General features: G+C 43.9%; 2 protein-coding genes and 1 long non-coding RNA gene across 3 annotated transcripts; 1 reads left to right on the top strand and 2 right to left on the bottom strand.

The window, feature by feature from the left end:
* The first annotated feature begins 28,012 nt into the window (after positions 1-28,012).
* LOC127332738 (NADPH HC-toxin reductase 1) lies at positions 28,013-51,637 on the top strand. Its single transcript, XM_051359070.2, has 4 exons — positions 28,013-28,215; positions 28,322-28,491; positions 50,480-51,078; positions 51,212-51,637. Exons 1-4 carry the CDS (start codon positions 28,107-28,109, stop codon positions 51,342-51,344), a joined length of 1,011 nt encoding a protein of 336 aa, XP_051215030.1. The 5' UTR covers positions 28,013-28,106; the 3' UTR covers positions 51,345-51,637.
* On the bottom strand, positions 29,315-33,803 carry LOC139835073 (uncharacterized). The gene is made up of 9 exons (XM_071825057.1): positions 33,714-33,803; positions 33,412-33,615; positions 33,150-33,326; positions 32,712-33,074; positions 32,515-32,625; positions 32,301-32,435; positions 32,132-32,227; positions 30,872-30,927; positions 29,315-29,339 (listed from the first exon to the last, which is right to left on the bottom strand). Exons 2-9 carry the CDS (start codon positions 33,556-33,558, stop codon positions 29,315-29,317), a joined length of 1,110 nt encoding a protein of 369 aa, XP_071681158.1. The 5' UTR covers positions 33,559-33,615; positions 33,714-33,803.
* On the bottom strand, positions 34,196-39,414 carry LOC139835158 (uncharacterized). Its single transcript, XR_011750887.1, has 3 exons — positions 39,338-39,414; positions 38,890-38,990; positions 34,196-34,466 (listed from the first exon to the last, which is right to left on the bottom strand). It is a non-coding gene; the product is annotated as an uncharacterized lncRNA (long non-coding RNA).
* Positions 51,638-72,089: the final 20,452 nt, after the last annotated feature.

Consider the following 72,089-nt stretch of genomic DNA (forward strand, 5'->3'; position numbering starts at 1 on the left):
GCGTACAGCGGCAAGTTTTCCCTCAGTATGAAACCAAGGTTTATCGAACCAGTAGGAGCCAAGAAGCACGTTGAAGGTTGATGGCGGCGAGATGTAGTGCGGCGCAACACCAGGGATTCCGGCGCCAACGTGAAACCTGCACAACACAAACCAAGTACTTTGCCCCAACGAAACAGCGAGGTTGTCAATCTCACCGGCTTGCTGTAACAAAGGATTAGATGTATAGTGTGGATGATGATTATTTGCAGAAAACCGTAGAACGAGTATTGCAGTAGATTGTATTTCAGTATAGAGAATTGGACCGGGGTCCATATTCACTAGAGGTGTCTCTCCCATAAGATAAACAGCATGTTGGGTGAACAAATTACAGTTGGGCAATTGACAAATAAAGAGGGCATGACCATGCACATACATATTATGATGAGTATAGTGAGATTTAATTGGGCATTACGACAAAGTACATAGACCGCTATCCAGCATGCATCTATACCTAAAAAGTCCACCTTCAGGTTATCATCCGAACCCCCTCCAGTATTAAGTTGCTAACAACAGACAATTGCATTAAGTATTGCGAGTAATGTAATCAGTAACTACATCCTCGAACATAGCACCAATGTTTTATCCCTAGTGGCAACAGCATATCCATAATCTTAGAGGTTTCTGTCACTCCCCCAGATTCACGGAGACATGAACCCACTATCGAGCATAAATACTCCCTCTTGTAGTTACTAGCATCAACTTGGCCAGAGTATCTACTAATAACGGAGAGCATGCAAGATCATAAACAACACATAGATATAAATTGATAATCAACATAACATAGTATTCTCTATTCATCGGATCCCAACAAACACAACATATAGAATTACAGATAGATGATCTTGATCATGTTCGGCAGCTCACAAGACCCGACAATTAAGCACAATGGGGAGAAGACAACCATCTAGCTACTGCTATGGACCCATAGTCCAGGGGTAGACTACTCAAACATCACTCCGGAGGCGACCATGGCGGTGTAGAGTCCTCCGGGAGATGATTCCCCTCTCCGGCAGGGTGCCGGAGGCGATCTCCTGAATCCCCCGAGATGGGATTGGCGGCGGCGGCGTCTCTGGAAGGTTTTCCGTATCGTGGCTCTCGGTACTGGGGGTTTCGCGACGAAGGCTATTTGTAGGCGGAAGGGCAGGTCGAGGGGCGTCACGAGGGGCCCACACCACAGGTCGGCGCGGCCAAGGCTTGGGCCGCGCCGCCCTATGGTTTGGCCACCTCGTGGCCCCACTTCGTTGACTCTTCGGTCTTCTGGAAGCTTCGTGGTAAAATGGGACCCTGGGCGTTGATTTCGTCCAATTCCGAGAATATTTCCTTACTAGGATTTCTGAAACAAAAAACAGCAGAAACAAAGAATCGCACTTCGGCATCTTGTTAATAGGTTAGTTCCAGAAAATGCACGAATATGACATAAAGTGTGCATAAAACATGTAGATATCATCAATAATGTGGCATTGAACATAAGAAATTATCGATACGTCGGAGACGTATCACCAGGCGGGCCCGGTGGAAAAGCGAGCGGTCACTTGGGGTGTCCGCGCAGCGTCCGTCGCGATACATCTCACGCGCAAATATGCACCACATTTGCGTGCTGCGGACGGACCGGTCACTATACGTCGCCTCACTGGAGCTAATTCCTGACATATTTTCGGTCCGCGCGGATGCAAAATGATCGCTCAACGTCCGTTTACATCGTCCCGCTAGAGATGCCATAACGACACATAGAGGCCATCATCGTCGGCCATGACCGGAGTCAAAACTCGATTTTCATCAGCACCCACACATCCCCGTTATTTTGCACATATATTGACATGTTTTCCTATAACGCTGGCCAAAAGTAGGAAAGTATGAGTTAATAATACTAATCCGGTAGCTCTAAGTGACTATAAGGAAGTTGTCATGTCATCTTCCTTATAGCCAATCTTGTAGCCAATCTATTATACAAGTGCCTACTTTATACTAGCTCTAAGTGACGTGATATAGCCAGCGATCGGCTACGTTATTGCTATTGCTCTTATTGTACTTGATCTAATAAACTGTTATTACAGGGTAGAGGACCTAAAGATGGTAGCTTAGAATAAACTATATACCAGTCACCGACTAAACTGAAGTGGTCTCCTACGCCCGCTGCGGTTGAAGAGCTACCTGGCGAGGGTTGGCGTGCGCAGTTCTTAATTCGCGCGCGGTTGGCTTGTCTTCTTCTCGTAGGGCTGGGCTGTAGAGCTAGCTCTCGCTTTCCGGTCTCACGGGCGCTGACTTTGCCATTTTGTACGCCTTCCACGCTCGCTGTCGCTAGCAGGATATTGTCGATCATCCCGCCCCATCCTTATGCCACACTTCAGAAAAAATTGCTGAAGCGTGTTAGTTTTGCACGGATAAGATACTCGATCGATCGGGTAGATTAATCGGAGACGACAACGACCGGCCTTGGCTGTTATTGGCCCTATAAGGCTACAGAAATCGACGTGCAAGGAAACTACTACTTGTGCCAAATGAACGGTACGTAGCGGGATGATTCCTTATACGAAAGTTAAAATAAAGTTTCCCTCGCTCTCGTGCTCTCGTGGTACGTCTAGAAATCGAAACTGCTACACTTATGCCAAAGGAATGGTACATAGCGGGATGATTCTTCAGTATCTTTTAAGGAAGTTAAAATAAAGTTTCCTTCACCACATCCTCGCTCTCGTGGTACGTCTACCGTCAGTGGAGAGCACACAAGGTCATGAGTTTAATGTATCTCCTGGGATTCGGTCGGTTTTCATGTTCGTTCCTGTCAATCAGGCTAGTCTTTTTGATTTATGGTTGGTATCATTGCCGATGGTTGCTATCTTATATGCTAGTTTTTGGGGAAATCAACACGACGAATTCTCGTCTGTCTACTATAACAAATTATACCATGAAAAAAAATCCGGCTCCGGTGATGGAAGGGCTAGGACGGCGGCGCGCCTTCGGCATGCTCTAGAGTATTTGTAATTATCGCTAGGTGGTCTAAATACTATTTATAATTTATAATACTTTTGGGGATGTTTGTACTATTGTTAATGAATATTGATAGATCGACAAAACTTTTGCAAAAGAGGGTACTACCTTAATTAGTTCAATGCCACCTATCAAGTCACAATTTGACATGACAAATTAATTATATCCTAAGAAACTGCTACCTAGAGAAAATTGTAAGGAACATCAATATATGTCGTAGCTATCCCGAATATATATTTTACAATCCTTAATAGAGTATCTGACATGTGGGCCTAAATTTGTATAATGTATTGCTATAATCATATGACAATATGTAAATAAAAAGTATATCACAAATGTAAGCGGCATGTTTTAATAAAAAAAAACGGGGGCAACATAGCTGTAGAAAACATATGCACGAGGTGTCAAAAAAACATATGCATTACTTGCATACAAAATATTTGAGCCATTATGATGCACATCCTTTTAAATTGTCTCATAAATGTGATATACATTCTAAAGAAAATTTGTATAATTAAAGAATATGGTATAGAAATCAGGGCCCACGTGTCAGATATGTTGTTAAGAGTTGCATCTATTCGGGCTACAGAGGTGGAGCTCCATGTAAGGGAAGGTAGGACAGCTGCCCGACCTTGATATTTGTCGAAAATATTAAGATCCATGTATTTAAGTAGTCATACGTCGAAACTAAACTCCGTAAATAAAAAATATATATATATATATATGTTTGTTTGAGTGAACACTGCGCATAGCCAATTTCAACCCAAAGCCTAGTCCAAAACTAACTCTCTCTGTTTGCAACAGCTAATTATTAGCATAAAAAGACATTACTCTAAACAATATCTTGTGCGTTATTGACTTTATTGCCGCCAATTTTGACCATCGTTTTAATTAGTTATCTTCAGATTTGCTTCAGATTCTCTTGTCTTCACTCAAGAGATTCATTTTTTGAGGTTCGATGTGAATAAAATTTCTCTTCTTACACAGATTTATCATACATGAATATTATTATAAGCATGAGATTAATCATTATTAATACACTCATAACACAAGACTTTAGAGATTATATTGATATTTTAAAGGCACATAATGCGTGTTTCATGTGGTTTATCGTCTCATTGTACTATTGCTTTTATCGATGGAGAAACAACATTTGAAAGGGTTTTCTTGGTGACAAAGATCATCAATACCGATTGTGTAACAACATGTCTGTGGTGGCTTCTTGGTGACTTGCTGATGTGTTACATATAGCAAGGAATATTTAAAAAATTATCGATAAAAGTACGAAAGTTTTTTATAAAACAAGATAGAGCTTTATCATTACCGAGGACTTCTATATGCCACTAAAGATTCATTATTATTATTTTTAAGTTTTACTTATATTTAAATATGTTTCTATTTCTATCATACTAAATGATTGTGTTAGAATTATATATATAGCATTAATGTCTTGGCATTATTCTGATTTGTCCATCATTTTTTTAGAGTTTGCCCTACCGCAGATTATTTTTGTCCTTTGCCACTCTTAGGCTACCTCCAACATATTACAACAGAAGCTAGCGCAAGCTATAATAGATAATTTGTTTATGTGTTTCTCAGCACCCTGAAGCATAATGTGGGATAGTACCACAACTCTGAGGAGAATCAACCCGGAGTCGACCGGATATCATTCTGTTTGATGAACCGTGAGTATGAGATGACTCTAGATCAGTGTTGCAACTACTATGGTTTTGAGAATAGCACCACCGCCAACCGCTATGCATGCTTTCTTCTGAATCCATCACCTAGCAGATATTTTACTAGGATGAGCATATCTAGCACACTCCCCGAGGGAAATTGTATTGAGTGCCCTGCTATTCGTTATTTGTACTATGTTATTGCTAACACCTTGCAGGCACGTGGTGATTTCATAAGACTCAATGAAGAGGACATGATGATCCTCACAAAAGTTATGTTCCTAGACAACAACATCCACCCAAACTTGGGCGCCCTTCTCATCCTCCTGAACCACCAAGCACTTGAAGCTCGGGGCCCCATATGTGGAGGGGAAGTCATCACCATCTTAGCCAGATGACTTATCATCAATGTAAGTAATATACGAGCATTGGAAGGCCCTCGCCGTCTTGGTTTTTCTACTCTGAATGCATGTGTATGGTTTTGAAAGATAGATGGAAGATATTACTTCAATATGCCGGGAGCTGAACACTTGATCGATGCCCCTATGTCTAATGGTTTATTCTCTCTCGAGGATAGGCGTTTGCATTATGATGCGTAGGTGGAGGCAAATCTACCACAACAACAAGATGAACCTGAAGGAGAAGAGGAAGTTGAACAAGTGATGGCGTGTAACTCACACGTTCGTTGGGAACCCCAAGAGGAAGGTATGATGCACACAGCAGCAAGTTTTCCCTCAGAAAGAAACCAAGGTTTATCTAACCAGGAGGAGCCAAGAAGCACGTTGAAGGTTGATGGCGGCGGGATGTAGTGCGGCGCAACACCAGGGATTCCGGCGCCAACGTGGAACCTGCACAACACAACCAAAGTACTTTGCCCCAACGAAACAGTGAGGTTGTCAATCTCACCGGCTTGCTGTAACAAAGGATTAACCGTATTGTGTGGAAGATGATTGTTTGCAGAAAACAGTAGAACAAGTATTGCAGTAGATTGTATTTCAGTAAAGAGAATTGGACCGGGGTCCACAGTTCACTAGAGGTGTCTCTCCCATAAGACAAACAGCATGTTGGGTGAACAAATTACAGTTGGGCAATTGACAAATAAAGAGAGCATGACCATGCACATACATATCATGATGAGTATAGTGAGATTTAATTGGGCATTACGACAAAGTACATAGACCGCCATCCAACTGCATCTATGCCTAAAAAGTCCACCTTCAGGTTATCATCCGAACCCCCTCCAGTATTAAGTTGCAAAGCAACAGACAATTGCATTAAGTATGGTGCGTAATGTAATCAACAACTACATCCTTAGACATAGCATCAATGTTTTATCCCTAGTGGCAACAGCACAACACAACCTTAGAACTTTCTCATCCTTGTCCCCGGTGTCAATGCAGGCATGAACCCACTATCGAGCATAAGTACTCCCTCTTGGAGTTACAAGCATCTACTTGGCCAGAGCATCTACTAGTAACGGAAAGCATGCAAGATCATAAACAACACGTAGATATAACTTTGATAATCAACATAACAAGTATTCTCTATTCATCGGATCCCAACAAACGCAACATATAGAATTACAGATAGATGATCTTGATCATGTTAGGCAGCTCACAAGATCCGACAATGATAGCACAATGGGGAGAAGACAACCATCTAGCTACTGCTATGGACCCATAGTCCAGGGGTAGACTACTCACACATCACACCGGAGGCGACCATGGCGGCGTAGAGTCCTCCGGGAGATGATTCCCCTCTCCGGCAGGGTGCCGGAGGCGATCTCCTGGATCCCTCGAGATGGGATCGGCGTTGGCGGCGTCTCTGGAAGGTTTTCCGTATCGTGGCTCTCGGTACTGGGGGTTTCGTCACGGAGGCTTTAAGTAGGCGGAAGGGCAAGTCAGGAGGGGGCACAGCGGCCCCAGGATGACAGCGGCGCGGCCAAGGGGGCCGCGCCGCCTAGGGTTTGGGCTCCTCGTGGCCCCACTTCGCTTCGTCTTCGGACTTCGGAAGCTTCGTGGAAAAATAGGCCCTCGGGCGTTGATTTCGTCCAATTCCGAGAATATTTCCTTACTAGGATTTCTGAAACCAAAAACAGCAGAAATAAAGAATCGGCACTTCGGCATCTTGTTAATAGGTTAGTTCCAGAAAATGCACGAATATGACATAAAGTGTGCATAAAACATGTAGATAACATCAATAATGTGCCATGGAACATAAGAAATTATCGATACGTCGGAGACGTATCAGCATCCCCAAGCTTAGTTCTGCTCGTCCCGAGCAGGTAAAACGATAACACAGATAATTTCTGGAGTGACATGCCATCATAATCTTGATCATACTATTTGTAAAGCATATGTAGTGAATGCAGCGATCAAAACAATGTATATGACATGAGTAAACAAGTGAATCATAAAGCAAAGACTTTTCATGAATAGTACTTCAAGACAAGCATTAATTAAGTCTTGCATAAGAGTTAACTCATAAAGCAATAATTCAAAGTAAAAGCATTGAAGCAACACAAAAGAAGATTAAGTTTCAGCGGTTGCTTTCAACTTGTAACATGTATATCTCATGGATATTGTCAATATAGAGTAATATAATAAATGCAATAAGCAAATATGTAGGAATCAATGCACAGTTCACACAAGTGTTTGCTTCTTGAGGTGGAGAGAAATTGGTGAACTGACTCAACATTGAAAGTAAAAGAATGGTCCTCCATAGAGGAAAAGCATCGATTGCTATATTTGTGCTAGAGCTTTGATTTTGAAAACATGAAACAATTTTGTCAACGGTAGTAATAAAGCATATGCATCATGTAAATTATATCTTATAAGTTGCAAGCCTCATGCATAGTGTACTAATAGTGCCCGCACCTTGTCCTAATTAGCTTGGACTACCGGATCATCACAATGCACTGTTTTAACCAAGTGTCACAAAGGGGTACCTCTATGCCACTTTGTACAAAGGTCTAAGGAGAAAGCTCGCATTGGATTTCTCGCTATTGATTATTCTTCAACTTAGACATCCATACCGGGACAACATAGACAACAGATAATGGACTCCTCTTTTATGCATAAGCATGTAACAACAATTAATAATTTTCTCATTTGAGATTGAGGATATATGTCCAAAACTGAAACTTCCACCATGGATCATGGCTTTAGTTAGTGGCCCAATGTTCTTCTCTAACAATATGCATGCTTAACCATAAGGTGGTAGATCTCTCTTACTTCAGACAAGACGGACATGCATAGCAACTCACATGAAATTCAACAATGAATAGTTGATGGCGTCCCCAGTGAACATGGTTATCGCACAACAAGCAACTTAATAAGAGATAAAGTGCATAATTACATATTCAATACCACAATAGTTTTTAAGCTATTTGTCCCATGAGCTATATATTGCAAAGGTGAATGATGGAATTTTAAAGGTAGCACTCAAGCAATTTACTTTGGAATGGCGGAAAATACCATGTAGTAGGTAGGTATGGTGGACACAAATGGCATAGTGGTTGGCTCAAGTATTTTGGATGCATGAGAAGTATTCCCTCTCGATACAAGGTTTAGGCTAGCAAGGCTTATTTGAAACAAACACAAGGATGAACCGGTGCAGCAAAACTCACATAAAAGACATATTGAAAACATTATAAGACTCTACACCGTCTTCCTTGTTGTTCAAACTCAATACTAGAAATTATCTAGACCTTAGAGAAACCAAATATGCAAACCAAATTTTAGCATGCTCTATGTATTTCTTCATTAATGGGTGCAAAGCATATGATGCAAGAGCTTAATCATGAGCACAACAATTGCCAAGTATCACATTACCCAAGACATTAATAGCAATTACTACATGTATCATTTTCCAATTCTAACCATATAACAATTTAACAAAGAAGAAACTTCGCCATGAATACTATGAGTAGAAACCAAGGACATACTTGTCCATATGCTACAGCGGAGCGTGTCTCTCTCCCATAAAGTGAATGCTAGGATCCATTTTATTCAAACAAAACAAAAAACAAAAACAACCCGACGCTCCAAGCAAAGCACATAAGATGTGATGGAATAAAAATATAGTTTCAGGGGAGGAACCTGATAATGTTGTCGATGAAGAAGGGGATGCCTTGGGCATCCCCAAGCTTAGACGCTTGAGTCTTCTTAGAATATGCAGGGGTGAACCACCGGGGCATCCCCAAGCTTAGATCTTTCACTCTCCTTGATCATGTTGCATCATACTCCTCTCTTGATCCTTGAAAACTTCCTCCACACCAAACTCGAAACAACTCATTAGAGGGTTAGTGCACAATAAAAATTAACATATTCAGAGGTGACACAATCATTCTTAACACTTCTGGACATTGCATAATGCTACTGGACATTAGTGGATCAAAGAAATTCATCCAACATAGCAAAAGAGGCAATGCGAAATAAAAGGCAGAATCTGTCAAAACAGAACAGTTCGTATTGACGAATTTTAAAATGGCACCAGACTTGCTCAAATGAAAATGCTCAAATTGAATGAAAGTTGCGTACATATCTGAGGATCATGCACGTAAATTGTCTTAATTTTCTGAGCTACCTACAGGGAGGTGGACCCAGATTCGTGACAGCAAAGAAATCTGGAACTGCGCAGTAATCCAAATCTAGTACTTACTTTACTATCAAAGACTTTACTTGGCACAACAAAATACAAAACTAAGATAAGGAGAGGTTACTACAGTAGTAAACAACTTCCAAGACACAAAATAAAAACAAAGTACTGTAGGTAAAAACATGGGTTGTCTCCCATAAGCGCTTTTCTTTAACGCCTTTCAGCTAGGCGCAGAAAGTGTGTATCAAGTATTATCGAAGGATGATGCATTCTCAGCGGGGTGCGGAGTTTTCTCAACTATGCATATTATCTTTTCTATGTGAGTTTCAGAGGCTCCCTTTTCATTAGTCTTGGGCTTGCTACTCTCATCAAACAAATCTTCAGGAACAATCCAATCAAAATTCTTTTCTAGTGCCTCACACATTCCCAAGAGCTTGCAAGGTATTGATGTTTTAATATCCCCCTCATAATTAACTTTATTAGTGTACTTTTGTCTATCCTTTTCCATCTTCTCAAGGGTACTGGCAAAGTTGGTATAAGAACCTAGCATATTATATTTAGTGAAAACTTTTCTAGCTTCTCTCGCTATTCCCCCAAATTCTTTAGGAAGGGTTTCTAATACAAAATCTTTCTTTTCTCCTTCTTCCATATTACTGAGTGTAAGAAACATATGTTGAATCACAGGATTAAGATTAACAAATCTAGCTTCTAATGCGTGTACTAAAGAAGCAACAGCAATTTCATAAGTGGGGGCAAGTTCTGCCAAGTGTCTATCTTCAAAATCTTCGACCGTACTAATATGAGTGAAAAAATCTTCTATATTGTCTTTCCCAAGGATAGACCCTCGACCTACCGGTACATCTTTAAGAACAAACTTAGGAGGAAACATTATGAAATAAGTAAAGTAAATGCAAGTAACTAATTTTTTTTTGTGTTTTTGATATAGCAAACAAGATAGCAAATAAAGTAAAACTAGCAACTAATTTTTTTGTATTTTGATTTAGTGCAGCAAACAAAGTAGTAAATAAAACTAAGCAAGACAAAAACAAAGTAAAGAGATTGAGAAGTGGAGACTCCCCTTGCAGCGTGTCTTGATCTCCCCGGCAACGGCGCCAGAAAATATGCTTGATGGCGTGTAACTCACACGTTCGTTGGGAACCCCAAGAGGAAGGTATGATGCGCACAGCAGCAAGTTTTCCCTCAGAAAGAAACCAAGGTTTATCGAACCAGGAGGAGCCAAGAAGCACGTTGAAGGTTGATGGCGGCGGGATGTAGTGCGGCGCAACACCAGGGATTCCGGCGCCAACGTGGAACCTGCACAACACAACCAAAGTACTTTGCCCCAACGAAACAGTGAGGTTGTCAATCTCACCGGCTTGCTGTAACAAAGGATTAACCGTATTGTGTGGAAGATGATTGTTTGCAGAAAACAGTAGAACAAGTATTGCAGTAGATTGTATTTCAGTAAAGAGAATTGGACCGGGGTCCACAGTTCACTAGAGGTGTCTCTCCCATAAGACAAACAGCATGTTGGGTGAACAAATTACAGTTGGGCAATTGACAAATAAAGAGAGCATGACCATGCACGTACATATCATGATGAGTATAGTGAGATTTAATTGGGCATTACGACAAAGTACGTAGACCGCCATCCAACTGCATCTATGCCTAAAAAGTCCACCTTCAGGTTATCATCCGAACCCCCTCCAGTATTAAGTTGCAAAGCAACAGACAATTGCATTAAGTATGGTGCGTAATGTAATCAACAACTACATCCTTAGACATAGCATCAAAGTTTTATCCCTAGTGGCAACAGCACAACACAACCTTAGAACTTTCATCACTTGTCCTGTGTCAATGCGAGGCATGAACCCACTATCGAGCATAAGTACTCCCTCTTGGAGTTACAAGCATCTACTTGGCCAGAGCATCTACTAGTAACGGAAAGCATGCAAGATCATAAACAACACGTAGATATAACTTTGATAATCAACATAACAAGTATTCTCTATTCATCGGATCCCAACAAACGCAACATATAGAATTACAGATAGATGATCTTGATCATGTTAGGCAGCTCACAAGATCCGACAATGATAGCACAATGGGGAGAAGACAACCATCTAGCTACTGCTATGGACCCATAGTCCAGGGGTAGACTACTCACACATCACACCGGAGGCGACCATGGCGGCGTAGAGTCCTCCGGGAGATGATTCCCCTCTCCGGCAGGGTGCCGGAGGCGATCTCCTGGATCCCCCGAGATGGGATCGGCGTTGGCGGCGTCTCTGGAAGGTTTTCCGTATCGTGGCTCTCTGCACCGGGGTTTCGTCACGGAGGCTTTAAGTAGGCGGAAGGGCAAGTCAGGAGGGGGCACAGGGGCCCCAGATGACAGGGCGGCGCGGCCAAGGGGGGGGCCGCGCCGCCCTAGGGTTTGGGCTCCCTGTGGCCCCACTTCGTTTCGTCTTCGGACTTCTGGAAGCTTCGTGGAAAAATAGGCCCCTGGGCGTTGATTTCGTCCAATTCCGAGAATATTTCCTTACTAGGATTTCTGAAACCAAAAACAGCAGAAAAACAAGAATCGGCACTTCGGCATCTTGTTAATAGGTTAGTTCCAGAAAATGCACGAATATGACATAAAGTGTGCATAAAACATGTAGATAACATCAATAATGTGGCATGGAACATAAGAAATTATCGATACGTCGGAGACGTATCAACAAGAACATCCAGGATCATAACAGGAGCAGGAGCCACTCCACGACTTCACCACCTATCAGGACATGTATGCGCTCAAAGGAAAACACTGAGAACCTAAGAAACCTCTCCATCACCCTTCAAGACAACACCACTGATCTCAATTCCAAGTTCACTCATTGGAGCGCCGATGGAACTTTGGGAATTATCCTCAACCACAATGAGCTCAACAAGAGGGATTCCAAAAGCCTAAGCTTAGGGATGTATTCCTCAAGCATTTTTACTTGTGTTGAATAAATTTATACTCCAACTCTTTGAAAGTGCTTTGAAACACTCGTTTTGGTCTGTTCCAACACTTTGCTTTTTATTTGTTTTCCGTTCTAGTTCATTTTCCTTTTTATTTGTTTTTAGTTCCTTACTTTGTCGTCAATCTTTTACTTTTTCCCTCTCAATCCCAATTCACAAAAATACAAAAATATTTTTCCTTTTATCCTTGTTTTTGAAAGAGATGAACTTCATTTGCCTCTTTGCTTTGATATCATTAATGAGAGAGATTTACCAAGAGTTTTGAAGGAACACATCATAAAGAAGAGAAATATGAAATCGCCTACAAGAGGTATGTCTTATGTATCCTACTTTAGAACTTTAAAATTGTTTATGCTAGTTAGTAGACTTGATAAGATATGCTACTAGTGGGAGTGATTTGAAGAAATTGGATTAGCATTTTTATTTGTATGCTTAATTAATTGTGAAATCTCTTACTCTAATTTATTTAGTTAACCGTGTCTTTGCTTGGAAATAATATTGCCAACCAAGTATAACAAGAAAAAGTCTAAAATTATGACTTGTATGATGACTGATTGTATTAAGGGTTTAACTTTGAAGATACTTAACTCCATAGATGTTGGGATGGACTTCATAGCACTTTTGATATGAGTTGTTTGATAGAATTGAAACATAGTGGTAGATGCATGTCAAGCTGTAATATTGTGAATCAAAGTATGATATTTCTTTACGCGTGTCTACAAACTGTTGTGCGCACTCTTGGGATGCTAGAAACTCCACTAGCTTATGAACGATTTGAGGTATACATCCCAATTTCTGATATGAGTTGAAGGTGCGGGTAGCCAGCTACTAGCGCGTACTACTGGACCTTTGAGTGTTGCAAATATTATTAAAAAGGTCATTCATGACTCTTGCTTGGAAACTATCAAAGGAATCCAAAAGTATCACTTCTCAAGTCTTTGCATGGACTCTCTACTACTAGATGAATATTTCTTGAAAGAGAATGAATAGATAGTAAGTGTTTTGACAGCCTTGACCAATTGATGTTGGCGTAATTAAGATACTTCATTGTTTATACCTCTTTTAACATGAATGCGCATACTTAATTTTGATGATAATAAACTTCCAGTGTTCCTTGGCAAACTGAGAGTTAACTACTTAAGCTAGAGTGATTGTTTACATAACTAGTTATTCATCCTTATAATCTTTATTGTGATTATCTTGAGTTACCGATGCTTGTACTATATTCTTGGCACTTCTCTAACTATGATAAGCTTTCAAACTGAAGAAACGTTGGAATCATAAGGCTACCACTTGTAAGTGATTTTGCTTTCTTGTTATTTTTGTTTAAATTCCAAGTTCCTTACGGTTCTTTGTTTCTTGCTCGAGGACGATCAAGTTTAAGCTTGGAGAAGTTGATGGATGTGAAATACATCACTTTTTCTCGTGTTTAAACCCTTAGCTAAGTCGAGAAATTGACTAAGTTACCTCTCAAGTTGCCACTAATGACTAATTAATGAAAAGATGTGCAATCTCTTCTATTTTTGGATGATGTGCAGAAAATCGCGTCATAATAACAAATGGACCTACAATTACTGAAGAAAATCGCGTCAGGAGTATGGCAAAGTTGACTACGCTCGAAGAGGCGGTTCCAAGGACTTTACGGGCATCGGTATGGGCAAGCCCCACCCGTACCGTCCGCCCATACCATGTGCCGCAGCATACCTGAGGTCAAACTCTATAAGTTTCGTGAAGGACCCAACGCCAAAAAGAGAGCCATTCGTCACCAAACTGAGTCGCCATCCATCAGATCCATCTGCACCACACCAAGGAGATCCACCACCATAGTTCATCCACTCCATCTCCAATCTCCCCCATAGCTATAGCTATCATTATTGTAACAGAGATCTCCTTGAGAATTGGCAACCATTATAAGAATATTGATATTTCAATCTAAGTATTTGCCACAATGATTTCTATCTTTGTTATTGATCTTGACATTATGTGTGAGTAGTCCTCACGGGCTGCGGGTTGGGGTGAATCCTCACAACATTTATGTGCATCTAATCTTACTATATGTGTACGGATTGAATAGGAGTTTTGCAATCATGTATCCTTGTCTCTTTGCCTCGTTGCGATGATCTGCAGGTACCCATATCATTTGGATAGATTAAGGAAAGCCGTGGGATCAGTGGAGAACGGCGTGCTACCGCGAAACCTCAGTGACAGAAAGGGGAAAGTAACGGTATATTTTTAATGATTCATTTGGGATCATGGCACAATCATCTATCTTAATGCTTTGGTTTGTACTCATATGCTTAATAACTATTATTGCTTGGGGTTGTGAGGATAATGGTTGGACCAAGAGACTCTTGTCACCTCTGGTTTTAGGGGCAAGAGTACTTACGGATGGGCTACTCATAAATCTATTATCCCTATTTTATTTGTTACACATATGCTCTTCAATTATATATGTATGCATAGCTGCAGGAGAAACTTTAACCCTGGCCTATTTCCATCATTGAACACAACACCCTTAAAATAAAACTAGAAATGTCCGGTGAACATAAAATAAAATAAACTAGCAAGTCTTGTAGACGTTTCCTTTACACCATTTTAGCAGTGCTTCCTAAGGTTCGATTAAACCTAGGCCTACTAGGGAAAAAGCTTATCATACTACAATCCATAATCCGGATCGAATGTGTCAGCCAGCCTAGAAATTCGAATCCACGGGTTCCCAATAAACTTAAGATAGCACATGGGAGACAACATACTTTCTCCTCAAAATGGTTTGCCATACCCCATCCTCGGTAAGTAGCTTGTACATGTATTTACCTAAGAGGGCCCCATTCTTAACCTATAGGTCCTGAAAAACTAGCAATCCTTGCTATTTTGGGAGACAAGCAACACTCCACTTAGTAAGTAGGTATTTTTTTCTTCTCACTATCTCCTTGCCAAAAGAATATAATCTATGCAAGACTCTTTTGTATAATTGGAAGAATAAAATCATATAAAGTGTCATATTCTTTAATACTAAATTAATGAGAACCAATCTTCCACCCAGCGATAGTAATTTTACTTTCCAACTAATACGCCGCTTTTGTAGTCTCTCCTTGACATGTTTTCATTCAGAATTTGTCAGCCTCCAAAAATGAATTGGAATTCCTAAATAGCAAATTGGAAACTAACCCAACCCGCAACCAAAAAACTCGGTATAGAGGTTAGCCTCATCTTGTACTTCACCGAAACAAATAAACTCACTTTTGTGGAAGTTAATTTTCAGACCGGATAATTGCTCGAAAGCTCATAAAATTAATTTCAGATTTCTTATTCTCAAGGTCATGTTCCATACAAAAATTTATATCATCAACATATTGAAGAACAGATAGTCTGCCATCAACAAGGTGAGGCACTACCCCTTCAATTTGCCCATCAACTTTTGCACGCTCAATGATTATAGCTAACATATCATCTACTATACTAAATAACATGGGTGATAATAGATCGTCTTGCCTTACACCTTTTTTCACTGGTAAGTATCTGCCAACATCATCGTTGAGTTTAATGGCTACACTTCCTCCACAAACAAAGTTATGTATTAGAGTGTGCCACACATCAGAAAATGCTTTCAGAAAATATAACACTTAACTTTATGGTAGGCATTTTTGAAGTCAATCTGTAGGATAACACCATTCATTTTTTTGATGTAACTCATGTATTGTCTTATAAATATATCTGGGATATACCTTCCTTTCATAAAGTAAGTTTGAGTTGGGTGAACCACATGATCAGTCATCGAATTAAGTCTAATAGTAGGAAAATCTTAAGGGAAACATTAAGTAGGAAGATCAAACTATATAAGTTGAATCCTTCCTACTTCATTAATCTTTAGCAATAAAATAATCTCACCAATATTTACGTAAAAAAGCTCAAGTTGTTCAGCATGAAGAGCACCAAAAAGCTCCAGCAAGTCGCTTTGATAATATACTGGAAATTTTGATAGACCTCTACTGAAAAACCATTCGGACCTAACGCTTTATTGAGTTCCATCTGGAAAACTGTCTTCTTTACTTCCTTCCTCAGAATAAGGATTAGTAAGGAGATAATTTTCCTCATCGAAAACTTGAGGAATGTCATCAACTCGGGTTTCATCCATCGAGAAGGTACCCTCCTCTGGATCTCCAAACAAACCTTTATAACAACTAGTTATGTAAGATTTGCTTGTATCCTTCAATCGCACCATCATCTTGTACAAGAGAATGAATGAGTTTCTTTAATAGTGGCACGGACAAACCCATTTGCACTGCCGTGGAATAAGGAAAAAAAATGGTCCAACACAATGAAGCATGTTTGTCTAACAAGACTCATAAAAATCCCACTTTCCTAACTTCTTGTTCTAAGGCTCGTGGCAGTATTTGCAATAGTTATAAAATATGTTCAACATAACAGAGTTACAATGTAAATTAAAACAAGTACAGAATAGCCTACCAGTCGCATCTGGATATTGATTAGCAGTCCTACTAGTCACGTGCCTACACGGTACATGACTAGCATGCTAGGTACTAGTCGTGTGCATACTCGGCACGGTGCCAATAAATTACTAGTCACGTGCGTTGGTCCGGTCTGCTGCAAGTGTGATTTTTTGCAATTTACACACAAAAAAAAGCTAGAACCATGTCGACGTTATTTTACAGAAAATATACTAAGAACAAAAAAAATCAGTCGAGCCCATGGTGCCTCTTGAAGGCATTGACGAGAGGGTAGGACCAAATCAGGGCATCCGCGGTGGCGGAGCTCGGCGTTAGAGCAAGTAATCGGCGATGGTGGAGCAGGTAGTCGAAGGTTGGCGCTAGAGTAGATAGTCGGTGGTGGTCGCCGTCGTGAGAGGAGATGGTCACCTTCGTGGGAGACAAGTTTTACTTGTCGTCGGGGGTGGTGGTCACCTTTATGGAGAAGGTAGAGAAGTGAAAAGGAGGAGGGAAAGAAGGTGGGGATGGAGAAGATGGGGAGGGAAGAAGTTGAAGAAGTGAAAGAGAAGGAGGGGAGAAGGTGGAGAGGTGGAAGAGGAGAAGTGGGAAGGTGAAGAAGTTGTAGAAGATGAGGAGGGAAAAGTCGGAAGTGAATTATTTTGAAATTTTCAGATCTAAATTTCTAAAACCTAAAAAAAACTCTTTTTTCCATTTCGATTTTGCGGATTCTAAAAAATCGGTAAAAGTACATAGCCCATTGAAATTGGATGTAACTTTTTTCGTAGATACATTTTCATATAATTTTTTTCATCGGAGAGCATGTGCAAAATCGAAAGCCATTTTACCGAAAGATAACACCATTTTGCAAAATAGGTCAAAATTCACGTTTCTTAATATTCCTAAATACTAAAATACATAACACATCGTCATCTCAAAGGATTTTTAATTATGAAATTTCTAGCCTTTTGTTTTATTTTGGGGTCCAAATTTTCTTCTATTAGTAGCAGCAGGTCAAATTGAGGTACGCCACCAATAAATGTTACTTGTCGCATGCGCTTATACGGTGCACTTTTAGTATGGACATAAAAGTCGCGTGCCTCATTCGGCGCGCTGCAGGAAGTTTCTCGATCCTAGTGCAGCCGGGGCCCACCTAGTAGTTACGTGTCCCACTCTCCTCTCCGCTACCAGTACGAGTACACCGCGACGAGTAATACAGTCGCGTACGTCTAGACTGGTGCGCTGCAAGTGAACGTCTTGTAGAGTAAGAAGCCTTAATCGAGCTTGCAAGCCGAGCTTATATTATCATTGATTGATAAATGCTAGGGAATGGCTATAAGCATGATAGCTATTACATGTTGCATGTATCTTTAGCCTCTCAATTATTGTCAAACTCTGACAGTCATTAAACCACAATTTTACAATTTCTTGTCCCCTCAAAGATTAAAATTGTCGATTTGGTCCTTTATCCTGTAGTGAGTGGTTTTAATGATCGCTACAAGAAAAATAGTTCGTAGAGACATTATTTTGGTCTGCTAGAGACATTATCTCTGCCTCTACATCAGAGTAGAGACATTTGTTAAGTACTATCATATAAGTGCCACTACACGCAATGTGTCTAGGACTAAATGACAATTGTAGAATGTCTTTACATACTGTAAGATATTTTGCCCAGAGGCACTACATATCGTCTATACATTCTAGAAGACATAAGTAAATACATTTCTTATGCCATTATTCTCTACCATAGCGAAAAATAAATTATAAGCACGTTGGAAGTAATTCTCAAACTTAATATCTTGAGGAAACGTTTGTGTTCACCTGCCCAGCCACTTAGTCTCACACAACATCTTGCTAATAATCTTTAAAAAAATCTTATCAGTTTTTATATTGAATGGCTCAAAATTCAAAATTATATAAAATGCCTCTACAGAATGTGAAAAGAGTCTCAAATCATGTCTCTAGCTATAATTTTGTCACTTTAGGAAGTGTCTTATAAATTCCTCTATATAATTTTCTGCGGCAATTTCTTAAGTGTCTTATAGAATGCATTCAAGCACGCATTTGATACTCACGACATAAATATCTCAACTAGTGTCTCTATAGTTAAGCCACTTTACATGGTGTCTAAAAAAGTGTCTATACATGATTATTTAATAACTTGATATATAGAGGCAAATCATAGAGTGTCTTTAGAGAAGTGCCTCTACAAGCAGGTTTTATTGTAGTGGGTGCAAGGTGAAAATATGGAACCCAAGTTAGCATAAATAAAATGAACAAATGAGTGAAGAGTTGGAGACATAAGAAAATTCTTGTTCTGAAAGCTTGAACAGTTCGAAGAAATACTAAAAAGTTGTATTTAAACCTAGAAAATTAAGGGAATTTTGTTTAAGAAACATATATGTAACGAATATGTTTTATTAGGTGGCAGACTCCCGTGTCGCCACCTCTGGCGGCCCGGGAGACCCCAAACCCTAGTCGTCGACGGGCGGCCGACCTCGTCTCTCCCACCGCCACTGCCGCTGGATGGGTCCGCGGTGGAGGCGGACCTCGTTCCCAAAGGGGATGGGGGCCTCCGGCCCGGGGCGGCGGCTCCGGTCGGTGGTGGCGGGTGAGGCTCGAGACTCCCTCGGCTACGCGACGCGGAGAAGCCCAAGCCAAGGCCGTGCTGCTCCGGTGGTCTAATGGCTTTGGCCTCGGCGGCTGCCTGGTGCTGCGGCGACTTGGTGATGGCGGCTGATACGTCTCCAACGTATCCATAATTTCTGACGTTCCATGCTTGTTTTATGACAATACTTACATGTTTTGCTCGCACTTTATAATGTTTTTATGCGTTTTCCGGAACTAACCTATTAACAAGATGCCACAGTGCCAGTTCCTGTTTTCTGTTGTTTTTGGTTCCAGAAAGGCTGTTCGGGCAATATTCTCGGAATTGGACGAAATCAACGCCAAACATCCTATTTTTCCCGGAAGCATCCAGAACACCGAAGAAGAGTCGGAGAGGGGCCAGAGGGCCACCACACCATAAGGCGGCGCGGCCTGGCCTGGGCCCGCGCCAGCCTATGGTGAGGAGCCCCCAGGCAACCTCCTGCGCCGCCTCTTCGCCTATAAAACCCCTTTCGACCTAAAAACACAGTACCTTTTGACGAAACTCCAGAAAGACTCCAGGGGCGCCGCCGCCATCGCGAAACTCCAATTCGGGGGACAGAAGTCTCTGTTCCGGCACCCTGCCGGGACGGGGAAGTGCCCCCGGAAGCCATCTCCATCGACGCCACCGCCTCCATCATGCTCCGTGAGTAGTTCCCCCATGGACTACAGGTTCTAGCAGTAGCTAGTCGGTATTCTCTCCTCCATGTACTTCAATACAATGATCTCATGAGCTGCCTTACATGATTGAGATTCATATGATGTAATCGGTGTTGTGTTTGTTGGGATCCGATGGATGATACATTATGATTAGTCTATCTATAAAGTTTGTGAAGTTATTGTTGCTGCAATCTTGTTATTCTTAATGCTTGTCACTAGGGCCCGAGTGGCATGATCTTAGATTTAAGCTCTATACTTATTGCTTAGATTGTATCTACAAGTTGTATGCACATGTCACTGTCCGGAACCAAAGGCCCCGAAGTGACAGAAATCGGGACAACCGGAGGGGATGGAGGTGATGTGAGGGACACATGTTTTCACGGAGTGTTAATGCTTTGCTCCGGTGCTCTATTAAAAGGAGTACCTTAATATCCAGTAGATTCCCTTGAGGCCCGGCTGCCACCGGCTGGTAGGACAAAAGATGTTGTGCAAGTTTCTCATTCCGAGCACGTACGACTATAATTGGAAAACATGCCTACATGATTAATGATCTTGATATTCTTTCTTAATGCCTTATCAATCCTATCAATTTCCCAACTGTAATTTGTTCACCCAACACTTGTCACTTGTTATTGGAGAGTTACCACTAGTGTAGATCGCTGGGAACCCCGGTCCATCCCTCATCATCATATACTTGTTCTACATGTCATTTGAAGTAGTATCAACTATCTTCTGGTGCCATTGCTCTCATATTGCTATTACTGCTGCTGTGTTACTGTTACTACTGCTCTCATATTACTGCTACTTTCACATCACCCCTGTTGCTAGTGCTTTTCCAGGTGCAGCTGAATTGACAACTCAGTTGTTAAGGCTTATAAGTATTCTTTACCTCCCCTTGTGTCGAATCAATAAATTTGGGTTTTACTTCCCTCGAAGACTGCTGTGATCCCCTATACTTGTGGGTTATCAAGACTGTTTTCTGGCGCCGTTGCCGGGGAGGCATAGCTCTACTCATAAGTTCACCTGGGGAGTATACTCTACCACTCTCTCTGTTTTTATTTCGTTTTATTTTGTTTTGCTTAGTTTACTTTTGTCTAGTTTATTTGTGCTTAGTTTATTTCTGTCTAGTATTATTTTGTTTAGTTTACTTTTGCTTAGTTTCTTTTTGTCTTGTTTTATTTTTCTCATATACCCAAAAATCCATAAAAATTTGAAAAACCTAAAAATTAAAAACTGCTGTTATGGGAGAACCAACAACCTACTTGGAGCTTATAGAATGTTATAACAATTATAGAAAATCAAGAGCTGGTGAAGTAATGAGTGCTATGATAGAAAAAGTGAATACAATTGCTAAAATCTTGCTTAAACGCCATGATATAAACTGTTGCTCTCAACAGGATACTAAACATCTTAAATTTCAATGTGGCTTTAGTGAGGAATTTTTAATTAAGAACTATAATCGGAATTGCTATATTCATTATGGGTTCGAAGAGGTAGAACAATTTGTCGTATTTATGGGAGCTTCTGAGATCGAATCCTTCATGGTTGAGAATTATGAAACTTGTGTTGTTTGTAAGGACCTTAAAGATTATGTCTCTTCTATCCTTAATTGTTGCATAGAATGCTTCAGTGATAATCCTTATATCATTGATTATAAAGAGAGACTCATTAATGCACAAGAATGCACTCACAATTTGCAGGAACCGGTGGAAAAAGAAATTGATGAACCTGAAAGCTCATTGGATGAAAAAGAGGAGGAAATTGATGAACCTGAAAGCTCATTGGATGAAAAAGAAGAGGAGAGCGACGAACAAAAGGAGGAAGAATGGATTAGCTATCCATGCCAACCTTCTAATGAGAGTAACTCTTCATCTCTTACACTATTTGATTGTCCTCCATGCTTACCGAAAGAGGTTGAATGTTATGTTCCTGTGGATTCTCTTGAAATACCACCTATGAGTAAAACTTGTGAGAATAATTATGCTATTGTTATTTATGATAATCCATGCTACTTTGATAAATCTTATGATAATGCTTTGTTTGTGCCTGATGTCGAAATGCATGGTACTAAAGAATTTTGCTTAGCAAATGTTTATGATAAATCCTTAGATGATGGTCCTATGTTACTTGATAATATTAATTGTACTACTAATGAAAATGGGATTGGAGAGTTCTTGACTTATTCTATGAGTCCCATATCTCTTGAGATTGATCAATCACCTTATTATATTATTGATAAAAGTGGGTTCGAAAGTTTTAATCCCACTATTTTTGAGGTTGATAAAAATTATGTGTTAGGAAACCATGAAAAGTATGCTGCATGTGATAGTTATATTGTTGAGTTTGTTCATGAAGCTACTGAAAATTATTATGAGAGAGGGAAATATGGTTGTAGAAATTTTCATGGTACTAATACACCTCTCTATATGCTGAAATTGTTGAAGTTACTCTTGTTTTATCTTCTTAGGCTTGTCACTTTGTTCTTCATGAATTTATTTGTATACAAAATTCCTATGCATAGGAAGCATATTAGACTTAAATGTGTTTTGAGTTTGCCTTTTTATGCTCTCTTTTGCTTCAACTCTTATTTCTTGCGAGCGCATCATTAAAACTGCTGAGCCCATCTTAATGGCTATAAAGAAAGAACTTCTTGGGAGATAACCCATGTGTTATTTTGCTACAGTACTTTGTTTTATATTTGTGTCTTGGAAGTTGTTTACTACTGTAGCAACCTCTCCTTATCTTATTTTTGTGTTTTGTTGTGCCAAGTGAAGCCTCTAATCGAAGGTTGATACTAGATTTGGATTTCTGCGCAGAAACAGATTTCTATCTGTCACGAATCTGGGCTGTTTTTTCTGTAGGTAACTCAGAAAAATATGCCAATTTACGTGCGTGTTCCTCAGATATTTACGCAACTTTCATTAGTTTTGAGTTTTCTTATTTGAGCAACGGAAGTATTTATTAGAAATTCGTCTTTACTAGCTGTTCTGTTTTGGCAGATTATGTCTCTGTTTTTTGCATTGTCTCTTGTGGACTTTAAGCGAGGTTTTCTAGCGTGGAGAGCTGTAGCTAATGTTTTATTGAGTTCTTGCAATGTGTCACTACAGGACCAAGGTGGATTCAAGTTTTTTTTGAGTACTAACCCCTCTAATGAAGTTTATGAGAAGTTTGGTGTGAAGGAAGTTTTCAAGGGTCAAGAGAGGAGGATGATATATGATCAAGAAGAGTGAAAAGTCTAAGCTTGGGGATGCCCCCGTGGTTCATCCCTGCATATTTCAAGAAGACTCAAGCGTCTAAGCTTGGGGATGCCCAAGGCATCCCCTTCTTCATCAACTTATCAGGTTTCTTCTATTGAAACTATATTTTTATTCGGTCACATCATATGTGCTTTACTTGGAGCGTCTATGTGTTTATCTTCGTTTTGTTTGTGTTTGAATAAATTCGGATCCTAGCAATCCTTGTTTGGGAGAGAGACACGCTCCGCTTTTTCATATGAACACTTGTTCTTCGTTTTACTTTTAATGTTCAATGATAAAAGTTGGAAGCTACGGCACTTATTATTATTTGGTTGGAAACAGAAAATGCCTCATAATGTCTTGGATAATTTGACACTTGGCAATTGTTTTGAGCTCTCAAGTAGATTATGATTAAGTTTTTTCATGTAGTTTAAACCTATTAGTGGAGAACTACTGTAGAGCTTGTTAAAATTGGTTTGCATGATTGGTCTCTCTTAAGGTCTAGATATTTTCTGGTAAAAGTGTTTGAGCAACAAGGAAGACAGTGTAGAGTATTATAATGCTTGCAATATGTTCTTATGTGAGTTTTGTTGTACCGGTTCATACTTGTGTTTGCTTCAAACAACCTTGCTAGCCTAAACCTTGTACTGAGAGGAAATGCTTCTCGTACATCCAAAACCTTGAGCCAAAACCTATGCCATTTGTGTCCACCATACCTACCTACTATGTGGTATTTCCTGCCATTCCAAAGTAAATTGCTTGAGTGCTACCTTTAAACAATTCAAAATGCTTCTAAATTTGTGTTAATGTTTTATAGCTCATGAGGAAGTATGTGGTGTTTATCTTTCAATCTTGTTGGGCAACTTTCACCAATGGACTAGTGGCTTCATCCGCTTATCCAATAATTTTGCAAAAAGAGCTGGCAATGGGATTCCCAGTCCCAAATTAATTAACCAAAATAGACACTCCTCCATGGTATGTGATTGTTGGACGGCACCCGAAGGATTCGGTTAGCCATGGCTTGTGTAAGCAAAGGTGGGGAGGAGTGTCATCATAATAAAACTAAAATAAAAAGGCACTCCTTCATGGTATGAGATTATTGGCAGGCACCCGAGGATTCGGTTAGCCATGGTTTGTGAAAGAAAGGTTGGAAGGAGTGCCACCCAAAAATAAAATAAAATGGGAGCCGCTCTTTGAAGGTTTGTCTGGCAAGGGGGTTAGAGTGCCCACTACCATTCGTTGACAACAACAAACACCTCTCAAAATTTTACTTTTTATGCTCTCTTTATGTTTTCAAAACCAAAGCTCTAGCACAAATATAGCAATCAATGCTTCCCTCTGCGAAGGGCCATTCTTTTACTTTATGTTGAGTCAGTTTACCTATTTCCTTCCACCTTAGAAGCAAACACTTGTGTCAACTGTGCATTGATTCTTACATACTTGCTTATTTGCATTCATTATATTACTTTATGTTGATAATTATCCATGAGATATGCATGTTGAAAGTTGAAAGCGACTGCTGAAACTTACATCTTCCTTTGTGTTGCTTCAATACTTTTACTTTAAATCTATTGCTTTATGAGTTAACTCTTGTGCAAGACTTTTGATACTTGTCTTGAAAGTACTCTTCATGAAAAGTTTTGCTATATGTTATCTATTTGTTAGCAACTATAGATTATTGCCTTGAGTCACTTCATTCATTTCATATGCTTTGTAATAGTATGATCAAGGTTATGTAAGTAGCATGTCACTACAGAAATTATTCTTTTTATCGTTTACCTGCTCGGGACGAGCAGAAACTAAGCTTGGGGATGCTGATACGTCTCCAACATATCTATAATTTCTGACGTTCCATGCTTGTTTTATGACAATACTTACATGTTTTGCTCGCACTTTATAATGTTTTTATGCGTTTTCCGGAACTAACCTATTAACAAGATGCCACAGTGCCAGTTCCTGTTTTCTGCTGTTTTTGGTTCCAGAAAGGCTGTTCGGGCAATATTCTCGGAATTGGACGAAATCAACGCCAAACATCCTATTTTTCCCGGAAGCATCCAGAACACCGAAGAAGAGTCGGAGAGGGGCCAGAGGGCCACCACACCATAAGGCGGCGCGGCCTGGCCTGGGCCCGCGCCAGCCTATGGTGAGGAGCCCCCAGGCACCCTCCTGCGCCGCCTCTTCGCCTATAAAACCCCTTTCGACCTAAAAACACAGTACCTTTTGACGAAACTCCAGAAAGACTCCAGGGGCGCCGCCGCCATCGCGAAACTCCAATTCGGGGGACAGAAGTCTCTGTTCCGGCACCCTGCCGGGATGGGGAAGTGCCCCCGGAAGCCATCTCCATCGACGCCACCGCCTCCATCATGCTCCGTGAGTAGTTCCCCCATGGACTACGGGTTCTAGCAGTAGCTAGTCGGTATTCTCTCCTCCATGTACTTCAATACAATGATCTCATGAGCTGCCTTACATGATTGAGATTCATCTGATGTAATCGGTGTTGTGTTTGTTGGGATCCGATGGATGATACATTATGATTAGTCTATCTATAAAGTTTGTGAAGTTATTGTTGCTACAATCTTGTTATTCTTAATGCTTGTCACTAGCGTCCGAGTGGCATAATCTTAGATTTAAGCTCTATACTTATTGCTTAGATTGTATCAACAAGTTGTATGCACATGTCACTGTCCGGAACCAAAGGCCCCGAAGTGACAGAAATCGGGACAACCGGAGGGGATGGCGGTGATGTGAGGGACACATGTTTTCACGGAGTGTTAATGCTTTGCTCCGGTGCTCTATTAAAAGGAGTACCTTAATATCCAGTAGATTCCCTTGAGGCCCGGCTGCCACCGGCTGGTAGGACAAAAGATGTTGTGCAAGTTTCTCATTGCGAGCACGTACGACTATAATTGGAAAACATGCCTACATGATTAATGATCTTGATATTCTTTCTTAATGCCTTATCAATCCTATCAATTGCCCAACTGTAATTTGTTCACCCAACACTTGTCACTTGTTATTGGAGAGTTACCACTAGTGTAGATCGCTGGGAACCCCGGTCCATCCCTCATCATCATATACTTGTTCTACATGTAATTGGAAGTAGTATCAACTATCTTCTGGTGCCATTGCTCTCATATTGCTATTACTGCTGCTGTGTTACTGTTACTACTGCTCTCATATTACTGCTACTTTCACATCACCCCTGTTGCTAGTGCTTTTCCAGGTGCAGCTGAATTGACAACTCAGTTGTTAAGGCTTATAAGTATTCTTTACCTCCCCTTGTGTCAAATCAATAAATTTGGGTTTTACTTCCCTGGAAGACTGTTGCGATCCCCTATACTTGTGGGTTATCAGCGGCTCTCCTCCCTTGCTCTTGGCGCGCTTCGGCAGTGTCCGGTGCGCCGGGCTCCCGATGTGTTGTGCGGCCGTGGGTGGTGGGCTGATCTGGGTGGTGTGCCCTGCCGGTGGCGGAGGGAGGGGTGGGAGCGGGCTGCAGGGGAACCGTAGGTCGTCTTCTCCTAGCCTCTCGGCGGCCGGCGGTGAAGGTCTGGCTCTCGGATGCGGTGGGGCCCAGGCGTGTTCGGTGTCTCCGGACTACGCAATCTGCGCTTGGTCTCTCCGGCGGCAGCCTTGGCCAGCCTGGGATGGTCGTCGGCATGGGGGCGCGACCTGAATAAAGGCAGCGGTCCTAGGATTTCAATTTGTGTCAATATGATGATCTGCCAAAGCTATGTCCCCTTTGATTTGGCTAGAGTGACGAGTTTCGGGAGGCGCCGCCGGCGATCTTCCATGGACGATTCATGCCTGGAGACTGCTAGATCGGGTGGGACTCGGTCGTGCGCACCCGTGTTTTACTCTGGCCGTTTGGTTTCAAAGGGATCGCTTCGAAGCTCTGCTGGCTGTTAATATCATGGGTCATGTTCTCGTTCCATGGTGCTGGCAGAGAATATCATGAAAGCCGAGATCTGAGGACTAGCAATGGAGGTTCCATTCTTTGGGGCAAGCAGGAGTTGGCTTGGTGTTTCATGTCTTGGAGCAGCGACATGCAAGTGGGGACGACTGCGCAGGAGAAAACCAAAGGCTTACCTTTCAGGGTGAAAATCAAAGGTCTGGCCTTAATTGGTTGTGCGTGGAAATGATTTTGTTGAAGGCATTATTTTGAGAGTGAGGGCCTTCTTCAGGGTGAAAACCCAGATTTTTGATCGGGCGACGACAGCGCTTGTGCACTGTTCCCTTCTTGAAGACGCCGCTTTTGAAGAAGTTGGACCTATGGTGTTGTCTTGGTGGTGTTAGTGCTGCAGTTTCAAGGATTAAACTACCGTAGCGGGACTTTTTTTCTGTAATTTTTTTTCTTTTTTAGTTGTGTGCATCCGTAAGGCCGCTAAGGCAATGCGTTGTTGATGTAATTGGTATCTCCGATATTAATATATGCTCTTTGTCGAAAAAGCAATAGAAGGCAAAAAATAAAAAGAAGAAAACATGATGGTGTCGTGTACATTGTTTGGATGAACGATAGCTCGATCTTTGCAAAGTTTTCACCTGCCTCGGTAGCTACTTATTGCAGTAGAAAACATCAAGAAATTAATAATCTCATGCAAATTTGTCTGGTAGCCAGAGGAAGCAGGTGAGAAGTAGGTCTCGGGAACCATGACGAGCGATGCTGCCTGAAGCCTCTCGAGCCAGCGTGAGGCCGTTAGCTTACTTAAAGAGGCAGCACAGGCCACGGATGCATAGACGCAGTTCCAGAGGGGAGGGGAGAACACGTACAGTATACTGCTAAGAGGAGTATAGTAGTCCGAGACAACAAGGGAGGAGAGATGATGAGCAGGGTGTGCGTCACCGGAGCCGCCGGCTACATCGCGGCCTGGCTCGTGAAGAAGCTCCTGGAGCGAGGCTTCATCGTCCACGCCACCCTGAGAAACCTCCGTAAGCCCATACATGCAACACCTGTGTAACCTTCGAGATCTCCCAAAGTTATCGATCACACGCGTGTAGTTGCAACTGATTAGTCTCGTCGCATGCGTGAGTACAGGTGATGAGAAGAAGACGGCGCTCCTGAAGGCGCTCCCTGGCGCGGCGGAGCGGCTGACGCTGTTCCAGGCGGACGTCTACAACGCCGCCACCTTCGAGCCGGCCATCCAGGGCTGCGAGTTCATCTTCCTCGTCGCCACCCCGCTTCTGCACGACGCCACCAGCACCAAGGTAACGCCACCACTATGATCGATCGATTGAGAAGCTTCAGTACGTACGGTGGCTTCATCGATCGATCGATTGACCAACAAATCGATCCGTGCCTTGTTCGATCGATATGTGGCCTGTATCTTTTCCACTGCCACCCATTATTTCTTCTCTCCTGCGATTGGAGACAGCGGCTAGCAATCAACTGATGCGTTAGTTTGCGAATGAGAGTTGAGACTGTATCTAGCAGAACTTTCTCTCTCTTTCACGTTAGTTCGATGCCATCTCACACAAAATTCCATACTGTATATACATGACAGTTCTAAAAACCTGGTATACACAGGGGTAGACAACTGGAAGATGCCTTATAGTACATACATAGTAATATAGAAGGACAATTCTAAGAAACTGTTATGAAGGGTAGAGCACCGAAAGATGCCTAGCTTAGCATAAACTAGTACTAGGATCACCGACTAAACTGAAGTGGTCTCCTACGCCCGCTGCAATTAGAGTGCTACCGGGCTAGATATCGTCGTGCGCAGTCCTTAAATTGCGCGCCGTTCCTTTGTCTCGTTGTCTTAGAGCGTAGCGTTCTCTTTCTAGTCTCGGTCGCTGACTTTGCTGTTTTGTAAGCTTTCACGCTCGCTGGCAACAAGGATATATATGGTCGATCGCCCCGCCCTGATATGCAGCTTCAGAAAATATATATCAGTGAAGCGTGTTAGTTTTGCACGGATGAGAGATACCGGACCGATCGATACGGTAGATTAATCGCATACGATAACGACGGGCTTTGATTGCTACTTTTTTTTGCGAATCAGCTTTGATTGCTACTGGCCCTGGAAGTTTAGAAGTTGCCGTGGAAAAAGCAACTGCATATAAGGTGTTAAACTAGTAAATATGTCCATGCGAGTTGCTGCGGATTAATTTAGACTAGTCATAGTGAGGAGTAACATAGAGTAGTAACATGGTGCATGTTACTACCTCATGTTACCACCTTCATAGTGGATAGTTACTTATATGTGGTGTCATACATGTTATATTTAGAGCAAGTTTAATAGTAGAGCCAACTGTTGGCTATAAGCCAAGTGTCATGTCATCTATAGTCATCTTAGAGCCAACATGTACAATAGTAAGCTATAAAATTATACAACTTTATTAGTGCATGGCCCACCATTCACTCTCACATAGTGCCTAGAAGCACGTGCTAGAGCTAGCTCTTGCATAAGAGCTCACTCCTCTTCTCTCTCCTCCTCTCTCTCCTCCAACTAGACAACAATATATTATTTTAATCCTTTTAGCCAGCTGACTAGGACTTATTGTACATGCTCTTATTAAATTGTAGACTCATCTTGTCTTGAGAAGTGTGATGTTATGGTAACATAGCTAGTTACCACCCCACTCTCTTTCTTCATTTATTATCATGCCATGTTACCAAAATGTCTTGAGATGTGTGATGTTACTAGCTATGTTACTTCCACTATGAGTAGTCTTAGAATGTTTTTAGGCCCCAAAAATATTCACATATTTCTTGAGTTGTATGAAGAAAAAATTGCATTCAGGAAATTTAAAACCGTAAACCGGCTTTAAACTTGCCTCAAAAGGTCTCAATTGTTTTACAGTAAATAAAACTACGTCGAGCTTCCCTAGTATATTTAGAATGTCCATGGTAAATTTCAAATTATCATACTATTTTGAATCTGCACAATTTGAATTCAGAAAACCTATATTGGAAGACGAAAAGCCTGGTTCCTCGCTGTTACGTAGTTTTAACTTTTACTAAACCACCCGACCTTTATTATTTAAACTGCATAAAATTTTACATAACCCCGGGGCTCCAAAACCTGCATGTATCTTCCGCAATCTAAATCAACCGAAGTCCTAGCAATGTGTTGTGCATATGTACCGGGCTGCCTCCCTTCATGACGAGCCACTAGAAGTGGTGTCTCGTCTCGTTCGCCTATTTATCTATAATATCTAAATAGGAGCAACCCATTAAGTTGATTTCTCTCAACATGCAAGCAAGCCACATCACCTCAATTATTCACATTAGCTGTCACCTGCATCCACTATATATTTTGACAACGTGTCACTCCCTTTCCTCACATAATTCCACGGAAATGAAACGGCCGGTGCTGTCTTTCCTCGTAGAAAATTGAAAGAAGGAACAGGGCATGATTAGTGAGGCAGACAAGCGGCCGTCGCCGACTGTTTGATTCATCTTCTGTGCATCCAAACTTGAAACGCATTTGGCCTACTTTGCTCCCCACCTCGGATGCTTCGGCCTCTTCATCTTTGTTTTAAGTCAAACGAACAGCCGGTTGCCTCTTCCCCTGCTCCACTCTTTCCGTCCTTCATCGAGCCCCATTAAAATCACCTCGTTTCAGTAATGATCATGGCGTACCTTTCGTTATTGGCTTCTCCAATGCTCCGGTTTACAGCCGCACAATCTGAGGCGATCTGGATATCATAAAAGGATCAAAACGAACATTTTCTTATGTTTATTTTAGGTGGCCTGCTCTTATAGTTTGAGGCTACCCAACCCCGCCAAAATTAGATATGGCAAATTCTGTTCCAAGAAACGGCTACCCGTAATTAAGAAATCTAAGAAACTTTTATATACAGGGTAGAGCACCGGAAGATGCCTTATCACATAAAATATTTGCAGTCACCGACTAAACACTAAACTGACTTGGTCCTAGCTACTCCTACCGCCGCTGCAATTCAAGTGTAACCAGGCGAGTGATCGCGTGCGCACTTGTTAATTCGCGCGCGGTTCCCTTGTCTCTTTTTTTTTTTCGGTACCCTTGTCTCGTTGTCGCTGTGGCTGCACTACGGGGACGACCAGCTACACCGACGGCCCCGCACCGTCGGCACAACAACGTTCACCGTCGGCACCGTCTCTGCCGACGGTCACCGTCGGCGTCTCCCCGTCGGCACAGCAGGCGTCGGGGTCTGCGCGTGCACCGTCGGCACAGAACTTCACCGTCGGCACAGCCGTACGCCGACGGCTGGACGGTGGCCGTCGGCCGTCTCATCGTCGGCACAGCCAACCAGCCGTCACGCCGGCGCCGTCAACGTCCCCAGCTGTGCCGACGGTGTAACCGTCGGCACAATTTTCTTTTTTTTTTCCCAGAATGGCGGCAAAACGGTGGCTGTTCAAACTGGAAAATCGCGCGAAACTGGGCCTGGCTGTGCCGACGGTGTCACCGTCGGCACAGACCCTGCCATTTGGCACAGCTACGGGCCTGTGCCGACGGTGACACCGTCGGCACAGCCAGGCCCAGTTTTTTCTGATTTTTGCCAATTTGGCCTCGTTTGCTCAGAAAATCGCAGAAAATGCACATATTATAGGATTGAATATGCAGTAACATATATATCACCATATAGCACACAGATATCACCGTATAGCACCAAATCTCACAAATATAGCATCAAATCTCACAAATAGCACAAATATAGCATACAAGACCATGGTACATACACCGGATCCACTACAAAGATGGAGCGTGTCATCATGTGCTAGTACAATGTAGAAACTATGGTGGTGCACCACCCGAGTGACGATCTAGCTACAGACGATCTAGCTCCGAGTGGGTGAAGTGAGGCCGCTGTATCTCGACGGTGCTCGGGGAGGTAGAACCACGACGAGAGCCACCGGAACCAGAAAAAATGCCGAGGTTCGTGAAGCACCAGGAGAATGGCGACCGGGGTGCATCGGCGTACCACAAGGAGTGTCGTTCCCGGATTCTCCCAATCCCTACATGTTGGAGGGAGTTAGCAACTTAGCCATGTCACACCAAGTTAGCAACTTAGCCAAGTTAGCAACTTACCGGGGTCAACTGACGCTGACGCTTGTACATGATATAGAACTCCTCCTTGGACGGGAACACTGGCGTCGGCCCCGGATGAGGTGGCTCTGGGAGTGGTTCCTCTCGCACTCCAGTCATCATGAACCGAGTGAAACTCTGCAAGAAACGGGAGAGATAGCTCAGATTCAAACATGGGGACTTATGATGTTTTGCAACCATAGAGATTGAAACTTACCGCCATCTGGTTGCTCGTCCACTGGACATAGGCATCTTTCACAAGGTCATGCTCCTTAACCTTCTCGAGATACTCCTCGTAAGCTACTGCATAGGCCTCCTCGAGCTGAGTCTACAATTTCAGAAATAATGCGTCTCATCAACATAGCCATTCAGGAACAAGAGTCAAAACAGAGGATGAAAGTGTGGATGACTTACATCAACCTCTACCCGAGAACGGCATGTAGTCCGCGAGGAGGTAGCGTAGCTGCCGGAGGGGAGGGTAGCCTTGATCTGCGTGAAGTTCCTCTGAGGCTTGAAACCCCCAGCAAGGCAGGCAGGACGTCCATGCGGCTGGCCGTACCCCGCCAGCATCATCGCCACCTCGTCGACCGGCTCGGTCATAGGGTCCTCCACCTCTGGATGGAGCTTGGCGTACTCCTCGCAGTATCTTTCCTTGTTCTCTTTGGCCTTGCCGTAGTACATCTCAGGCGCGGGCCGAGGCTCGTTCGGACCGGGCGTCACCAGCTTCATGTGCGTCCACGCTTCCATCTCACCAAGTTCCCTCCCGAGCTTCTTCCCCTGCATCACAAAACAAATGTTATGCATATCATCGAAAATCAAAAAAATGCAGCTTGTTTCCATTTTTATATGTACCAGACGCTCCCGATAGCGATCGGTGCTGCTGCTCCCCGCAGTGTGTGTTCCCTGAGAACCACGGTTGGCCTTGTTCCGGTCGCTCACGGCCTTGAAATCGGGGTTTTCGCCGACCCAATTCTTGACCAACTCCATGAAGGCGGCCCTCTTATTATTATCAGCCCAATGTGGTACAACCTGCAAAATCAAAACTCATTTGAAGAACAAACAATATAGTTGCAAGTTAGCCGCGGTACATAGAATCGCATTGACAATTACTTACCGACATGAAGTCATCTATCGTCATAGCCGGGGCGAGTCCCTGCACAATCTCAGGCTTTGTGTACCTTACGCCCTGCTCAGCATAGAAGTGGCCGATGCACGTGATCCTCTGGTTGTACCACTGCTGCCGTGTCAACTTCCGACACATGTTACGGAGCACCACGTCCGCCCTATCCTTATGCTCAGTCGCCACCCTGTAGTTGCGCTGCAATCAAGCATAACAGAAAGTGTGAGAGGCATGAGTTATCACGGTGTGGTTATCAACTACATATGAACGAAACCCAAAGAGTATGCATTACGTACCCAAAACTTCTTGATCACGGCGTCGGCGGCGGAAGCAAAGCCAGGGTAAGGCGCTATCTCATAGTCTTCCCAAGTGTAGGCTAGCTTGGACTCGCCCCAAGGACCGGAGTGTACATCCCCGGCCGCACTTCCTAATAGCAGCTCCAATCAGACTCCCTGGCACGCGGACATTCTTCCCCGTGTATGTGAAATTCCTGCACAATTATCAAACATTAGAAAATGCTAAGTGTCATAACGAAAATGAAATCACCTTACTACTTACTCTATCTTTCCTGGGACAAGGAGCCACTTCTCATCCTCCGTAGCAGGTTCCTTACTCTCATCGGGAACCTGCGCTTCCCCACGAATCCGCAACTTCTTTGGAGCCATCTCCGTCGAAGCCTCCTCGTCCCTAGACTCCTCCTCCTCCTCCCTAGTGTCCTCCTCCTCCTCCCTAGTGTCCTCCTCCTCGTCCGGGCCGATCGTGAAGCCACTGAGCCAGAAGCAGAGGGAATGTCAGCTAGAAGGAGCTGTGCATTCCCCCCTCGTCCTCCAGCTCGTCCTCCCCCTCGTCCTCCAGCTCGTCCTCCCCCTCGTCCTCCAGCTCGTCCTCCCCCTCGTCCTCCCCGTCCTCCGTCTGCGTCTTCGTAACGCCGGGTGGGAATAATGGGTCTTGCACTCCGTCTGGAAGCACCCGGCCCTGGCTTCCGCTGATGCATCTGATCAAGCAAGGAGCTCGATGATGCCTTCCGTCCGCTCATATTGGGCAATTACCTGCATAAGAAAAAGAGAAAATAATTAATAAGCATGTTGAAAATTAATAAGCATAATGACAAATATAGGTACTAAGCATAATGAAAAATGTAGGTATTAAGCATAATGACAAATGTATGTATTAAGCATAATGATAATGTAGGTACTAAGCATAATGACAAATGTATGTATTAAGCATAATGATAATGTAGGTACTAAGCATAAAAGACCCTCACCATTCATCACCACTCTCATCTCTAGGCATTGGGTTCTCAGCCTCACTATCAAAATCAGTATCATATGAGTATTCATGGTCGGCATTGGGTTCCGGTTGAGTCTCGACAATGTTGTCTTTGCTCGCATGGCGCTTGGTGAGCATAGCTATGTCCTTCGGGTCCACCACGGTCTCACCACGCATTTGTACATCGTTGTGGAGATCCTGAAGACCTATGTCTATTTGAAGAGCCCCGAACTGCTCTTCCTCTTGATAGAAAATTCCCTCATATGTTACCGGGTCAATGTTGTTGTAATCGTCCTCGGAGGGGATGGGTAGCTTACCATGTGGCGATACCTGGAACACGACTTCCCAGCCCATGAGTTCCTCATTCTGACATGGGTAGGACAAATAATAAACTTGCTTGGTTTGGTGAGCCACAACATAGACGTCGGATCCGCTGTAGGTGGTTGTAGGCCTAACTTCAACTAAACCAATGGAAGGGGTGCTTCTCATTCCACCGTGTGGGTCAAACCAGTGGCATTTGAACACAAAGAGCTTGAGTTCTATGTTTGCGTTGTTGAACGTCAACTCGTATACCTTTTGTAACCTTCCATAGTAATCAAGATCATCGGCTCATGGGTGTAGACCCCAGTATTTATTGTTTTTGCATTAGGCCGGTTCTTACGGTGAAACTCCGTATGGAAGCGATACCCATTTACATCATACTCCTCATGCGTAGGGACGCTACCGTTAAAACCCGGGCAAACGCATCTCAACTCATCTGTCATCTCAACGTTGGGATCAGCTCCCTACAAGTTCAGTTCAGATTATTTTGTGCATTAGTTACGTGTAATAAGACAAGTCACGGATTGCAAAGTAAGAGGAACATTTGAGAAATTACTTTTTCATGGAACCAGTTCACGAAGCTTTTATTTAAGGGCGGGGCACCCTCTTTCGAGAAGAGTGTACCACTTGCGTGGGAGTGGGACCATTTCTTCCTGACCACATTTCATCATGGAATTGGCTGAAAGGAGAAAATACGTATTAGACCAAAACCAAGTTACTGGTTCCAAAGTAATTGGTTCATCATTTTACCTCATGAAATCGACCACTTCCTCCATGTTCATAAGCACGTAAAGCATTATGCAATCCTTCTCTTACGGCGAAATGTTCTCCACTTTTGAGGCACCGGCCTTGCCACCGGGATATTTGAAGAGCAAGAGCTTTGGGTCACGGTTGGGCTCATCGGAATTGTACCGAGCGACCGGGTTATGCTTAGTGGGCACATCATTGGCATAGTACATTGTCGTGGCGTCTGCCATCTCATGGAGGAGAGTTGCCTCAGCTATGCATGCTTCAATCTTATTTTTGTTTCCACATTTGTACCGAATATATTTGAACTCCCTCTCAATACAAAACTGCCAACGATATCGCACCGGTCCCCCCAAGAGTGCCTCGTTGGCGAGATGCACGATGAGATGTAACATCGGAGTGAAGAAGCCTGGGGGGAATATCATCTCTAACTTGCATAGCATGTCCGGCACTTGCTGCTGCAGCTTCTCAATCACCTCGGTACATATCTGCTTAGCACAGACCGTGCGGAAAAAATGGCTCACCTCCGCAAGCACTCGAGACATGATCGGGAGATACCCTCGAAGCATCACCGGCATCAGCCGCTCAATCCATATATGATAGTCGTGACTCTTGAGCCCGTTTATTTTTCCTGTAGCAAGATTGACTCCCTTACTCATATTCGAACAATAACCATCGGGAACATCACGTCATATTTGAGCCACGTAAATGCCTCCTTCTTGTCGGCGCTATCAAGACAGTACTTGGCATGCGGCTTTAACCAACCTTTTCGATTGCCCTCAGGAGGCTGCATGTGTAGAGCCACCCTGTCACATATCTCCTCAATATCGACTCTAGCTGAAACATTATCCCTTGACTTGCCTGGTATGTTGCGGCGGTGTTAAGGAATGCCTCCCCACAATTCTTTTCGGTGTGCATCATATCGATATTATGGGGAAGTTCAAGGTCCTTGTAATACTCGAGCTCTGTTATGCCTGCTATGTGAGTCCAGTTGTGCGTTTTACCATATCCCTCAAATTGGTGGCCGGGTTCCTTACTAGGCTGGAGAGCACGTAGCTCGCATCAACGGTTGCACCATTGAACTTTGGTATTTCTTTATGTTCAAGCACAACTACGCCTTTCGTGAAGTTTTTCTTGTCAGATCTGAACCGATGCCCTGGACTGAGGAACTTGCGGTGTTTGTCAAAGGCAACATATTTGTGTCCAGCTTTTAGGTGCCTGAATTCTAGTTCGTGCCGCACACCTTTGGGCATGGAAACTTACCAGCTGTACTATGCCCACAGAATAGGGCGTACCCGGGTAGGTCATGCATCGAATAGTGGAACCAAACTTTCATGATGAAGTTTCTCTTTGATGCTCGGTCGTATGTCAATGTACCGTGATGCCACGAGTGGTGCAAATCATCCACAAGTGGTTGCATTAAGACACTCAATTTCTTCCCTGGATATTCAGGCCCTGGAAGGATCATCGACAAGAATATGTTCTTCCTTTGCATTACGACTCCGGGAGGGAGATTGAGCGGAATAACAAACACGGGCCAGCAGCTGTACGCGGCAGTCGACATACCATATGGGTTGAATCCATCGGTTGCTATCGCAATTCTAACATTCCGAGCCTCACTTGCCTCATTTGGGTGCTTTTGATCGAAGCGCTTCCATGATTGACCATCAGATGGATGTACCATGGGTACCCGTTTCTTCTCGTCTTGCAATCTTATCCCGGTCTTATGCCATGTCATCTGCTTGGCAGTCTCCTCGAACATGTAAAGCCGCTGGATTCTTTTGATGAATGGGAGATAACGAAGAATCTTTATGGCTACCTTTGTCTGCCTCTTCTGACCATTGCCTACATCTACCTCATGATACCTAGAGTGACCACACTTGGCACAGTACTTGTCATCCGCATAGTCTTTCCAAAACAAAAGGCAAAGTTTTGGACAGACATCATATGTTACATAATCCATTTTCAATGCTTTCAAGATTTTCTTCGTTTCGTACATGGTCTTGGGCAAGCAATGACCTTCAGGCAACATGTTACCTACTGTGCTCAGAGTCTTTTCAAAGGATGCTCGAGTACTCTCAAACATGCACTTGTCGGCTAGCAAGTGCGTGATGCCATCAAGTTGAGACATTTTTGCACCCGGGTATAGAGGCCTCCTAGCTGAGGCCATCATATCAATGAAGGCCCTCGCGGTTGGCTCAGGTTCCTCCTCTGGAAGTTCCTCCGGTTGTGGCGGTCCCTCCGGTTCAGGCGGTTCCTCCGGTTCAGACTGTTCGTCCCATGGTAACTCTGGCATGTCAGCATCCCGAAGATCATCTAGCAAGTTTAAGATGCCATCGTTCTCATTGCCATCGATCCGCTGCCGCATCACCTCACCTCTATCACGTTCGTGCCGAGAAAAGTCGACCGGCGGGTCGTAGTCACGCATATACCCATTCCACCAAAGGTGTTTAGTCATCTCTAGAATATCCTTAGGATGACGCCTCCTGCAGACATTGCAAGGGCAACGGGGACGAACAATCCCCTTCGAACCACGAGCTAACTCCTTCACTAACAAATCGGTCTTCCATTTCCATTCATCTGTCACTTGAGTCGAACTAACACGGCCACTGTACATCCACTCATTATCAGCCATCCTGCTTTATTGCGTGACAAACAACAAATAGTAGCATGAAATTGAATGCATCATATTTTTATTTTTCTACCGGCGAAAACGCGTGCATCAACCTACATCTCTACTAGGTGGGCTCCTAGCAGCCCCCGGACCCGTAGTTGGCACGTTCTCCACGTTCTGCTCGGGTGCGAGACAGAATTTCGGCAGCACCTCCCCGCTGCTCTCCCGATACACGTCTCGGCAAAAAGCCGAGAGGATGTGCATCCGGAGAACAACAGGGAGGCGCTGACGAAATCCTGTCTCGCACCCGAGCAGAACATGGAAAACGTACCCAACTACGGGTCCGGCGACTGTCCCGTAAATGCCACAAGCATTACGGTTCAAAATATGCTGACCACTAATGCATATTTATCCGCGTAACGCTTGCGGACGGGAATTGACACCTAGGTTACGCGACTTGACGGAGAAATGAAATCTAGTGACATAAAAAATGCGAAGGGGGAGTCGGCAATTCAGCTCACCCTCGGCTGTAGAGGAAGTAGTCGAACAACCGGCGATGTCGACGGCCGTAGAGATGCGCCGCAAGATCCGGGGTCGTCACGCGGGGTGCTCACTACGGGACCTAGTTCAAATAATAAAAATTTGTCAATGCAAATTCATCGCTAAATAGATTTCATTTTCAATTTCAATTAGCATTTCAATTTCAATTTCATTTTGCATTTCAATTTTATTTTCATTTAGCATTTCAATTTGATTTTCATTTTCAATTAGCATTTCAATTTCAATTTCATTTAGCATTTCAATTTTTATTTTCAATTAGCATTTCAATATCTTTTTCAACTAGCATTTCAATTTCAATTTCATTTTCAATTTCATTTTCCATTTCAATTTTCCCTAACTATTAACTACTCAATAACTAACTAACTACCAAATAGACACAAAAATAAAAATAAAAAGAAGAAAAATTACCGGGGCGAGGCGGGCAGGGGCAGCGGAGGCGAGGGGGGCCGGGGCGAGGCGGCGCTGCAGGCGCGGCGGAGGCGAGGGGGGTCGGGGCGGGGCGGCTGCAGGCGCGGCGGGGCTGCTGCCGACGCGGCGGAGGCGAGGGCGGCCGGGCGTCGGCGGGTGGTGGCGGAGGAAGAGCGGCCGGGCGTCGGCGGGTGGTGGCGGAGGCGAGGGGGTCGGGCGGGGCGGGCTGCAGCGGCGGGCGGCGGCTGCCGACGCGGCGAGGCGAGGGCGGCCGGGCCTCGGCGGGTGGTGGCGGAGGAAGAGGGCGGGCGAGGGTGGCCGGGCGTCGGCGTGTGGTGGCGGAGGCGAGGGCGGCCGGGCGTGGCGGCGGGTGGTGGCGGAGGCGAGGCGGCCGGGCGTGGCGGCGGGTGGCGGCCGGAGACGGCGGCGGCGCGGGGGTGGGGGCGTGACTGAGGGCGGGCCGGGGGTGGGGGTGTGGATGAGGTGGTCGGGCCGCGCGCGCCGATCTGATTATGTCCACCCACCTGTGCCGACGGTGAGTTTGTGCCGACGGTGACCGTCGGCACAGGCTGTTTTTTTTATTTTTTTATTTTATTTTTTATTTTCCTTTTTATTTTTTTAAATAAATATTGTCACTATTTACTACAAAAAATAAGAATAGAATAGGAGTAAGCACTTGTTCTACTAGGTTACTTAGTTGGCATGATGCTGTGCCGACGGCCGTCGGCACAGGCTGTTTTTTACTACAGGTTACTTAGTTCGAGAAGCCGGGCACACCCGGAGGGGGTAGCATTGGATATAGAACCATCTCAAATCACTTTTGTGCATGCCATGTGGACACACACAACTTTTGGGGCCATTCCCTAGGTCCGATGCTCGATTTCTGACGAAACCCTAGTTCTGTTGACCGCGTCGTCTACCCCTTTGACTGCATCCCATCGGGGGTCCCCCGGTGGGCGTATGCCTACGTTTGAGCTTGGTTAGGTCATAGGTACATGTGGAAACAAGTACCATCCCCTATGATCCCAAGGTTCTCTCCGGTTCACCTCCGAGGGAGTTCCCCCCTATACATGCAGAATCTGCCTATGTGTAGGAACCCCATGTCCGAGAAGCCGGGCACACCCGGAGGGGGTAGCATTGGATATAGAACCATCTCAAATCACTTTTGTGCATGCCATGTGGACACACACAACTTTTGGGGCCATTCCCTAGGTCCGATGCTCGATTTCTGACGAAACCCTAGTTCTGTTGACCGCGCCGTCTACCCCTTTGACTGCATCCCATCGGGGTCCCCCGGTGGGCGTATGCCTACGTTTGAGCTTGGTTAGGTCATAGGTACATGTGGAAACAAGTACCATCCCCTATGATCCCAAGGTTCTCTCCGGTTCACCTCCGAGGGAGTTCCCCCTATACATGCAGAATCTGCCTAAGTGTAGGAACCCCATGTCCGAGAAGCCGGGCACACCCGGGGGGGTAGCATTGGATATAGAACCATCTTAAATCACTTTTGTGCATGCCATGTGGACACACACAACTTTTGGGGCCATTCCCTAGGTCTGATGCTCGATTTCTGACGAAACCCTAGTTCTCATGGACCGCGTCGTCTACCCCTTTGACTGCATCCCATCGGGGGTCCCCCGGTGGGCGTATGCCTACGTTTGAGCTTGGTTAGGTCATAGGTACATGTGGAAACAAGTACCATCCCCTATGATCCCAAGGTTCTCTCCGGTTCACCTCCGAGGGAGTTCCCCCCTATACATGCAGAATCTGCCTAAGTGTAGGAACCCCATCTCCGAGAAGCCGGCACACCGGTGGGGGTAGCATTGGATATAGAACCATCTCAAATCACTTTTGTGCATGCCATGTGGACACACACAACTTTTGGGGCCATTCCCTAGGTCCGATGCTCGATTTACGACGAAACCCTAGTTACGTTGACCGCGTCGTCTACCCCTTTGTTGCATCCCATCGGGGTCCCCGGTGGGCGTATGCCTACGTTTAAGCTTGGTTAGGTCATAGGTACATGTGGAAACAAGTACCATCCCCTATGATCCCAAGGTTCTCTCCGGTTCACCTCCGAGGGAGTTCCCCCTATACATGCGAGAATCCGCCTATGTGTAGGAACCCCATGTCCGAGAAGCCGGGCACACCCGGAGGGGTAGCATTGGGTATAGAACCATCTCAAATCACTTTTGTGCATGCCATGTGGACACACACAACTTTTGGGGCCATTCCCTAGGTCCGATGCTCGATTTCGACGAAACCCTAGTTACGTTGACCGCGTCGTCTACCCCTTTGATCGCATCCCATCGGGGTCCCCGGTGGGCGTATGCCTACGTTTGAGCTTGGTTAGGTCATAGGTACATGTGGAAACAAGTACCATCCCCTATGATCCCAAGGTTCTCTCCGGTTCACCTCAGGGAGTTCCCCTATACATGCAGACCGCCTAAGTGTAGGAACCCCATGTCCGAGAAGCCGGGCACACCCGGGGGGGTAGCATTGGATATAGAACCATCTTAAATCACTTTTGTGCATGCCATGTGGACACACACAACTTTTGGGGCCATTCCCTAGGTCCGATGCTCGATTTCTGACGAAACCCTAGTTACGTTGACCGCGTCGTCTACCCCTTTGATCGCATCCCATCGGGGTCCCCGGTGGGCGTATGCCTACGTTTGAGCTTGGTTAGGTCATAGGTACATGTGGAAACAAGTACCATCCCCTATGATCCCAAGGTTCTCTCCGGTTCACCTCAGGGAGTTCCCCTATACATGCAGACCGCCTAAGTGTAGGAACCCCATGGCCGAGAAGCCGGGCACACCCGGAGGGGTAGCATTGGATATAGAACCATCTCAAATCACTTTTGTGCATGCCATGTGGACACACACAACTTTTGGGGCCATTCCCTAGGTCCGATGCTCGATTTGACGAAACCCTAGTCTCGTTGACCGCGCCGTCTACCCCTTTGATCGCATCCCATCGGGGTCCCCGGTGGGCGTATGCCTACGTTTGAGCTTGGTTAGGTCATAGGTACATGTGGAAACAAGTACCATCCCCTATGATCCCAAGGTTCTCTCCGGTTCACCTCCGAGGGAGTTCCCCCTATACATGCAGACCGCCTAAGTGTAGGAACCCCATGTCCGAGAAGCCGAGCACACCCGGGGGTAGCATTGGATATAGAACCATCTTAAATCACTTTTGTGCATGCCATGTGGACACACACAACTTTTGGGGCCATTCCCTAGGTCGATGCTCGATTTACGACGAAACCCTAGTTACTGTTGACCGCGTCGTCTACCCCTTTGATCGCATCCCATCGGGGTCCCCCGGTGGCGTATGCCTACGTTTGAGCTTGGTTAGGTCATAGGTACATGTGGAAACAAGTACCATCCCCTATGATCCCAAGGTTCTCTCCGGTTCACCTCAGGGAGTTCCCCCTATACATGCGAGACCGCCTAAGTGTAGGAACCCCTTCTCCGAGATGCCGGGCACACCGGTGGGGGTAGCATTGGATATAGAACCATCTCAAATCACTTTTGTGCATGCCATGTGGACACACACAACTTTTGGGGCCATTCCCTAGGTCCGATGCTCGATTTCGACGAAACCCTAGTTACATTGACCGCGTCGTCTACCCCTTTGATCGCATCCCATCGGGGTCCCCCGGTGGGCGTATGCCTACGTTTAAGCTTGGTTAGGTCATAGGTACATGTGGAAACAAGTACCATCCCCTATGATCCCAAGGTTCTCTCCGGTTCACCTCCGAGGGAGTTCCCCCTATACATGCAGACCGCCTATGTGTAGGAACCCCATGTCCGAGAAGCGGGCACACCCGGAGGGGGTAGCATTGGATATAGAACCATCTCAAATCACTTTTGTGCATGCCATGTGGACACACACAACTTTTGGGGCCATTCCCTAGGTCCGATGCTCGATTTACGACGAAACCCTAGTTACGTTGGACCGCGTCGTCTACCCCTTTGATCGCATCCCATCGGGGGTCCCCGGTGGGCGTATGCCTACGTTTGAGCTTGGTTAGGTCATAGGTACATGTGGAAACAAGTACCATCCCCTATGATCCCAAGGTTCTCTCCGGTTCACCTCCGAGGGAGTTCCCCCTATACATGCAGAATCCGCCTATGTGTAGGAACCCCATCTCCGAGAAGCCGGCACACCGGAGGGGGTAGCATTGGATATAGAACCATCTCAAATCACTTTTGTGCAAGCCATGTGGACACACACAACTTTTGGGGCCATTCCCTAGGTCCGATGCTCGATTTACGACGAAACCCTAGTTACGTTGGACCGCGTCGTCTACCCCTTTGATCGCATCCCATCGGGGTCCCCGGTGGGCGTATGCCTACGTTTAAGCTTGGTTAGGTCATAGGTACATGTGGAAACAAGTACCATCCCCTATGATCCCAAGGTTCTCTCCGGTTCACCTCCGAGGAGTTCCCCTATACATGCAGACCCGCCTATGTGTAGGAACCCCATGTCCGAGAAGCCGGGCACACCCGGAGGGGGTAGCATTGGATATAGAACCATCTCAAATCACTTTTGTGCATGCCATGTGGACACACACAACTTTTGGGGCCATTCCCTAGGTCCGATGCTCGATTTCTGACGAAACCCTAGTTCGTTGACCGCGCCGTCTACCCCTTTGACCGCATCCCATCGGGGTCCCCGGTGGGCGTATGCCTACGTTTGAGCTTGGTTAGGTCATAGGTACATGTGGAAACAAGTACCATCCCCTATGATCCCAAGGTTCTCTCCGGTTCACCTCCGAGGGAGTTCCCCCTCATACATGCAGACCCGCCTAAGTGTAGGAACCCCATGTCCGAGAAGCCGGGCACACCCGGGGGGGTAGCATTGGATATAGAACCATCTTAAATCACTTTTGTGCATGCCATGTGGACACACACAACTTTTGGGGCCATTCCCTAGGTCTGATGCTCGATTTCTGACGAAACCCTAGTTCTGTTGACCGCGTCGTCTACCCCTTTGATCGCATCCCATCGGGGTCCCCGGTGGGCGTATGCCTACGTTTGAGCTTGGTTAGGTCATAGGTACATGTGGAAACAAGTACCATCTCCTATGATCCCAAGGTTCTCTCCGGTTCACCTCCGAGGGAGTTCCCCGATACATGCAGACCGCCTAAGTGTAGGAACCCCATCTCCGAGAAGCCGGGCACACCGGAGGGGGTAGCATTGGATATAGAACCATCTCAAATCACTTTTGTGCATGCCATGTGGACACACACAACTTTTGGGGCCATTCCCTAGGTCCGATGCTCGATTTACGACGAAACCCTAGTTACGTTGACCGCGTCGTCTACCCCTTTGATCGCATCCCATCGGGGTCCCCGGTGGGCGTATGCCTACGTTTAAGCTTGGTTAGGTCATAGGTACTTGTGGAAACAAGTACCATCCCCTATGATCCCAAGGTTCTCTCCGGTTCACCTCAGGGAGTTCCCCCTATACATGCGAGACCGCCTAAGTGTAGGAACCCCATGTCCGAGAAGCCGGGCACACCCGGGGGGTAGCATTGGATATAGAACCATCTTAAATCACTTTTGTGCATGCCATGTGGACACACACAACTTTTGGGGCCATTCCCTAGGTCCGATGCTCGATTTCTGACGAAACCCTAGTTCTGTTGACCGCGTCGTCTACCCCTTTGATCGCATCCCATCGGGGTCCCCGGTGGGCGTATGCCTACGTTTTAGCTTGGTTAGGTCATAGGTACATGTGGAAACAAGTACCATCCCCTATGATCCCAAGGTTCTCTCCGGTTCACCTCCGAGGGAGTTCCCCCTATACATGCGAGAATACGCCTATGTGTAGGAACCCCATGTCCGAGAAGCGGGCACACCCGGAGGGGTAGCATTGGATATAGAACCATCTCAAATCACTTTTGTGCATGCCATGTGGACACACACAACTTTTGGGGCCATTCCCTAGGTCCGATGCTCGATTTCGACGAAACCCTAGTTACGTTGACCGCGTCTGCCTACCCCTTTGATCGCATCCCATCGGGGTCCCCGGTGGGCGTATGCCTACGTTTGAGCTTGGTTAGGTCATAGGTACATGTGGAAACAAGTACCATCCCCTATGATCCCAAGGTTCTCTCCGGTTCACCTCCGAGGAGTTCCCCCTATACATGCGAGAATCCGCCTAAGTGTAGGAACCCCATGTCCGAGAAGCGGGCACACCCGGAGGGGGTAGCATTGGATATAGAACCATCTCAAATCACTTTTGTGCATGCCATGTGGACACACACAACTTTTGGGGCCATTCCCTAGGTCTGATGCTCGATTTACGACGAAACCCTAGTTACCGTTGGACCGCGTCGTCTACCCCTTTGATCGCATCCCATCGGGGTCCCCGGTGGGCGTATGCCTACGTTTAAGCTTGGTTAGGTCATAGGTACATGTGGAAACAAGTACCATCCCCTATGATCCCAAGGTTCTCTCCGGTTCACCTCCGAGGGAGTTCCCCCTATACATGCAGACCTGCCTATGTGTAGGAACCCCATGTCCGAGAAGCCGGGCACACCCGGAGGGGTAGCATTGGATATAGAACCATCTCAAATCACTTTTGTGCATGCCATGTGGACACACACAACTTTTGGGGCCATTCCCTAGGTCCGATGCTCGATTTGACGAAACCCTAGTTACGTTGACCGCGTCGTCTACCCCTTTGATCGCATCCCATCGGGGTCCCCGGTGGGCGTATGCCTACGTTTGAGCTTGGTTAGGTCATAGGTACATGTGGAAACAAGTACCATCCCCTATGATCCCAAGGTTCTCTCCGGTTCACCTCAGGGAGTTCCCCCTATACATGCAGACCGCCTAAGTGTAGGAACCCCATGTCCGAGAAGCCGGGCACACCCGGGGGGTAGCATTGGATATAGAACCATCTTAAATCACTTTTGTGCATGCCATGTGGACACACACAACTTTTGGGGCCATTCCCTAGGTCCGATGCTCGATTTCTGATGAAACCCTAGTTACGTTGACCGCGTCGTCTACCCCTTTGATCGCATCCCATCGGGGTCCCCGGTGGGCGTATGCCTACGTTTGAGCTTGGTTAGGTCATAGGTACATGTGGAAACAAGTACCATCCCCTATGATCCCAAGGTTCTCTCCGGTTCACCTCCGAGGAGTTCCCCCTATACATGCAGAATCTGCCTATGTGTAGGAAGCCCATGTCCGAGAAGCCGGGCACACCCGGAGGGGGTAGCATTGGATATAGAACCATCTCAAATCACTTTTGTGCATGCCATGTGGACACACACAACTTTTGGGGCCATTCCCTAGGTCCGATGCTCGATTTCTGACGAAACCCTAGTTATGTTGACCGCGTCGTCTACCCCTTTGATCGCATCCCATCGGGGTCCCCGGTGGGCGTATGCCTACGTTTGAGCTTGGTTAGGTCATAGGTACATGTGGAAACAAGTACCATCCCCTATGATCCCAAGGTTCTCTCCGGTTCACCTCCGAGGGAGTTCCCCCTATACATGCAGAATCTGCCTAAGTGTAGGAACCCCATGTCCGAGAAGCCGGGCACACCCGGGGGGGTAGCATTGGATATAGAACCATCTTAAATCACTTTTGTGCATGCCATGTGGACACACACAACTTTTGGGGCCATTCCCTAGGTCCGATGCTCGATTTCTGATGAAACCCTAGTTCTGTTGACCGCGTCGTCTACCCCTTTGACTGCATCCCATCGGGGGTCCCCCGGTGGGCGTATGCCTACGTTTGAGCTTGGTTAGGTCATAGGTACATGTGGAAACAAGTACCATCCCCTATGATCCCAAGGTTCTCTCCGGTTCACCTCCGAGGGAGTTCCCCCCTATACATGCAGAATCTGCCTATGTGTAGGAAGCCCATGTCCGAGAAGCCGGGCACACCCGGGGGGGTAGCATTGGATATAGAACCATCTAAAATCACTTTTGTGCATGCCATGTGGACACACACAACTTTTGGGGCCATTCCTAGGTCCGATGCTCGATTTACGACGAAACCCTAGTTCTGTTGACCGCGTCGTCTACCCCTTTGACTGCATCCCATCGGGGGTCCCCCGGTGGGCGTATGCCTACGTTTGAGCTTGCTTAGGTCATAGGTACATGTGGAAACAAGTACCATCCCCTATGATCCCAAGGTTCTCTCCGGTTCACCTCCGAGGGAGGTCCACCCTATTCATGCTGAATCTCTCCTGCCCTTTTTTCCCGCCCACCCTTTTCCCGCTGCTTCTCTCCCGCCCTTTTTTCCCGCCCACCCTTTCCCGCTCCTTCTCTCCCGCCCTTTTTTCCCGCCCACCCTTTCCCGCTGCTTCTCTCCCGCCCTTTTTTCCCGCCCACCCTTTCCCGCCCATTCTCTCCCGCCATGTTTTCCCGCCGTTTCAGCCCCTCGTCGGCCGCTATATAGCCATGGCTTCTCCACTAACAGCACCAGCAACATTTCTCCCTTCATCACTTCTCTCATCCAATAGAACCACAAAATCCTCTGAGCTGAGCTGCCGCTGAGATGGCTCCTCGTCGCCGTAGCACCCCGGGCTTCATCGGCGTCGCCTGCGGCCTGCGGGACATTTCGCGGCTGAAATCACCGCCGGTGGTACGCGTGTGTGGCTCGGCACCTTCTACACGAAGGAGGCTGCTGCCCGCGCATACGACGTTGCGGCTTGGAGGTTTGGCCGGCCGCGCCACGAAATGAACTTCCCGGAGGTCAGGGTCTCGACGGAAGCTCGTAGTCTCTCATCGAGCCACTACTTCGCTCACAGGGTGAAGCGCGGCGGTACAGGGCTGGCCAGCGGCGGATTGATACCACCGAGGCGGACGAGCAGTTCATGGCACAGTGGCGCAGAGACCATCCCGGAGACGTCGAGGCAACGCGCGCATTCTGGAAGGAGAAGCAGACGTACAGGAGAGAGAGGAGGGCGGGAAAGCGGCAGAGGAAGGCCGAGGTTGAAGCAGAGTACGCCAAAGGAGAGGCGTCGACATGGGGGGAGAATGATGAACGGTGGTTGTGGAACCTCACAACCACCGCTTCAGAGGACACCCCCAGCGAGGATGAAGATTTCGACTTCTCTGATTAATATGTGTGTGTCGACCCAGTGTTAAGTGCTTTGTTCGTGTGTGGGTGTAGTTCTTTAAAAGCTTTGGTTTGTGTGTGGGTCTAGTTCTTTAAGTGTTTTGGTTCATGTGTGTGGGTGTAGTTTCTTTAAGTGTTTTGCTTCCTCTGTGTGGGTGTAGTTCTTTAACTGTTTCGGTTCGTGTGTGGGTCTAGTTCTGTAAGCGCTTTGGTATGTGTGTGAGTCTAGTTATTTAAGTATTTTGTATCGTGTGTGGGTCTTAAGTATTTTGTATCGTGTGTGGGCCATTCACCCCCTCCGAGGTTCGATTTCTGGCGAAGGGGTTCTATACCGCCCTTATACATATATATAGGTTTCTCGCAAAGGGGTTCGCCAAAATAGCAGTGAGAAATAAATAAACAAAAAAAATGATATGGATTAATAATTATATGGGTAATAATTATCTCTTTGATGCAAAAAAAAACAGGAAAAACCAAAAAATGTGCATATTTGGCTGTGCCGACGGCCGCCGTTGTGCCGTGGGTCACCGTCGGCACAGAAGCAGGGGGACCCAGCAGTCAGGCGCTGTGCCGACGGCCGCCGTTGCGCCGTGGGCTACCTTCGGGCTCCACCTAGCTGTGCCGACGGCCGAGGTTGCGCCGAGGGTGGCCGTCGGTGTACCGTGCGTTGTGCCGACGGCCCCGCTGTGCCGACGGTGAGCTTCGTCGCCGGTAGCTGGAGGCCTCTGTGCCGACGGCCCCGACATTTGGCCGTCGGCACATAGCCTGGCCGTCGGCACACGTCGGTTCTCCCGTAGTGCTGTAGCGCTCCCTGATCTTGGCCTCGAGAGCTGACTTTGCCAATTGTCTTGGACGCAAGGTCCCACCCCAATTCTGCTTGCCAGAAAATGAAGAGCTAGCGTGCTAGTTTCGCACGGATAAGATACTCCATCCGCCGGGATAGATTAATACTACGTATATCAGAGGAGACAACGACAGAGGTCGACTATTATTGGCACTAGAAGTAGATAGTCGGTGTGGAAAGCACGTAGCTAGTCGAGTGCTGGAGCAGTTTAACTGTGACGTGATGTGACTTGAACGACCTGAAATTCCGCACGAAACAACGGGGGCGTCGCTCCATGCTTTCAATATTACGTTGTGCACGTTTTTTACTCCAGAATTTGATTAACTGATGACAACTACCGTCGCGACTTGCCGTTGATTACCTGCACTCTTCTCCAGTACTCCGTGGAGTACCCTACAGTCAATAAGAACTACCTTGTACTTGGACCACTAAGTTAGAGAAAAGTTGGGAAGAGAGAGTTTCCTTCAGATTGTTCATTCGAAACTTATCATTCTTGCCCAAGCTACATAATTTCAAATTTGAGTAGGAAAAATCACACGCACATACATACGTGCATCCCCTATGCAAACAAAAAAAAAAAATTGTTCAAATTTTTTAGAGGCATGGAAATACATTATTTTAGTGTGCATAGTAATTCGGGCTCAGGAGTACCGGACTCCCGCTGCATATTTCCAGTGAACAATACGCATTTTCAAGCTCTCAATATTTAAGACAAATTATTATTTTTGTGTATCCCAAAGTATAAGTTCTTTATCATTGAGATTTAATACCATTCTAGAATACGTATTCATGTGTATCTAGCATTTTTTCTCAGGATTTTTTGAAACTTGTAAATATCATTTTCAATTTTATATTAAAAAAGGAGTTACATGGAGCTCGAGCTTCAACGGGAGTTTCCTCGCAATTGTTATTCGTGGTGCATGTAGACTAATTTCTGATGTTAATCTGTTCCTAACTAGATCAATCTAATCTACTTACTCGATTTATTTCTCGAGAAACTGAAGTGTTTAAACCCATATACTCCATTATTTGATCGATAATAGCACCAATCCAGGAATAATTGGCACGCAAATAAAAGCGTCGGTAAAAGTTATTTAAAAGATCAATTTAAAGTAATTTAATGTTGGATTTAGATTTTTAAATCTAAGTTCTATTTTTAAAAAAAATTGTTTATTTGTTTATTTTTTATTTTTTATGTGTGCAGTACAAGAACATCACCGAGGCTATCGTGGACGCCCATCACATGATCCTGCAACAGTGCGAGCGGTCCAAGACGGTGCGGCGCGTCATCCACACGGCCTCCTGCCTGGCTGCATCGCCGCTCAAGGAGGATGGCGATGGGTACAAGGACTTTGTCAATGAGTCATGCTGGTCTCCACTCAACGTTACCTATGGCTACAGCAACTTCCACCTCGACGGGTACGTGACATCCAAGAGCCTATCAGAGAAGGAGCTGTTGAGGTACAACGAGAAGGGGGAGGACAGGGCGTTCGAGGTGGTCACACTTGCGTGCGGGCTCGTCGGCGGTGACACCATCCAGCCCATCCTGTGGAGCAGCATCCCGTTGGTGGTGTCGCCGCTCACTGGCAACGAGGCCTACCACAACTCCCTCAAGTTCATGCAGGCGGTCATGGGATCCGTGCCGCTGGTGGACATCGACGATGTATGCGATGCACACATCTTCTGCATGGAGCAACCGGCCATGGCTGGCAGGTTCTTGTGCATCGCTGGATACCCCACCATGCAGGACTACGTCGCCCGCTTCGCTACCAAACACCCCGAGCATAAGATACTCCTCAAGAAGTATGTGAATTTATCTGATCGATCGAGTTCTCAAGTATTTCTTTTTATAATGGATGCCTTATTACTTAAAAGATACTTTAGTATTATTGGTTGCGTGAATGATTAATTGACTTTTTGTGTGGTGATGCTGTAGGGTGGTAGGAGAGGGGGTAAGGGTGCAGGGCAACACCAACAAGCTTGGGAAACTAGGGTTCAGATACAGATATGGGGTGGAGGAGACGCTGGACCGCAGCGTGGAATGCGCCAAGAGATTGGGAGAGCTCTAAACTACTACGCCACCACATGCCTCAACTCCGCTATTGTAAAGGACGGACCGGGGCCGACGTGCCACCAATATCCTACGTAACTGGCGGGAAAACCTACTTTTGAATTCGAATTTGGTAGCCAGCTCTCGAATTCAAAGTATATATGGTTTTGGCTGGTAGGTTTTCCCATCGGTTACAATAGATTCCCAATAAAACGTAGAACTACATATTCTCGTGGTTTGTAAGACTTGGATCTCATGTTTTAATATTTGTATCTAGCGTTGCATGTTAATATATAAGGTGTGTTTCAGTCTTGAGTTATGGGTTGAATTCGTGGAGCTAGAATATGTTCCTCAGTTTACAATCCAAAGATCATGGAGAACTTTCTTTTTTTGTGGGGGATGGAGAACTTTCATGCAAGCAAATGATCCAACTTTGTTTATTTAACTGGACAAAATAATTGAATCAGTTGAAACAAATACAAAATATAATTATGTGTGATAAACTAGAATTTATATCGAGATTTTTTTAACTCATCCTGTCTAACTTGATCTTCCGTGTATTGACGTTTAATTAAGGATTTGCTAATAATCTTCACAAGATCAAACATGTATAAACTGAACTAGCCTTAGAGGTTTTGAAAATATGAGTGAGTTCTCAACCAAAGACCGTTAAGCGTATGGGGTTGTAGAGAAACCTCTGGCAATGCAAGTTATCGAACCCATAGCTTCAGGACGCACTGTCATTGAACAATTATTGGATCACAAAATAAAAGATATCTTTTGTTTTCTACTCACATGAGTCCAGGTCCTTTCATTCTGTTTGATTTGATTAATTTGTATAATTGACCAACAATGAAGTTGAATAGTTTGCTTGAGATATAACAATTGTTATTTTTGCATGTCATTCTGTAAGGTACATTTAGGTTTTTAGTCGTGGCTTAAACTTGTAGACCTGCAAGATTCCCTTTCACTCAAAAGCAATCGAAAAATCTTCTCAGGCAAACAATTCAGCTTTGTTGTTGATCAATTAAACAAAGTAATCAAATCAAACAGAGTAAAAAATAGAAATGATTAAGATTTAGGACCGTAAGTTATTGGACCGCTGCTTTATTATCAAGCAATCATGGAAGTAGTATGGAAGCATAAAAGAACAAATCGGGAGAACCGCGAACCAAATTATATTCACAACGTTGTCATTACCACTATCACCGAACAAGCTTACGTATTGGACGAAAATTCGGCAGGTTATCGCGAGTAGTCCACAATAAGAAAGCACAATAAACTTCCTGGTATTGACCGCAATAATCATACTTGGCGCAGATAGATTTGTGTGACTTCTATTTTGTTGTGGCATTATGTTCATGTCATCCTGGAATCTTTCATAGAGCAAAAAAGTTACATTAATTGCAGCATAGCTATGTGGTTTCTTTCACTTTCGAAAGATAGAGATGCCTCCTAAATCGAGGGAAATCAGCATAGATATTCTCTCGTGTCTAGGGTTATAACTTGTAACTTGTGTAGTGCGACCAAAGTTTTTGGTTCCAGGTGTCCCCAAGGGGGTTAGGATTTCCTGTTACCGGAAAATCCCTACCGATTACTGGTCAAATTTGAAAACCAACACTTTAATTCAAATTTCTCTGTATGGACATTTACCGAGGGTTCTTATTGGAATTTTAAAAATCAAATAAAATGGGATTTTTTTGCTCGGAATGACTATTTACAGTTGGGACTCGGGACATCTGGTTATCTGGTTGACTAGTAACAAAAACCTTGAGTGCGCCAACTTATCCCTCGCTTGATGAATGAAAACCTAAGGCCACAAGTTGTTGGTGCCTATTGTGATCTTCTTTAGGGGAACCGTATTCAATCAGAAATATTATCCAGGATAAAAAGAAACTATGTTCAATGAGCTTGATATCTGTCCATGCCTTCCACGTTCGTTGTAAAATAGAGTTTGCATGGACAAATAAGCTGAGTCACTCCTCCCATGTCATGAGACCTTCTTGGAGTGAATCCCCTCCCTGGCTATCGATTGCTCGAGTAATCACTTTCCATGGCGCGGAAGCGCTCGCGCAGCAAGTCAATTCCCTTTTTATCACCTAGTGTTTAATTGCGTTCACATGTATCCACACTAGCAGCTTGTATTACTACTTTGCAAGTTGCATGCAGCCAAGAGTGTTCACACTGCATGCATGCACATGCACAGATCATCTCATGGATTTCCATTTAATGAGCCAACTTTTCAGCACGCTTTCGTAAGTTGTTGCATGCATACACATAGCATCTCACTCTTTTTCTTCAGCACGAGGCAGACTCTCAATTCTCTTTTTGCAATTCCCTTTTGTGTTTTTTTTTCGTACGGTAATTCATGTTTAAAGGGGTTCTTTTGCAATTCCCTTTTTCGGGCCAGTGGTTTTTAAGGGGGGAAATAACGGGTGGGAAGATCCACTTGCAACTCAAATGAACTACCACTTGCTACTCAAATTAAGTATTGTTTTAAGTTGTAAGCTAACAAAAGTTGCTAAAATATTCTAAATGAAATTTACTTTTTTAGGGTTGCTAGATATTTATATTTACCATTGATAAATAGCGGGTCACCGGGTTGATAGCTTGTAAACTAAAAGAGAGTCGCTAAAATATTCTAAATGAAATAATTTTTAGGGTTATTATTTATTTTATATTTACAGTTGATAAATAACGAGGCACCAGGTTGATAGCTTGTAAAATAAAAAAAATGTTCGCTAAAATATTCTAAATGAAATACTTTTTAGGGTTGGTAGTTATTTATAATTACCATTGATAAATAACGAGACTCCGGGTTGATAACTTGTAAACTAAAAAGAGTCGCCAAAATATTCGAAATGAATTTAGATTTTTAGGTTGGTAGTTATTCATATTTATTGTTCATAAATATCAGGACACCGGGTTGATAGCTTCTAAACTAAAAAAAGATTCGCTAAAATGTTTAAAACAAAATTAACTTTGGGGTTTATAATTTTATACATTTTACCGTTGATCACTCAAGTACGGAGGGTTGATTATTCAAAACAGAGAGGGTTGATAACTTTTAGTCCGAAAAAAAGTTTCTCGAAACATATCAACATGGGTGGTAGTTTTGAAGATCTCGTCGAGACGGATTTATTGGTGAGAGCGAATCTTAATTTGGAGTTGTCGTTTGAAAGTTAAAACATTTTGAATTTTCAAATTTGGAAAAGATTCCGCTGACATCAGCAGATTCGTTTATTTGTGCATGCATGCAGAACTTTCTCTCAATAGCCTGCACCAGGTTGATAATTTTATATATTTACCGTTGATCACTTAAGTACGGAGGGTTGATTATTCAAATAGAAAGGGTTGATAACTTTTAGTCCGAAAAAAAGTTTCTCGAAACATATCAACATGGGTGCTAGTTTTGAAGATCTCATCGAGACGGATTTATTGGTGAAAGCGAATCTTAATTTGGAGTTGTCATTTGAAAGTTAAAACATTTTGAATTTTCAAATTTGGAAAAGATTTCACTGACATCAGCAGATTCGTCTATTTGTGCATGCATGCAGAACTTTATCTCAATACCTTGCACCAGGTTGATAATTTTATACATTTACCGTTGATCACTCAAGTACGGAGGAGTTGATTATTCAAATAGAGAGGCTTGATAACTTTTAGCCAGAAGAAAAAGTTTGTCGAAACATATTAACATGGGTGCTAGTTTTGAAGATCTCGTCGAGACAGATTTATTGGTGAAAGCGGATCTTAATTTGGAGTTGTCGTTTGAAAGTTAAAACGTTTTGAATTTTCAAATTTGGAAAAGATTCCGCTGACATCAGCAGATTCGTCTATTTGTGCTTGCATGCAGAACTTTCCCTCAATAGCCTGCACCAGGTTAATAATTTTATACATTTTTTATTGATCACTCAAGTTAGGAGGGGGTTGATTATTCAAATAGAGAGGGTTGATAGCCAGAAAAAAGTTTGTCGAAACATATTAACATGGGTGCTAGTTTTGAAGATCTCGTCGAGATGGATTTATTGGTGAAAGCAAATCTTAAATCGGAGTTGTCGTTTAAAAGTTAAAACGTTTTAAACTTTCAAATTTGTTCCTTTTTACATGCATGCAAATGTACGGCAAGGGAAACGCGTTTACTTCTAATCCTGTTGGAAACCGATCGCTCGCTAATCTCCTGGCGATCGAGCGCCAGCTAGGGCAGCCCTTCTTGGAGAGTCTTTGGCCGCCTCGATGCTCATCAGTTCTCAATTCTATCATTATTGGTGTGGGCCTAATAAGAAACATTTTATTTTCAAAAGATATCTTATGTATTTAAGAATAAATATTCATTTCTTCAAAAAATCATATCTCGACAAAATAATAGGAAATGTTAATTGTTAAAAAGGTATCTAAAATATACTTAAATAATTAAAATAAAAATATAAAGAGAGTAAAAATAGAACTATATAATCAAATATTCCTGCAAAATAATATAAAATCGAAAAAATGTGACAAAACACAAAGGGTAAATTAGAAAATGAACAAAAAATACTCCCTCTATTCCACATTAGTTGTCACAGGTTTAATTTTATCTAGACAAATTTAATATATAAATACATCTGAACTTTAAAATGGGGAGTAACAAAAACAAGAAAAAGCTACTTAATGGACCAGCCCAATTACATAACAGTATAACGGCTTTCTCACCATGCAAGGAACTCACAAGCTGTCATGATATCGGATCGGCCCCGAGTGTTACTTGTCTGGGTTAAATGGTCGGTTTCTAGGCCCAGTATTGATGCTGGCGCGCAGTTAACGTGCCCGTTGGGAACCCCAAGAGGAAGGTGTGATGCGTACAGCGACAAGTTTTCCCTCAGTAAGAAACCAATGTTTATCGAACCAGTAGGAGCCAAGAAGCACGTTGAAGGTTGATGGCGGCGGAGTGTAGTGCGGCGCAACACTAGGGATTCCGGCGCTGATGTCTACGGGAGCTTCTATTCTTGTAGACAGTGTTGGGCCTCCAAGAGCAGAGGTTTGTAGAACAGCAGCAAGTTTCCCTTAAGTGGATCACCCAAGGTTTATCGAACTCAGGGAGGAAGAGGTCAAAGATATCCCTCTCAAGCAACCCTGCAACCACAAAGCAAGAAGTCTCTTGTGTCCCCAACACACCTAATACACTTGTCAGATGTATAGGTGCACTAGTTCGGCGAAGAGATAGTGAAATACAGGTGGTATGAATGTAAATGAGCAGTAGTAACAGCACCAGAAAATAGCTTGATGCTACGACTGGCGTGTGGTTGATGGTGGTAATATTGCAGGCAGTACAGATGCCGTAAAACAGTAAACAAGCTGTGATAGCAGTATTTGGGAACAAGGCCTAGGGATTATACTTTCACTAGTGGACACTCTCAACTTTGATCACATAACAGAATAAATAGATAGATGCTAGACTCTACACTCTCTTGTTGGATGATGAACACCACTAACTGCGTAGGATTACACGAACCCTCAATGCCGGAGTTAACAAGCTCCACAATATTCGATGTTCATATTTAAATAACTTTAGAGTGCATGACAGATCAACATAACCAAACCAAGTACTAACATAGCATGCACACTGTCACCTTCATGCTACGAAAGGAGGCATAGATCACATCAATACCATCATAGCAATAGTTAACTTCATAATCTACAAGAGATCACAATCATAGCCTACGCCAAGTACTACACGATGCACACACTGTCACCATTACACCGTGCAGGAGGAATAAACTACTTTAATAACATCACTTCAGTAGCACACAGATAAATTGTGATACAAAACACATTGCAATCATAAAGAGATATAAATAAGCACCTCACTATGCCATTCATAACAGTGAATAAGTATTCTGTGAAATATAGCCTAAGAGACCCACACGGTGCACACACTATCACCTTTACACACGTGGGACAAGGAGTCTCCGGAGATCACATAAGTAAAATCCACTTGACTAGCATAATGACATCTAGATTACAAGCACCATCATATGAATCTCAATCATGTAAGGCAGCTCATGAGATTATTGTATTGAAGTACATAGGAGAGAGATGAACCACATAGCTACCGGTACAGCCCTTAGCCTCGATAGAGAACTACTCCCTCCTCATGGGAGACAGCAGCGGTGATGAAGATGGCGGTGGTGTCGATGGAGAAGTCTTCCGGGGGCACTTCCCCGTCCCGGCGGCGTGCCGGAACAGAGACTCCTGTCCCCCAGATCTTGGCTTCGCGATGGCGGCGGCTCTGGATGGTTTCTCGTACCGTGGCTTTTTCGTATAGAAGATTTAGGTCGAGGGGCTTCTTATAGGCGAAGAGGCGGCGTCAGAAGGGGTCTGGGGCCACCAGACAATAGGGCGGCGCGGCCAGGGCCTGGGCCACGCCAGCCCCATGTGTGGGCCCCCTGTGGGTCCACTCTGGCGACTCTCGGGTGTTCTGGAAGCTTCGTGGGATCCTAAGATGCTGGGCGTTGATTTCGTCCAATTCCGAGAATATTTCCTTACTATGATTTCTGAAACCAAAAACAGCAGAAAATAGGAACTGGCCCTTCGGCATCTCGTCAATAGGTTAGTTCTGGAAAACGCATAAAAACGACATAAAGTATGCATAAAACATGTAGATATCATCAATAATGTGGCATGGAACATAAGAAATTATCGATACGTCGGAGACGTATCAGCATCCCCAAGCTTAGTTTCTGTCATTCCGAAGCAGGTAAACGATAACAAAGATAATTTCTAGAGTGACATGCCATCATAACCTTGATCATACTATTGTAAACATATGTAATGAATGCAGCGATCAAAACAATGTAAATGACATGAGTAAACAAATGAATCATATAGCAAAGACTTTTCATGAATAGTACTTCAAGACAAGCATCAATAAGTCTTGCATAAGAGTTGACTCATAAAGCAATAATTTAAAGTAAAGGTATTGAAGCAACACAAAGGAAGATTAAGTTTCAGCAGTTGCTTTCAACTTGTAACATGTATATCTCATGGATATTGTCAACATAGAGTAATATAACAAGTGCAATATGCAAGTATGTAGGAATCAATGCACAGTTCACACAAGTGTTTGCTTCTTGAGGTGGAGAGAAATAGGTGAACTGACTCAACAATAAAAGTAAAAGAAAGGCCCTTCGCAGAGGGAAGCATTGATTGCTATATTTGTGCTAGAGCTTTGATTTTGAAAACAAGAAACAATTTTGTCAACGGTAGTAATAAAGCATATGTGTTATGTAAATTATATCTTACAAGTTGCAAGCCTCATGCATAGTATACTAATAGTGCCCGCACCTTGTCCTAATTAGCTCGGATTACCTGGATTATCAACGCAATGCATATGTTTTAACCAAGTGTCACAAAGGGGTACCTCTATGCCGCATGTACAAAGGTCTAAGGAGAAAGCTCGCATTGGATTTCTCGCTATTGATTATTCTCAACTTAGACATCCATACCGGGACAACATAAACAACAGATAATGGACTCCTCTTTTATGCATAAGCATTCAACAATTATTAATATTCTCATATGAGATTGAGGATATTTGTCCCAAACTGAAACTTCCACCATGGATCATGGCTTTAGTTAGCGGCCCAATATTCTTCTCTAACAGTATGCATGCTCAAACCATTCAACTCATGGTAAATCGCCCTTACTTCAGACAAGACGAACATGCATAGCAACTCACATGATATTCAACAAAGGGTAGTTGATGGCGTCCCCAGGAACATGGTTATTGCTCAACAAGCAACTTAATAAGAGATAAAGTTCATAAGTACATATTCATTACCACAATAGTTTTTAGGCTATTTGTCCCATGAGCTATATATTGCAAAGGTAGAGAATGGAAATTTAAAGGTAGCACTCAAGCAATTTACTTTGGAATGGCGGAGAAATACCATGTAGTAGGTAGGTCTGGTGGACACAAATGGCATAGTGGTTGGCTCAAAGATTTTGGATGCATGAGAAGTATTCCCTCTCGATACAAGGTTTAGGCTAGCAAGGTTGTTTGAAACAAACACAAGGATGAACCGGTGCAGCAAAACTCACATAAAAGACATATTGTAAACATTATAAGGCTCTACACCGTCTTCCTTGTTGTTCAAACTCAATACTAGAAATTATCTAGACCTTAGAGAGACCAATTATGCAAACCAAATTTTAGCATGCTCTATGTATTTCTTCATTAATAGGTGCAAAGTATATGATGCAAGAGCTTAAACATGAGCACAACAATTGCCAAGTATCAAGTTATTCAAGACATTTTACCAATTACTACATGTAGCATTTCCCGATTCCAACCATATAACAAATTAACGAAGCAGTTTCAACCTTCGCCATGAAAATTAAAGGCTAAGAACACATGTGTTCCTATGAACCAGTGGAGCGTGTCTCTCTCCCACACAAGCATTTATTCAAACAAAAATAAAAACAAACAGACGCTCCAAGTAAAGTACATAAGATGTGACCGAATAAAAATATAGTTTCAAGAGAATGAACCTGATAATTTGTCGATGAAGAAGGGGATGCCTTGGGCATCCCCAAGCTTAGACGCTTGAGTCTTCTTGAAATATGCAGGGGTGAACCACCGGGGCATCCCCAAGCTTAGAGCTTTCACTCTCCTTGATCATATTGTATCATCCTCCTCTCTTGACCCTTGAAAACTTCCTCCACACCAAACTCGAAACAAACTCATTAGAGGGTTAGTGCATAATCAAAAACTCACATGTTCAGAGGTGACACAATCATTCTTAACACTTCTGGACATTGCCCAAAGCTTCTGAAAGTTAATGGAACAAAGAAATCCATCCAACATAGCAAAAGAGGCAATGCGAAATAAAAGGCAGAATCTGTCAAAACAGAACAATCCGTAAAGACGAATTTTATTGAGGCACCAGACTTGCTCAAATGAAAATGCTCAAACTGAATGAAAGTTGCGTACATATCTGAGGATCACTCACGTAAATTGGTATAACTTTCTGAGTTACCTACAGAGAATTAGGCCCAGATTCGTGACAGCAAGAAATCTGTTTCTGCGCAGTAATCCAAATCTAGTATGAACCTTACTATCAAAGACTTTACTTGGCACAACAATGCAATAAAATTAAGATAAGGAGAGGTTGCTACAGTAGTAACAACTTCCAAAACACAAATATAAAGCAAAAGTACTGTAGTAAAATAAACACATGGGTTATCTCCCAAGAAGTTCTTTCTTTATAGCCATTAAGATAGGCTCAGCAGTTTTAATGATGCACTCGCAAGAAATAGTATTTGAAGCAAAAGAGAGCATCAAGAAGCAAATTCAAAACACATTTAAGTCTAACATGCTTCCTATGCAAAGGAATCTTGTAAATAAATAAATTTAAGAAGCATAATGCAACAAGCATAGAAAGATAAAACAAGTGCAGCTTCAAGATTTTCAGCAAAAAGAGAGGTGTTTTAGTAACATGAAAATTTCTACAACCATATTTTCCTCTCTCATAATAATATCTAGTAGCATCATGAGCAAACTCAACAATATAACTATCACATAAAGCATTCTTATCATGAGTCTCATGCATAAAATTATTACTACTCCCAACATAAGCATAGTCAATTTTATTAGTAATAGCGGGAGCAAATTCAACAAAGTAGCTATCATTCTCATCATCAAATATAGGAGGCATATCGTATTCATAATCAAATTTATCCTCCATAACAGGTGGCACCAAAAGACTACTATCATTATAATCATCATAAATAGGAGGCAAAGTATCATCAAAGTAAATTTTCTCCTCCATGCCCGGGGTAGTAAAAAGATCATGCTCATCAAAACCAGCTTCCCCAAGCTTAGAATTTTCCACAGCATTAGAAACAATAGTGTTCAAAGCATTCATATTAATAACATTCCCATTAGCATGCATATAAAGTTCCATGGGTTTTTTAATTCTCTCTTCAAACACATCATGTCCTAATTCAAGATAAAGTCCATAAAGATCTCTCATATTTTTTTTGTTTTCCATTATGCCTAACTAGTGTAAAACAAGAAACAAAAAGATGCAATTGCAGGATCTAAAGGAAATAGCTTCGAGCACACACACAATGGCGCCAGAAAAGTAATTAGTTACCTAGAACCGGAGTATGAGTACCTTTTACCTTTCCTCCCCGGTAACGGCGCCAAAAAAGTGCTTGATGTCTACGAGAGCTTCTATTCTTGTAGACAGTGTTGGGCCTCCAAGAGCAGAGGTTTGTAGAACAGCAGCAAGTTTCCCTTAAGTGGATCACCCAAGGTTTATCGAACTCAGGGAGGAAGAGGTCAAAGATATCCCTCTCAAGCAACCCTGCAACCACAAAGCAAGAAGTCTCTTGTGTCCCCAACACACCTAATACACTTGTCAGATGTATAGGTGCACTAGTTCGGCGAAGAGATAGTGAAATACAGGTGGTATGAATGTAAATGAGCAGTAGTAACGGCACCAGAAAATAGCTTGATGCTACGACTGGCGTGTGGTTGATGGTGGTAATATTGCAGGTAGTACAGATGCAGTAAAACAGTAAACAAGCAGTGATAGCAGTATTTGGGAACAAGGCCTAGGGATTATACTTTCACTAGTGGACACTCTCAACTTTGATCACATAACAGAATAAATAGATAGATGCTAGACTCTACACTCTCTTGTTGGATGATGAACACCACTAACTGCGTAGGATTACACGAACCCTCAATGACGGAGTTAACAAGCTCCACAATATTCGATGTTCATATTTAAATAACCTTAGAGTGCATGACAGATCAACATAACCAAACCAAGTACTAACATAGCATGCTCACTGTCACCTTCACGCTACGAAAGGAGGCATAGATCACATCAATACCATCATAGCAATAGTTAACTTCATAATCTACAAGAGATCACAATCATAGCCTACGCCAAGTACTACACGATGCACACACTGTCACCATTACACCGTGCAGGAGGAATAAACTACTTTAATAACATCACTAGAGTAGCACACAGATAAATTGTGATACAAAACACATTGCAATCATAAAGAGATATAAATAAGTACCTCACTATGCCATTCATAACAGTGAATAAGTATTCTGTGAAATATAGCCTAAGAGACCCACACGGTGCACACACTGTCACCTTTACACACGTGGGACAAGGAGTCTCCGGAGATCACATAAGTAAAATCCACTTGACTAGCATAATGACATCTAGATTACAAGCATCATCATATGAATCTCAATCATGTAAGGCAGCTCATGAGATTATTGTATTGAAGTACATAGGAGAGAGATGAACCACATAGCTACCGGTACAGCCCTTAGCCTCGATGGAGAACTACTCCCTCCTCATGGGAGACAGCAGCGGTGATGAAGATGGCGGTGGTGTCGATGGAGAAGCCTTCCGGGGGCACTTCCCCGTCCCGGCGGCGTGCCGAAACAGAGACTCCTGTCCCCCAGATCTTGGCTTCGCGATGGCGGCGGCTCTGGATGGTTTCTCGTACCGTGGCTTTTTCGTATCGAAGATTTAGGTCGAGGGGCTTCTTATAGGCGAAGAGGCGGCGTCAGAAGGGGTCTGGGGCCACCAGACAATAGGGCGGCGCGGCCAGGGCCTGGGCCGCGCCAGCCCCATGTGTGGGCCCCCTGTGGGTCCACTCTGGCGACTCTCGGGTGTTCTGGAAGCTTCGTGGGATCCTAAGATGCTGGGCGTTGATTTCGTCCAATTCCGAGAATATTTCCTTACTAGGATTTCTGAAACCAAAAACAGCAGAAAACAGGAACTGGCCCTTCAGCATCTCGTCAATAGGTTAGTTCCGGAAAACGCATAAAAACTACATAAAGTATGCATAAAACATGTAGATATCATCAATAATGTGGCATGGAACATATGAAATTATCGATACGTCGGAGACGTATCAGGCGCCAACGTGGAACCTGCACAACACAACCAAAGTACTTTGTCCCAACGTAACAGTGAGGTTGTCAATCTCACCGGCTTGCTGTAACAAAGGATTAGATGTATAGTGTGGATGATGATGTTTGCAGAGAACAGTAGAACAAGTATTGCAGTAGGTTGTATTCGATGTAAAAGAATGGACCGGGGTCCACAGTTCACTAGTGGTGTCTCTCCCATAAGAATAAGCATGTTGGGTGAACAAATTACAGTTGGGCAATTGATAAATAAAGAGGGCATGACCATGCACATACATGTTATGATGAGTAGTGTGAGATTTAATTGGGCATTAAGACAAAGTACATAGACCGCTATCCAGCATGCATCTATGCCTAAAAAGTCCACCTTCAGGTTATCATCCGAACCCCCTCCAATATTAAGTTGCAAACAACAGACAATTGCATTAAGTATGGTGCGTAATGTAATCAACAAATATATCCTTAGACATAGCATTGATGTTTTATCCCTAGTGGCAATAGCACATCCACAACCTTAAAACTTTCTGTCACTGTCCTAGATTTAATGGAGGCATGAACCCACTATCGAGCATAAATACTCCCTCTTGGAGTTACAAGCAAAAACTTGGCCAGAGCCTCTACTAGCAACGGAGAGCATGCAAGATCATAAACAACACATAGATGATAGATTGATCAACATAACATAGCATTCACTATTCATCGGATCCCAACAAACGCAACATGTAGCATTACAGATAGATGATCTTGATCATGTTAGGCAGCTCACAAGATCCAACAATGATTGCACAATTAGGAGAAGACAACCATCTAGCTACTGCTATGGACCCATATTCCAGGGGTGAACTACTCACACATCAATCCGGAGGCGACCATGGCGGTGTAGAGTCCTCCGGGAGATGATTCCCCTCTCCGGCAGGGTGCCGGAGGCGATCTCCTGAATCCCCCGAGATGGGATTGGCGGCGGCGGCGTCTCTGGAAGGTTTTTCGTATCGTGGATCTCGGTACTGGAGTTATTATCGACGAAGTCTTAAGTAGGCGGAAGGGTAGGTCAGGGGGTGCCACGAGGGGCCCACACAACAGGCCGGCGCGGCCAGGGCCTGGGCAGTGCCGCCCTAGTGTGTCGCCGCCTCGTCGCCCCACTTCGTATCTCCCCCGGTGTTCTGGAAGCTTCGTGGAAAAATAAGATCCTGGGCGTTGATTTCGTCCAATTCCGAGAATATTTCCTTACTAGGATTTCTGAAACCAAAAACAGCAGAAAACAACAACTGGCTCTTCGGCATCTCGTCAATAGGTTAGTGCCGGAAAATGCATAAATATGACATAAAGTATGCATAAAACATGTAGGTATCATCAATAAAGTAGCATGGAACATAAGAAATTATCGATACGTTGGAGATGTATCAGCATCCCCAAGCTTAGTTCCTACTCGTCCCGAGTAGGTAAACGATAACAAAGATAATTTCTGAAGTGACATGCCATCATAATCTTGATCAATACTATTGTAAGCACATGTAATGAATGCAGCGATCCAAAGCAATGGTAAAGATAATGAGTAAACAACTGAATCATATAGCAAAGACTTTTCATGAATAGTACTTTCAAGACAAGCATCAATAAGTCTTGCATAAGAGTTAACTCATAAAGCAATAAATTCATAGTAAAGGTATTGAAGCAACACAAAGAAAGATTAAGTTTCAGTGGTTGCTTTCAACTTGTAACATGTATATCTCATGGATATTGTCAATGTAAAGTAATATAATAAGTGCAATATGCAAGTATGTAGGAATCAATGCACAGTTCACACAAGTGTTTGCTTCTTGAGATGGGAGGAAATGGGTAAACTGACTCAACATAAAAGTAAAAGAAAGGCCCTTCGCAGAGGGAAGCATTGATTGCTATGTTTGTGCTAGAGCTTTTATTTTGAAAACAAGAAACAATTTTGTCAACGGTAGTAATAAAGCATATGTATCATGTAAATTATATCCTACAAGTTGCAAGCCTCATGCATAGTATACCAATAGTGCCCGCACCTTGTCCTAATTAGCTCGGATTACCTGGATTATCATCGCAATACATATGTTTTAACCAAGTGTCACAAAGGGGTACCTCTATGCCGCCTGTACAAAGGTCTAAGGAGAAAGCTCGCATTGGATTTCTCGCGTTTGATTATTCTCAACATAGACATCCATACCGGGACAACATAGACAACAGATAATGGACTCCTCTTTAATGCAAGCATTTAGCAACAATTAATATTCTCATATGAGGTTGAGGATATTTGTCCAAAACTGAAACTTCCACCATGAATCATGGCTTTAGTTAGCGGTCCAATGTTCTTCTCTAACAATATGCATGCTCAAACCATTCAACTCATGGTAAATCGCCCTTACTTCAGACAAGACGAACATGCATAGCAACTCACATGATATTCAACAAAGGGTAGTTGATGGCGTCCCCAGGAACATGGTTATCGCTCAACAAGCAACTTAATAAGAAATAAAATGCATAAGTACATATTCAATACCACAATAGTTTTTAGGCTATTTGTCTCATGAGCTATATATTGCAAAGATAAAGGATAGAAATTTAAAGGTAGCACTCAAGCAATTTACTTTGGAATGGCGGAGAAATACCATGTAGTAGGTAGGTATGGTGGACACGAGTGGCATAGTGTTTGGCTCAAGGATTTTGGATGCATGAGAAGTATTCCCTGTCGATACAAGGTTTAGGCTAGCAAGGTTGTTTAAAGCAAACACAAGTATGAACCGGTACAGCAAAACTCACATAAAAGACATATTGTAAGCATTATAAGACTCTACACCGTCTTCCTTGTTGTTCGACCCTTACTAGAAATTATCTAGACCTTAGAGAGACCAATCATGCCCCAAATTTTAGCAAGCTCTATGTATTTCTTCATTAATAGGTGCAAGGTATATGATGCAAGAGCTTAAACATGATCCTTATGAGTATAACAATTGCCAAGTATCTAATTATTCAAGACATTTTACCAATTACCACATGTAGCATTTCCCGTTTCCAACCATATAACAATTAACGAAGCAGTTCAACCTTCGCCATGAACATTATGAGTAAAGCCTAAGGACATATTTGTCCATATGCAACAGAGGAGCGTGTCTCTCTCCCACACAATGAATGCTAGGATCCAACTTTATTCAAACAAAACAAAAACAAAAACATACAGACGCTCCAAGTAAAGCACATAAGATGTGACGGAATAAAAATATAGTTTCACTAGAGGAACCTGATAATGTTGTCGATGAAGAAGGGGATGCCTTGGGCATCCCCAAGATTAGACGCTTGAGTCTTCTTGAAATATGCAGGGATGAACCACTGGGGCATCCCCAAGCTTAGAGCTTTCACTCTCCTTGATCATATTGTATCATCCTCCTCCCTTGATCCTTGAAAACTTCCTCCACACCAAACTCAAAACAACTCATTAGAGGGTTAGTGCATAATCAAAATTCACATATTCAGAGGTGACATAATCATTCTTAACACTTCTGGACATTGCACAAAGCTACTGAAAGTTAATGGAATAAAGAAATCCATCAAGCATAGCAAAACAGGCAATGTGAAATAAAAGGCAGAATCTGTCAAAACAGAGCAGTCCGTAAAGACGAATTTGTAAGAGGCACCAGAATTGCTCAAATGAAAATTCTAAAATTGAATGAAAGTTGCGTACATATCTGAGGATCACTCACGTAAATTTGCAGAATTTTCTGAGTTACCTACAGAGAATTCAACCCAGATTCGTGACAGAAAGAAATCTGTTTCTGCGCAGTAATCCAAATCTAGTATGAACCTTACTATCAAAGACTTTACTTGGCACAACAACGCAACAAAACTAAGATAAGGAGAGGTTGCTACAGTAGTAACAACTTCCAAGACTCAAATATAAAACAAAAGTGCTGTAGTAAAATCATGGGTTGTCTCCCATAAGCGCTTTTCTTTAACGCCTTTCAGCTAGGCGCAGAAAGTGTGTATCAAGTATTATCAAGAGACGAAGAATTGGCATTCTTACCAGAGGCTCTACGCTTACCCTTCTTACTCTTTGGTTTAGGGAATATATGATGGCTTCCAGGTATGGAGGAACTTAGAGTGCCTTTTTCCACATCTATGGTTACTCCGAAGAGGTTTAGCAGGGATCTTCCAAGTGTGATTTGTCCTGTACCTACACATTCAATGACGAGATAATCAGTGGATACCGTTTTTCCAAGAAGGTTTGTGAATACTCCTTCAGCTATTCCCTTGGGAATTATAACAGAGTTATCAGTGAGAGTTATTCCTTCTCCTCCTTCAGTAAGTCCCCAGAGTGTCAAAGATTTATAAATACTTTCACGCATAAGGCAAAATTCAGTCATAATATCACAACGAGCATCAAAATTTTTACCATCAATAGTAACTTTAATAGTGGGGTCCCACATTGATGGTTCAGAGTTTATTGGAACATAATCAAAATGCTCACGAATCCGACCATACCCTTCTTTCAAGCAAGATACATGTGTCTCAAGAGTATTCAATCTATTATAAACACTAACAAGGGATGTATCATAATTATTAGTGGAGCTAGATGATGCAACCAATTTTTTATGGCATTAAAAGCTTGATCCCCATCACAGTGAAGGAAATCTCCTCCCACTACAGCATCTAAGGCATATCTATAGCGAAGAATAAGCCCAAAATAAAAATTACTAAGAAGCAAACTTAGTGTCATTTTAGGTTCAGTTTTATTATAAGAATCAAAAATTCTAGACCAAGCTTCTTAAAAACCCTCTTCTCCCCTTTGTTTAAAAGTGAAGATCGATTCCTCGGGTGATAGAGTAACAACTACAAGACTAGTCATAGTAACAAAAATAAGGTAAATGCAAGTAACTAATTTTTTGTGTTTTTAATATGGAGAACGCAAACAAGATAGTAAATAAAGTAAAGATAGCAACTAATTTTTTTGTGTTTTTGATATAATGCAGCAAACAAAGTACTAAATAAAATAAAGCAAGACAAAAACAAAGTAAAGAGATTGGAGGTGGAGACTCCCCTTGCAGCTTGTCTTGATCTCCCCGGCAACGGCGCCAGAAAATATCTTGATGCTGGCGCGCAGTTAACGTGCCCGTTGGAAACCCCAAGAGGAAGGTGTGATGCGTACAGCGACAAGTTTTCCCTCAGTAAGAAACCAAGATTTATCGAACCAGTAGGAGCCAAGAAGCACATTGAAGGTTGATGGCGGCGGAGTGTAGTGCGACGCAACACCAGGGATTCCGGCGCCAACGTGGAACCTGCACAACACAACCAAAGTACTTTGTCCCAACGTAATAGTGATGTTGTCAATCTCACCGGCTTGCTGTAACAAAGGATTAGATGTATAGTGTGGATGATGATGTTTGCAGAGAACAGTAGAACAAGTATTGCAGTAGGTTGTATTTGATGTAAAAGAATGGACCGGGGTCCACAGTTCACTAGAGGTGTCTCTCCCATAAGAATAAGCATGTTGGGTGAACAAATTACAGTTGGGCAATTGACAAATAAAGAGGGCATAACCATGCACATACATGTTATGATGAGTAGTGTGAGATTTAATTGGGCATTACGACAAAGTACATAGACCGCTATTCAGGATGCATCTATGCCTAAAAAGTCCACCTTCAGGTTATCATCCGAACCCCCTCCAGTATTAAGTTGCAAACAACAGACAATTGCATTAAGTATGGTGTGTAATGTAATCAATAAATATATCCTTAGACATAGCATTGATGTTTTATCCCTAGTGGCAACAGCACATCCACAACCTTAGAACTTTCTGTCATTGTCCCAGATTTAATGGAGGCATGAACCCACTATCGAGCATAAATACTCCCTCTTGGAGTTATAAGCAAAAACTTGGCCAGAGCCTTGATACGTCTCCGACGTATCGATAATTTCTTATGTTCCATGCCACATTATTGATGATATCTACATGTTTTATGCATACTTTATGTCATATTTATGCATTTTCCGGCACTAACCTATTAACGAGATGCCGAAGAGCCGATTCTTTGTTTTCTCATTGTTTTTGGTTTCAGAAATCCTAGTAAGGAAATATTCTCGGAATTGGACGAAATCAACGCCCAGGGGCCTATTTTGCCACGAAGCTTCCAGAAGACCGAAGAGAAGACGAAGTGGGGCCACGAGGCGGCGCCACACTAGGGCGGCGCGGCCCAGGTGCTGGCCGCGCGGCCCTAGCGTGTGGGCCCCTCGTGACTCTCCCGACTCTGCCCTTCCGCCTACAAATAGTTTTCATCGCGAAACCCCTAGTACCGAGAGCCACGATACGGAAAACCTTCCAGAGACGCCGCCGCCGCCAATCCCATCTCGGGGGATTCAGGAGATCGCCTCCGGCACCCTGCCGGAGAGGGGATTCATCTCCCGGAGGACTCTACACCGCCATGGTCGCCTCCGGAGTGATGAGTGAGTAGTTCACCCCTGGACTATGGGTCCATAGCAGTAGCTAGATGGTTGTCTTCTCCTCATTATGCTTCATTGTCGGATCTTGTGAGCTGCCTAACATGATCAAGATCACCTATCTGTAATGCTATATGTTGTGTTTGTTGGGATCCGATGGATAGAGAATACTATGTTATGTTGATTATCAATCTATTATCTATGTGTTGTTTATGATCTTGCATGCTCTCCGTTACTAGTAGATGCTTTGGCCAAGTTGATGCTTGTAACTCCAAGAGGGAGTATTTATGCTCGATAGTGGGTTCATGTCTCCGTGAATCTGGGGGAGTGACAGAAGCCCCTAAGGTTATGGATGTGCTGTTGCCACTAGGGATAAAACATTGATGCTATGTCCGAGGATGTAGTTATTGATTACATTACGCACCATACTTAATGCAATTGTCTGTTGTTTGCAACTTAATACTGGAAGGGGTTCGGATGATAACCTGAAGGTGAACTTTTTAGGCATAGATGCATGCTGGATAGCGGTCTATGTACTTTGTCGTAATGCCCAATTAAATCTCACTATACTCATCATATCATGTATGTGCATGGTCATGCCCTCTCTATTTGTCAATTGCCCAACTGTAATTTGTTCACCCAACATGCTATTTATCTTATGGGAGAGACACCACTAGTGAACTGTGGACCCCGGTCCATTATTTTAATCGAATACAATCTACTGCAATACTTGTTCTACTGTTCTCTGCAAACAATCATCATCCACACTATACATCTAATCCTTTGTTACAGCAAGCCGGTGAGATTGACAACCTCACTGTTTCGTTGGGGCAAAGTACTTTGGTTGTGTTGTGCAGGTTCCACGTTGGCGCCGGAATCCCTGGTGTTGCGCCGCACTACATCTCGCCGCCATCAACCTTCAATGTGCTTCTTGGCTCCTACTGGTTCGATAAACCTTGGTTTCTTACTGAGGGAAAACTTGCCGCTGTACGCATCACACCTTCCTCTTGGGGTTCCCAACGGACACGTGCTGTACGCGTATCAAGCCTCTACTAGCAACGGAGAGCATGCAAGATCATAAACAACACATAGATGATAGATTGATAATCAACATAACATAGCATTCACTATTCATCGGATCCCAACAAACGCAACATGTAGCATTACAGATAGATGATCTTGATCATGTTAGGCAGCTCACAAGATCCAACAATGATAGCACAATTAGGAGAAGACAACCATCTAGCTACTGCTATGGACCCATAGTCCAGGGGTGAACTACTCACACATCAATCCGGAGGCGACCATGGCGGTGTAGAGTCCTCCGGGAGATGATTCCCCTCTCCGGCAGGGTGCCGGAGGCGATCTCCTGAATCCCCCGAGATGGGATTGGCGGCGGCGGCGTCTCTGGAAGGTTTTCCGTATCGTGGCTCTCGGTACTGGAGTTATTATCGACGAAGGCTTAAGTAGGTGGAAGGGTAGGTGATACGTCTCCAACGTATCGATAATTTCTTATGTTCCATGCCACATTATTGATGTTATCTACATGTTTTATGCACACTTTATGTCATATTCGTGCATTTTCTGGAACTAACCTATTAACAAGATGCCGAAGTGCCAGTTGCTGTTTTCTGCTGTTTTTGGTTTCAGAAATCCTAGTAAGGAAATATTCTCGGAATTGGACGAAATCAACGCCCAGGGGCCTATTTTGCCACGAAGCTTCCAGAAGTCCGAAGACGAAACGAAGTGGGGCCACGGGGTGCCCAAACCCTAGGGCGGCGCCCCCCCCCCCTTGGCCGCGCCGGCCTGTGGTGTGGGGCCCCCGTGCCCCTTCCTGACTTGCCCTTCCGCCTACTTAAAGCCTCCGTGACGAAACCCCCAGTACCGAGAGCCACGATACGGAAAACCTTCCAGAGACGCCGCCAACGCCGATCCCATCTCGGGGGATCCAGGAGATCGCCTCCGGCACCCTGCCGGAGAGGGGAATCATCTCCCGGAGGACTCTACGCCGCCATGGTCGCCTCCGGAGTGATGTGTGAGTAGTCTACCCCTGGACTATGGGTCCATAGCAGTAGCTAGATGGTTGTCTTCTCCCCATTGTGCTATCATTGTCGGATCTTGTGAGCTGCCTAACATGATCAAGATCATCTATCTGTAATTCTATATGTTGCATTTGTTGGGATCCGATGAATAGAGAATACTTGTTATGTTGATTATCAAAGTTATATCTATGTGTTGTTTATGATCTTGCATGCTCTCCGTTACTAGTAGATGCTCTGGCCAAGTAGATGCTTGTAACTCCAAGAGGGAGTATTTATGCTCGATAGTGGGTTCATGCCTGCATTGACACCTGGGACG

Source organism: Lolium perenne, chromosome 2, assembly GCF_019359855.2.
Source record: "Lolium perenne isolate Kyuss_39 chromosome 2, Kyuss_2.0, whole genome shotgun sequence".
NCBI classification, from domain to species: Eukaryota; Viridiplantae; Streptophyta; class Magnoliopsida; order Poales; family Poaceae; genus Lolium; species Lolium perenne.

Bases quoted from the DNA above. Each gene is read 5' to 3' on its own strand.
- LOC127332738 (XM_051359070.2), top strand. From the start codon at position 28,107: ATGATGAGCAGGGTGTGCGTCACCGGAGCCGCCGGCTACATCGCGGCC. The intron at 28,216-28,321 runs GTAAGCCCATAC...GCGTGAGTACAG, and splicing joins CGCCACCCTGAGAAACCTCC to GTGATGAGAAGAAGACGGCG. The intron at 51,079-51,211 runs GTATGTGAATTT...GTGATGCTGTAG, and splicing joins CATAAGATACTCCTCAAGAA to GGTGGTAGGAGAGGGGGTAA.
- LOC139835073 (XM_071825057.1), bottom strand. From the start codon at position 33,558: ATGTGTCGGAAGTTGACACGGCAGCAGTGGTACAACCAGAGGATCACG. The intron at 33,327-33,411 runs GTAAGTAATTGT...TTGATTTTGCAG, and splicing joins CGATAGATGACTTCATGTCG to GTTGTACCACATTGGGCTGA. The intron at 30,928-32,131 runs GTTCCGGTGGCT...TATGATATCCAG, and splicing joins GAACCTCGGCATTTTTTCTG to ATCGCCTCAGATTGTGCGGC.